Raw genomic sequence first — 72,089 nt, forward strand, 5'->3', positions numbered from 1 at the left:
TGTGTCATCTCAGAGGTGATCCCCGTGGCCCAATGGGGGAGAACGCTCTGGGGGGAGGCACTCACAACAGTGGTCATTGCTGTCTTAGATGGAGCTGGGACAGGCAGTTGGGTAGCTCCCTCCACGATGCACTGCACATCCTCCTGTCCATGGCCCAGTGGTGCAGCCTGAACACTCTCCTGGATCCCCCCCGCCTCCTCCTCTGCCAAACCCTCCATCTCCCTGGATGACTCCAGAGAGCCATCCTCCCCGGATGGTACCTCTGTTCCCACACTGTGGCCCACAGCCACTGATGAGTCCCCCACCACAACAACATCCCGGGATGTACCCACAGCAGCACTGCCGAATGGAACTTGCACTCCCCCAGCCAACTCACCCTCAGATGATGTGGAGTCAAGTCTGGCTGGCCGGGGTGTGTGCTTGGGTTTGGTGGTTTTGTTGTTGCCCTTATTCTCCACAGCCATGCCTCTTCCCTCTTCACGGCCTGTAGAAACTGTTGATAATTGGGACAAAAAAGCATTGATATCAGTAACCGCTGTCAATGGATGTGTGCTATACACAAAATAAACACGACTAATCAAGTAGCATGTACCAAACATGAAGTGACACACACAATGCACACATACACGTGTGTGTGCCCAGGCAAACAGCAATGCAAATACTGCATGAGTGCAGTGTGAAGGCCCAAACACAGTCATGACACATGCACAGGCCAACTAACCACTTTCTACAGTGGGCAACAATATATCAGCAAAAAGAGGCAAGGCCATCATACAAATAAAGTACAAACACAATGATGAGATGTAGCCATGTGCATGTGAACATTACCAGGGCACCTGCCCACACAAACACTTTCACCAATGAGAACATGAAACAGCATGACATGCAAGCAAGTGACATTTGCTGGCAAACCTAACTGTGAACAAACGGCACATGTCAGGTGGCCAAGCATACAAATCTTGTATGTACACACATACACTTGTGTCACAAATGCTGTGGGATGAGAGGTCACATCCCAGTCGCGGAGCGGCCAATGCATCAACTCCACATATGCTGGCATTAATGCATATATGTCACTATTAGCAGATGTGGCTGCATAGATGCACAGTCAGTTGTGCCACAGATGGAGTCATACATCATGCACGCCACTCACATGCCCAAAACATAGCCAGGGTAATTCATGGAATAAATGTGCGCCGAAAAGGGGAGCGCAAGCGTGAAAATCGCAGCGCACGCGTGCTAAAGCCGCGCACGCAGCCGTTCATCGATTCATGGAATGCGCTGTGCTTGTAAAACCTGGGATGTTCGCCAAATCCGTGGGTGGCGCACACGGGCGCACGCATCACTAAATGGCATGCGCGACGTGCACAGGGAAAGCGCACATCGTGTAGGGCACACAAGAAAAGTGGGCAGAACACGGGGCGTAACACGCAGAATGGGGAACAACGTGTGAAAATGTGGGCATTACGGGGGAAGTACAGGAGGTAATTGCTTGCAACGCCCACACACGCGCTAACAACACATATTCATGGAATCGAACAGGGGAAAGCCGTGCGCCAAAAAAGATGCGCTAATCCGGAAACACGTACGCCAGCAGGAAGCAGGCATAATCGGCCCGCGCAGCATAAAAGTGCACGCAAATAACAAACAAGCTCATACGCTACGATGAATATACCGTTCCTCGCAGCAGTGGTCGTGGGACACCACAGGAGGAGGAGGATAGCCAGGCCCTGCATTTTTTTACCCAGGACCAGCCTTCTTGGGATGCCTGATGACCAGGTGTATGGGAGGTACAGGTTTCCACCACACATAATCCTAGAACTGGTCAGGGAGTGGGAGGATGACCTCACATCACCTACCCTGTGCTCCCAAGCACTGAGCCCCTTGGAAAAGGTGCTCAATGTACGGCACTTCTTGGCTACTGGGTCATTTCAGCAGACAAGTGCCATAGTCGGGGGTGTCTCACAGGCCACGCATTCACGCTGCCTACACCAGGTGTTGGCCATCATGACTGCACACCCCTCAGTCCGCAGGCACATACACATGCCCAGATCACCTGCAGAAAGGCAGGCTTTTGTCCAGGACTTTTACGGGGTGGCACACTTCCCCAAAGTGCTAGGTGCCATTGATTGCACCCATGTGGCTCGACGTCCTCCCAGAGCCACTGAACACATCTATCGAAACTGCAAGCACTGCCATTCCATCAACGTGCAGGTTGTATGTGATGCCAAGGGAATCATCACCTCAGTATATGCCAACTATCCAGGGTCCAGCCATGATAGTTTCATATTCAGAATGTCACCCCTAAACTGGGACCTGGAAGCTGAGCGGCATGGCGACACATGGCGAATTGGTGAGTATAAATGCCTCTGTGCATGCATGCATGCATGTCAGAGACTGAGAAAGGTGAAAACCCCACTAATGACAACCATTATCACCTCCCCAGGGGACATGTCAAACTAGAAATTATATCGTGCCTCCTATTGCTATGAATATATGTATATTGGCCTATGCCAAGCTGCTAACAAGCTGCTTATAAACTACATATGAATAAACTCGCATTGCAAGGTCCTGACCTTAGAAACCATGTAAACTGTCATTTTGGGTCAAGCCGCCATTTTAGGTTTCCTTGCTCTATAAAGTCACCATGTGAGCTAAAATGGTAGCCTATGTTATTCAGAACAGAACTCGATTGTCATGACCTCTGTACAGCTAATGTATAACTTGCCTGCAGGCCACTTGTTAGGGTCATGAGCTGAGACCTTGTCCTTCTGCTGACCTGTGTGCAATGGATTACCTGTATCACCAAAACTGATCTATAATTGAATGAGAACACCTGCTTAACTACATTGTATAAACTAAGTCCTGCATTGTAATGTTAGGCCTAGAGCATACATTATTACCATTTCTTCTTGTTAATGTATAAACCTAAAATGAACTAGATTTGACCTGGCAAGGGACCCTAGAGCAGTAACTTATTTATGGAATGGTTAACCTGAAGAAAGGCTGGACAACAGGCTGGAGAAATGTATAAAAGCCTGACTGTTTCAATGAATATTTGCACTCACTGAGCACACCGAACCATGCCGGAGTTCGCTGTGTTGTACTGAGGGTCGATAGCTATCTGAATTTTGTTCTGTTCTTTTGTAACTGGATTCAGTATAAAATAAAGTGCTTTGTATGTTCCTTTGTAACCTGTGTTTGGTTTTGGTTACCCTGCCTCATATTATTTCCTTGTTTTCACAGACAGTGCCTACCCTCTGAGCACCTACATGATGACGCCAATTCGGAACCCCACCACACCACCCGAGGTAAAATACAACACAGCCCATATTGCAACCCGGGGCATAGTGGAGGCACATTCAGAGTGCTCAAGTCACGCTTTCGCTCCCTTGACCGCTCTGGTGGGCAGCTGCTATATGCGTCCCCAGTAGTGTGCAGGATCATAGTGGCAGCATGTGTCCTGCACAATGTTGCAACCCGGCGGGGTGTGCTGGTGGACATGGTGGTGCCCCCACATCCCCAACCACTTGCATGACCGCTGCGCATGGGAGGTGAAAGGGCATGTGGTGAGGCAGCCCGAACCCTGCTTGTGGCAAATTTATTCACCTAAAATCCCACCACTGCGGAGTGCACACAGGCCTGGCACATACCAGCTGACAATCAAAGATGATGACAAAAGGGACAGTCAACTGTCACAACCATACCAACTTGAGATTGTTCACCTGGAAGTGCTACATTGTGTGCATCCCTAGCTACTGAAAGACACCCAACGCTGTGTCAGAAAAAGGCACACATACATGCAGCATGAAGGACTACCCCCTTGCAAAATACCACATCAAAATAGTGGCATGTCACCCAACCCCTCCCCATTTCAGCTACCCAACACACTATGGCATGGCATGCAATGTGAAAGCAACCAAATGAATGCACAACACATGACACAAGTGACACAAAGTGCACTGTCCCAAATGGAAACAGGCCACAGACAATTTGCTCTCAGTGATGAATAAAAAACAACAAACATGAACAAATACTTACCAGCAAGACAAAACATCAGTACAGGATCAAACCGTGGCAACATATGACAGTTAAAAATTAAAGTAGTGCTAGTGTCACAACCTGACTACGGCAGCACATCGACCCCTTCCAAATGCAGAGTGTTGCCGGTAGGCAAATGTGTCAGTGTACTGCATACAACATGAACTGCATCTGCAAAGGAGACAGGCTTGTTAACACATGAAAAAGGTACTTGTATATAAGGAAAAATGATAGAACCATATATAAATCCACCATGCAGTGGACAATTGAACAGCAATCCCCACTAGGGATGTATACAGTTTTGACTACAGACTGCCCACAGAATTTATGGGAGCCCAATGTCACTGTGTTAGTTACTGTCACTTGGTCACACCCTTTGCAAGCCCATAGAAAGGGGAAGCAAGAGGGGTGTGTGTGTCAGGAACCCAAGTTTCTAACCCAAAGATAGGACAAGCCTGCATGTGCCCAGCTGGAATACACAGTGGATGCCTACGGGAGGCACACAAGGCAACAAACTGTAAAATAAAAATAAAAATAACAAAAAATAAAAAAATGGCCATGTGTGGACCGGGGGGGGGGGGCACCCAGGAGGGACGTGGTAAAGGGTGCAACCCAACACCCACATGCGTGGATGTTGAGAACAAAAAAAACCTCCATTGGCTCATGACCTGCACGGCTACGCTACAGTGGGAGAACTGCCGTCACTCTCATCACCCTCTGGTGCTACATCAGAAGGTGGGCATGATATGGGAGGCAGACCACGCAAGCCCTGGCATGCTCCTCCATGGCTGCAAGCATGCAGGTGTGAAAGGTTTGGTTCTGCAGGATGATGGTACGGAGATCCCCATGCAGCACCTCACTGGTAGCACGCATTTCTGCCTGCATGGCCTCGCATGATGCCCGGATCTCCTGACGGGTTGCCTGGAGCTCAGCTGAGAGTGTGCGTGTCAGCTGCTCCAGCTTCTGTTCTGACCTTGTACTCCGGAACACCTCAAGTTCACACAGAGTATCTCTGAGGGATCTGTGTTCTAACCTCAGGGCTTCCCTGTGGGCCTGTGACTCTGCAGATATGGCTGTGCGCAGAGTCTCCAGTCCAGCCCATCGGTCCCTGTCGGATGCTAACATGTCCTCCCTGTGTAAGTGGCAAATGGACTCTGTTGCCTGCTGCTGGAGCTCCACCTTCCTCGCAGGGGGGAGAATGGAAGTGGCCACCCTATCCATGGCCTGAGCCATCATTTCACACGATGCCCCCTGTTGTGCTGCTATAGTATAGATGGAGTACTGCCACACAGTATTGCCTGGTGGCGCACGGCCACCGGGTTGGCGGGCACCATACCTATTTGGGGCAAGTTGATGTGCACCTTGCTGTGCTGGAACTGCCTGAGGCTGCAGGACTGCATTCCTCCTTTGATTTGCTGGCCCAGGAACAGGAACAAATATTGGGGAGTGTGACCCTGTATCCGTAACCGCCACAGGTGGACTTTCCAACAATGAATGCCGCATAGAGGGTCTACCCCCAGTGCAGGTGGGTTGGACAGAACAGCATCCCTGCCAGAAACACTCACCTGCGACGGGACATATGTCTCAATGTCCGATTCAGCACTTGATTCATAGAGGTCTCCAGAGGTGTACCCAGAGACACCCATGGACAGTATGGTCTGCATGAGTAATGTGTTTTCACCCACCACCACCCTACGTCCTCCACTGGTGCCTGGTTGAGGCTGTGAGTACTCCTGGCTCTGCGCCATCACCTCCTCCTCAACAGCATCAAGTGCCTCATCACCTGCAAAAACATGAAAGAAAAGTAGTGAAAACAGGCATGAGCACCAAAGCACACACACATAGGCATGACGAGGCAGACGCTGTCATGATGCCCGCTCCCGGGGAGCCGGTTCAAGCCCTGCGTCCCCGAAAGCGGACATCCAGTCCCCAAGGAAGGACCCAGCAACCCCATATAGGGGCCCTTTGGACAGTGTCCTGGTGCCTATGGCGCCAGGCTCATAAAAGACATCAGTCCTGGCGCCATAGGCGCCAGGCTCATTATGGGAGTGCTTGGGTGCACTTACCTGATGCAGACCATGCTGCAGGATCCCGGCCTCCTTGAGGCCTGAAAGGAACTACTTTACCTGTGGGACTAATTTACCATCCGGGCGTGATCGGGGAAGGATACATACCTGATTGGAGGAAGGATACATGCCTGGAACTTCTTCCAAGGCTATTTAAACCCCACCCGAACAGCCACACGTGCTTCGCGTTGTTCTGCATCTAGCAGCTGGACGCTCACCGTGTCTGCTCCTGCATCCTGACTTCTGCCACGCCTGCCAGCACCCTGGATCACCTGCAAAGGAAGAGAAGAAGAGAACAGAAGAAGGAAAGGTCCTTACCTGCTAAAACCGCATCCCGGAGAAATTTGGCCGACAATCCTGAAAAGGAAGACTTTTATTTAAAGCTCATCGCGTCGATCGCTGCAGCGCCGCATTCCACTCACCTTTACAGGGCGCCTCCATGTTCAGCAGCGATCATCCGGATTCGCAGTCACGCCCCAGCGCCTAGGGAGAAAAAGACCAGAACAAAAGGTGAGAGAGAGAAGGGAATAAGGAAAGCTAAATCTCCATGTTAAGACTTACCTGTTGATTCATTCCCTCTCCATTTCGGGTCCGCGCCGCATCCTGGCATTTCCGGACCCCGGACCCTAAGGGGAAAAAAGAGAAATCAGCGTTAATGAGCGAATGAAAAGACATTACCAAAAAACGCTCATTAAAGACTTACCTGATTTCTAGAAGGATTTCACCTCTCATCTCGGGTCGGTGCCTGTTCCCCGGCATTCCGTACCCCGGCCCCTATGGGGAAAAAGACACTAGCATTAGTACATTAATGCATGGACACAAGGGGAACCTCTTATCAAAAACTTACCTGGAAGCCAAGCAAGGTTGGTTCTCACCAATCCGAAAATCCAGTGAAGTAACTGGATACCAACGCGCCCCTGCATAAGAAGCAGGATGGAGAGCTCGTCCTTCCAGACCCTAAGGTGAGACGCTACGAGGAATCACAGAAGGGTTTCGAGGAGGGTGAGAGGGGAAAGTGGGAGGCCGATTGCATTACCCCGCAGACAGTTAATCCCCTATTTTCGCCTACAGAAGGATACTTCTGCGAGCCCGACAAGCCAGATTTGGGGGCCCGGTCCAGTCCGTCTTCCGAACCCTGCGCATCACCTTAGAAGAGGTCACAGCAGCGCGAACCAGGCCAGCGCCTCCGTGGGAGTCAGGTGAGCGTTACAGAACGCGAAGCCTTCCTACAAATTCCCACCCAGGCGCTATGGAAAGTTCTGAGACCGATCAGTTGGCCCAATTACTGGGGGAATTACGGGCTGAAGTACATGCCGCTCGTCAAGAGACTAATGCCCTCAGGAGGGAATTAATAATATCAAAGCAAAGAACTGATGACCTGGCCAGACAGCTTTTGCAAGGTCAAGCTGGGCAAACTCCTCAACCCGGTTCCGGAGGGAACCCCGCTCCTGTGGTTTCCAGTAACCCTGTGCAGATTAATCTACCTGGAAACATGCCGCTGGCCCCACCCGAACGCTTTGCTGGGGACCCCAAGCGATTCGCCTATTCATGAATCAGTGTTGTTTGCACTTCCTATGCAGACCTGGGGCCTTCCCTAATGATCAGACCAAGGTAGCCTTTGTATTGTCATATCTCAGCGGCTGCGCTGCCGATTGGTCAGTTCCACTGGTTACTCAAGATGACCCGATTCTCCGTGATTTTCAAAGGTTTCCAGCAAGCATGGAAAGGTTATTTGCTCGACACTCTCAGGGGCAGGCTCTGGATGATGAACTTCTATCCCTGCGACAGGGCAATCAGGACCTCCTATCCTATATTGCAACCTTTAATAGACTAATTGTGGAAACGGGATGGCCAGAGGATAAAAGAGTCACGTTGTTTTATCGAGGCCTACGCGGAGAACTTAAAGATGTCTTGGCCCAAGTTGTAAATCCGCCCCAAGAATGCACAGAGTATATAGACTTAGTGGTCCAATTGGATCACAGACTTCAAAACAGAAAAGCAGATCGGTCCAGGTTTGAGACCCGGGTGTTGGTCAAGACCCATGCTAATCCCAAGGGAGTTGAGGTCTCTGAGCCTATGCAAATTGGTGGGGTTAAAGGACCCTTAACTCAAAAGGAATGTGAAAGGAGGCGTCATATAAAATTATGTCTTTATTGTGGGAATTCTGGACACTTTCTACGAGATTGCCCGGCAAAACCGCCCCGAAAGGCGGTAGGAGCCGCTGATAAAAACCATGAAGACTCTGTTTCGGGAAACGACTCTGCCCGACAAGTGTAGGGGTCCGCTTGCCGAGCTTGAAAACTAACTCTCAGGCCTCGCATTTCATTGTGCCAATGGTTCTCGTAGATCCAGAACAACCTAAGCGGTTGCATGCAATAAAGGCATACATTGATAGTGGGGCTATTGGAAACTATGTGGATCGTGAATTGGTCTCTAGGATTAACCTCCCTCTCCGTCCTAAAACCAGCAAAGATGTCATCACCACAGTCGATGGAACTGAAATTGCCTCTCGACCGGTAAACCATTCCACTACTGAGGTGACTCTTATTGGTCCCGACAGCCATCGGGACGGTGTTGTTTTTGATGTAATCAAGGCTCCACAGTTTCAGGTTATTCTTGGAATCCCTTGGTTAGAGACACATAATCCTCAAATTTATTGGCGAGCTAAGAGAATAACCTCCCTGGATTGTACACAAACCTGCTACCCAGAAAACCTGAAGATTAATCTAGCATCTGTAACCTCTGCCTCCATGCAACTACCTCCGGAATACCAAGACTTTCAGGACGTCTTCCAAAAGGAACAGGCCAACACGTTACCTCCTCACAGATCGTACAATTGCCAAATCGATCTGGTGCCCGGTGCACAACCCCCTTGTAGCAGGATTTATGCCCTTACTGAACCTGAGAATCTGCATTTGAGACAATATTTGGATCAATACCTAGCTAATGGTTTTATTCGCCCGTCAAAGTCCCCGGCATCCTCGGCTTTGTTCTTCGTGCCCAAAAAAGAAGGCGACCTTAGAACTTGTATCGATTACCGCGCATTGAACCAGATAACGGTTAAAAACCGTTATCCTCTGCCTCTGATCCCTGAACTCCTTGACCAGGTGAAGGACGCTTGCATATACACCAAGTTAGATCTCCGGGGGGCTTATCATCTGGTACGAGTTAAAGAAGGCGACGAATGGAAAACTGCCTTCCGTACTAAATACGGATTATTCGAGTACCAGGTGATGCCTTTCGGATTGTGTAACGCGCCGGCTGCCTTCCAATACTTCATGAATGATGTCCTTCAGGAACTCATCGATGTTTGTGTTGTCGTATTTATCGATGGCATTCTGGTCTACTCCTCTTCGGAATCTGATCACAGAAAACACGTCAGGGCAGTACTTGAAAAACTGCGCCAACACAAACTATTTGCTAAATTGGAGAAATGTGTTTTCCATACCACAGAAGTCGAGTTTCTAGGTTTCATCCTGACACCCAAAGGAGTCCGAATGGACTCAAGAAAAGTGGATGCCATCCTCAATTGGCCATCACCTAGCTCTGTAAAAGGGGTTCAAAGCATGCTCGGCTTTGCCAATTTCTATCACAGGTTTATCCCGGAATTTTCACGCGTGGTACAACCCATTACTGCACTCTTGAGGAAAAATAAACGTTTTGAATGGTCTGAAGAAGCTGAGCAGGCCTTTCAGGATTTAAAAGCTAAGTTTACCTCTGCACCTATATTGAAACACCCGCATCCAGATCTCCCTTATGTCGTCGAGACTGATGCATCCAGCCTAGCCATGGGAGCTGTCCTGTCCCAAAGAGATCCCGAAACCAACTAATTGCATCCCGTAGCATTTTGGTCCAGAAAATTCTCGGCACCCGAGGTTAATTATGCAATCACGGACAAATAACTGTTAGCCATTAAGTCCGCTTTTAAAGCCTGGCGGCATTATCTGCTTGGCGCTCGACATACCATCACAGTGATCACTGATCACCGGAATTTACAGTATTTGAAAACCGCCAAGGCTCAGTCATCACGGCAGCTCCGATGGGCTTTGTTTTTCGCTGAATTTAATTTTGTGATTACCTATCGACCTGGCTGCAAGAATGGCAAAGCAGACGCCTTATCCTGAATTGGAATGGGAGAATCTGATACAAACTCAGAACCAGTACCAATAATTCCCGAACAGAGGATTCTAGGCATGACTTTGTTACAGACGCTTGAAGACATTCAAGCCAGAGTGAAACAACTCCTGGACCCTACAACCTTACAGGATTGGATACAAAAGGGATCAGACTTTACCATAGATAGTGGTTTACTTTATTTCCAAGGACCCTTATTTCTGCCACATAAGGAATTACACAAACTAGTTATTTCCGGTTATCATGATGCATTAATAGAGGGATACCCCGGTATTGCCAAGACAGAGGAAAAGGTGAAATGTCAATTTTGGTGGCCCTCTTGGCGAAAAGATGTTAAATATTTTGTGATGTCCTGTGGTGTTTGCGCCCAAAATAAAAGTCAAAAGAAAAGACCAGCCGGTCTCCTTCAACCTCTAGACATACCGCCAGCACCCTGGCACACCCTATCAATGGATTTTATTACGGACCTGCCTCCTTGTTCGGGGTACAATACTATTCTGGTAATTGTGGATTTGTTTTCCAAAATGGCCCACTTTATTCCTTTGAAAGGTTTACCTTCAGCTTCTGTCCTAGCCAAAGAATTCCTCGAAAATATTGTTCGGCTACATGGATTCCCATCTATACTAATCTCTGACCGGGGAAGCCAATTCATTTCCCACTTCTGGCGCAAATGTTGTCAAATGGCGCAGATCGACGTAAGATTATCGACCAGTCACCACCCTCAGACCGATGGTCAGACCGAGAGGACAAATCAGACCCTTGAGCAGTACTTACGGTGTATGTTACAGCAATCTGAAAGCAACTGGAAAGACATTCTTTGGATAGCCGAATACGCATATAATAATTAGGTACACTCTGGAACTGGCCACAGTGCTTTCTATACTTTGTTTGGGCATCACCCTCGAACCTCAAACCTTGACTCACCTCAGAACCTCGGAATGCCTGCAGTATAACATCTGCATTTTACAATTACCCAAGCCTTTAAAGAGGCAACTACACATTTACAACAAGCCAAAAGAAAATACAAGGAGAATGCTGATCTACATCGGAGTGAAGCACCTCCGTATCAGATTGGGGATCAAGTGTGGTTAGCTACCAGACATTTACCACTCAAAGTGCCTCGAACTTTTAACCCAAAATATCTGGGACCTTATTCTATTACGGCAATAATTAACCCAGTGGCTGTTAAACTTGATTTACCAGCTAGTATGCAAATTCACACTGTTTTTCATGTGTCACTTCTGAAACCAATGGTACCCGGAACCCGACTACTCAAACCTCCAGAACCTATTCTAATAGATGGGGAGCCCGAATTCGAAGTGAAGAACATTTTAGACTCATAAAATGTTTAGGTCAAAACTGTTCTACCTAATTGATTGGAAGGGGTACGGACCTCAGGAAAGGTTGTGGGAACCCAGCGACCATGTGCATGCACCTCGATTAGTCAGGAAATTCCACCGACTCTTCCCAGACAAACCACCTTGGGAGGGGCCTTGGGGGGGAGTGCTGTCATGATGCCCGCTCCTGGGGAGCCGGTTCAAGCCCTGCGTCCCCGAAAGCGGACATCCAGTCCCCAAGGAAGGACCCAGCAACCCATATAGGGGCCATTTGGACAGGCGCCAGGCTCATAAAAGACATCAGTCCTGGCGCCATAGGCGCCAGGCTCATTATGGGAGTGCTTGGGTGCACTTACCTGATGCAGACCATGCTGCAGGATCCCGGCCTCCTTGAGGCCTGAAAGGAACTACTTTACCTGTGGGACTAATTTACCATCCGGGCGTGGTCGGGGAAGGATACATACCTGATTGGAGGAAGGATACATACCTGGAACTTCTTCCAAGGCTATTTAAACCCCACCCGAACAGCCACACGTGCTTTGCGTTGTTCTGCATCTAGCAGCTGGACGCTCACCGTGTCTGCTCCTGCATCCTGACTTCTGCCACGCCTGCCAGCACCCTGGATCACCTCCAAAGGAAGAGAAGAAGAGAACAGAAGAAGGAAAGGTCCTTACCTGCTAAAACCGCATCCCAGAGACATCTCGCCGACAATCCTGAAAAGGAAGACTTTTATTTAAAGCTCATCGCGTCGATCGCTGCAGCGCCGCATTCCACTCACCTTTACAGGGCGCCTCCATGTTCATCAGTGATCATCCGGATTCGCAGTCACGCCCCAGCGCCTAGGGAGAAAAAGACCAGAGCAAAAGGTGAGAGAGAGAAGGGAATAAGGAAAGCTAAATCTCCATGTTAAGACTTACCTGTTGATTCATTCCCTCTCCATTTCGGGTCCGCGCCGCATCCTGGCATTTCCGGACCCCGGCCCCTAAGGGGAAAAAAGAGACATCAGCGTTAATGAGCGAATGAAAAGACATTACCAAAAAACGCTCATTAAAGACTTATCTGATTTCTACAAGGATTTCACCTCTCATCTCGGGTCGGTGCCTGTTCCCCGGCATTCCGTACCCCGGCCCCTATAGGGAAAAAGACACTAGCATTAGTACATTAATGCATGGACACAAGGGGAACCTCTTATCAAAAACTTACCTGGAAGCCAAGCAAGTTTGGTTCTCACCAATCCGAAAATCCAGTGAAGTAACTGGATACCAACGCGCCCCTGCATCAGAAGCAGGATGGAGAGCTCGTCCTTCCAGACCCTAAGGTGAGACGCTACGAGGAATCACAGAAGGGTTTCGAGGAGGGTGAGAGGGGAAAGTGGGAGGCCGATTGCATTACCCCGCAGACAGTTAATCCCCTATTTTTGCCTACAGAAGGATACTTCTGCGAGCCAGATAAGCCAGATTTGGGGGCCCGGTCCAGTCCATCTTCCGAACCCTGCGCATCACCTTAGAAGAGGTCACAGCAGCGCGAACCAGGCCAGCGCCTCCATGGGAGTCAGGTGAGCGTTACAGACATCCAGTACATAAATGACACATGTCACACATGACAATAACTCTGGCATGCATGCACTGTCAATGAGTTGGAAGGGGAGGCAAAAAGCAGACACTGAGGACTCCAAGATCGAAAACCAACACATGTGCTGCATGCTGGATAGCACTGGCATTACACATTAGCCTGTGAGTGGCATGGACAATCCACATACATGACACATGCTAGCACACAGATGGCACGTAGCATAGCCATGGCAGATTTGACAAGGACACCCAGATGGAAGCAAATCAGTACTGTCACCCATCCATGTGAGATGGACATCATGAAATAAAACATTCAAAATAGTATGACAAAACACGCATGTGCCACACGCTGCAACAAAGCCAGTGTTGACTGATGCAGTGATGGCAGGCACATGGATACATCAATGGTTGGTCACTTCGACATGACAGAAGACAATTGTCATGTTCAACATTCAAACAGGGCCCCAAAATTATTGTGTGCAGGCCATGTGTAGGTGCGCATTACTCAATCAGCCTGATTGGTCAAATCATTCCCATAATAAGGTAAGAAATGTGGGCCATTGTGGAGTGTAATCTATGACTGAAGTATGTCACATTTGGGGCAGTACGGCACAAAAGTGTGTGGTAAAAATGCTAATGATTACATCAATCAGGCAGAATGAACAGGAAAACAGTATGAACAATGTTGTGGCAAGATGACAGTTGAAGGGCAAGTGCAGTAATCAGGTGCAAATTATTAACTGCGGTCAGAAGGGATACTGTGAAACCGAAACCCAAGGCCGGGGAATGGTTTGGAGGGACCACATGGGTGACCCACAGCAGTCATGACTACACAGCCTCATCTGGCACTCAGTCAGAACATATCACCCAAGCAACATACACATGGATTGCACACACATGCACGGGCACTCACCGGACATTGCTTCAAGATCTGGTAGGTCTCCCACGCCTTGGATCTGATCCTCTGTGATGAAGGCTTCAGCGATAGCCTCATGTTCAGTGAGTTGTTCCTCCTCTGGTGGAGACCCACCGCCAGTCACTAGAGTAGAGGCATGATTGGAAGCCAGCTTGTTTGTTGCTGTGCGTTTCCGGTCATTTCACCACTTAGAGCAATCATTAGCTGTGCACCTCACAAATCCAAGGGAACTAATGTGGTCCGCGATGGTCTGCCAGTGGGCCCTACGTTGAGCAGTCGTAGCCTTGCACCCTGCAGTCACCACCATTTCACGGCCATGGGCCGACACGTAGCCCACAAGTGCGTCTAGTTCTGCATCATTGAAACTAGGCTTCCTTGACATGCCGGAGTGGGTAGCCGTGTCTGGGGTCCCAGCCTGTACCGCAAGAGCACCCTTCTTCCTCTTGGAAGGTGGTGCAGACCCTGAGTGGCTTACGCCGCTCTGGTTGGTAGGGGCTGAGGCGCAGTTGGAGTGGGCACTGGAAGTAGCCAAAGTCACGATGACCAAAGGTCTCACTGCAGGCATTGGCTGCTGGGTGATGTTGGCAGGACCAACCTCGGTGTGATGGACTTGGACGAACACTGTCCCGGCTGGGAGACTCGGAGCTGGGGTGGATTGAGCTGCAGCTGCCCCTGCAGCCTCCTCACCCAGGCTACTTGGGGCAGCAGATGACATTGCTGCCCCAGATCCACGTGGCCTGGTGACAGCAACTTTCACTGCCACACGTGGCTTTGACTTGGTGACACGGAAGTCAGCCTGGGAGTCATCCTGTGCCGGTTCGGTTGACAATATGGGCCGGGTTAACAAGGCCCAAGCTGGGATGGTGTCAGCTGCATCTCCCCGACCCCTTCGGGTGGGGGGCATAGGTGTCCCTGATTGGTCCTCCACACACTGGCCTCTTGGGCCTCCCTGCACATTGTGGCCACGTCCCCTACCACACCCAACTCTTTGAGGTCGGCCACCTTTGCTTCCCTTTCTGCTTGGTCGCCTCCCAACCATGGCACTGATGTTGTTGTGCGAATGGGAGGTGCAGTAAACAATTGTCCTGGGCAATTGGGGTGAAAGGGGTAGGGTACCAGATGGAGGTAATTGCCCAAAGGGCACTGAAAAAACAGTGAACAGGGTGAAGCCCTAACAGGCTAAGTTTGTAACACAGTAGAGGAGGGCATCACACAACTGTATGTTATTAAAAAAGGCAGTATGGGAATCCCATTTCGAACATACCAAAGGCGCTACACGATATAGGGGCCGGGGAGATGCAGGGTCAATATTGAAAGACAGCAGGATAGAGGGAAAATCACTATATGTCCCTGAAAAACCCTAAAAATGGGGAAAAAACTTTCCTTAGAAGGCGCTGATGTGCCGCTTACAAAAACGAGGACAGTAAAAGAAGTCGAAGAGAAATCATTTTTGAAAAACAGTAACAACATCAAGGTTGTTAGACTCCTGCATGTCCTAGGTCACTATAAAACCCCTTAAGGGGATTAAGGCAAAAATATATAAGAGTAAAGTTTACACCTTGGACTGAAATCACATATAAATAAGTAACTAGTCTGAACTGTCTATTATGGGTACATATTACTTTTACTATCCATTAGACAGCACAAAACTTCCCAGGATGACTCTACATTTACTTGTATTTAATCACCGTGTTTCTGCCACAGGGTTTTATACTTTACCCCGGTACTAGATGGAACCGTACCTTAGTGCTCTCGCAAGGCTTTCTGTGACCCCTGGGGGAAGATGACAGGTCACGCAATGCCCAGGCACCCCTAAAACAAAATTTAACATTCATGCGACCCCTAGTAGACCACGTGCGTGGAATAAAGAACCCGCACTACGCTGTCGCACCCAGAAACACAAAAATAAGCGTACGCGTGGTACACGCAGGCTACAATGACCTCTGAATGGGTACGCGACACACGGGGGCAACCACAGTTGAAAAATACAAGCCCGACTCACCGTCTGCATGGAAAAAGAAAGTGAAAAAGATGCACATGTGCGCGTTGGAAACTCCCCGCCAAAAGAAGAATTGAATGCTATCTTAGTATACAGGGAGTACGAACTGGAACCGTTGTGAAGTAATCGTGTGTGAACCGACAAGAAGTACAATAATCAATCGCTCGCTCTCCACGAAAAGCATGTACAAGAAAATGGCATTTTACGCGTACCTTTTAACCCAGCCCACATGTGCAACATCACTTACGTGTGTACGCGATAAGCGCCTTTCCTCCAATTACACGCAGTGACACCTGAACGTGCAGTTTTTGCATGTGTACAATCAGCATGCACCCGTGTTGAGGGAAACGCCCTTGCACGTCACGTCACAGATGTGCTTACGCGCTAAGGGCTTTTCCTCAAATTACATGCTGACGTCCAGTTTTTTCACGTGCCAAATCACTCCGTATCAAGCTGGTCATGCAACAACACACGGAAGACCACGCTCCTGCCCAGAAGCCATTTTCCTACCCCCCAGAGCCCCGAGCACGCTCCCACCTGCCATCGGCTGCTGACTGCCTGCCTGCTGGCCACGTGCCCTGCTGTTTGGTGCCTGCACGTCAGCCATCTGCAGGGGTCTAGTTGCTGTGACCACCCCTGCTGGAACAGAAAACTCCCGACTGGGATTCCATCGCTCCACAGCCCAGCCCCAGGACCCAGTTGCCCACCTACACCTGCCTCGGGGGTTGCCATGTCGGACACAACACCATCTGGCACCAGTGGCAACCCCCCAGCAGAGAGGCAGAGGGCTACCAGCTTCAGTGCCAATGAAGTTGGTATCCTGGTGGAGCTAGTACTGGGGCAGTATGATGCCCTCTTTGGAAGTTCGCGCACCGACAATGAAGGACGGAAGAGGATCTGGATGGACATTGTGGCTGCCATCAACGTGGAGGGGGTGGCAGTCCGCGACATTCAACACGTCCGGAAGCGCTGGGAGGACTTCAGGTCCAGGACCCTCAACAAGGCCTGGCGCCTCTTGAAGGCAGCGGATGCTGAGGGGTGCCGGGTCCGCCTAGCCAACAACCAGATGAGGGTCCTGGAACATATACACCCAGAGCTCCACCTCCAGGTCCTTGAAAGGCAGACCCGTCCGGAGTCGAGCGGTAAGTATACATGCGTACTGATTGGATGCTGTGCATGTTGAGGTGTGCCAGGAGTTTGCAGGTTGCACATATGTCTTTGTAGGCCCATGTATGGATGTGTACGTACAGGGACATGAGCCTGCTGCATGTGAGTCCTGTCATGTGTGAGACACATCAATGGTGTATATGTTGGAATGCATGCTGGCCGAATGCATGTGTGGGTGCACACATGTTTGAATTTGTGTGTATGTACTGTGGCATGGTTGTGGTTCACACATGGATGCTGGTTCTATCTGCATGTATCTGCACTATGTACATGTGCATGTGTGTGTAACTGTGATACACCATGGATGCATGTGACACTGACATGTAGGAGGCTGATTGGCAGATGTGACATGGATGGCGATGATATCACTGCGACAGGTGGTGGAGATGTACAGATGCATGTATGTCTGGTGGGTGTGTGCATGTGTTCTGCACTCCCCGTGTTGCATGTGACGCCAGGCTAACCTTCGGCTGCTCATGCTGTTGTTTGTGTATGGATGGGGCTGCCTGGTGCAACATTCCTGTTGATTTGCTCATGTGTGTGAGTTGAAATGATATGTGTGTTGGGGAGTGTGATGCCATGTGTGAAGTTTGACACTGCCACTCATGTGCAACTGTCATGTGTGTATCAGACCATTGTACAGTGCCCTGATGCCTGTGTTCTATCTCTCCTTGTCTGCAGCGTCAACTGATGAAGAATGCGGAGACGGTGCTGTGGAGCAAAGCGGCAGGGATCGCACCGCCAGCCGGAGACTCAAGGCCCTGTTCTCCTCCCATGTAGTTTTCTCGTCGTTGAGTGAGGAGTCTGGTGCTGCGTCCGTGGCCACAGCTGCCGAGGGTAGGTCCAAGAGGTGGAGGTCGGAGGTGGACTCCTCGGCAGCAGAAGACTGAGCTGAGACCCCACAGGTTCCGATGGAGGAAGATAGCACAGAGTCATCCAGGTTGGTGGGAGGTTTGGTTGAGGAGGGGGCCGTGGAAGGAACACACATGGTGTCTGGAGGGGGGATTCCATTGGTGCTAGTGGTGCAGTCCAGGGGCAGGGACAGGAGGCAGCACAGGCGGCCGCGGAGGTGCCTGTGTGTAATCCTGTCCCCAATCCTGTGACTGCATCATCCCGCACCAGCAGGGATGCCTTCATCCAGACCCGTTTTCAGGGAGGGGATGAGCGCACAACAACTGGCCTTCCTCTCCCTGCGGATGTAGCAATCGGGGACCATGTTGAGCCTGTCCTGGCTGGGATGGCGTTGTGTCAACGGGGCATGCGAGATGACCTGCAGGGTTTTCATGAAGACTCTGCATGTTATCTCGGCTGCCTCTTTGACCGCGTCGACCTACTAGGACGGGTCACCAGTGCTGGATTCCTCTGTGTGCTAGACCTTGTGCCGACCCCCTAATCAACTGAACCCGCTATGCGCCAGTCATCCTCCCGGCCCAAGTATCACCTGGGTACCCTGTGGAGCTGCCTCTGACCCTGCGGCCAGGCTGGTGGAGGACACATCCCTGCCGCAGTAAGGAGTCAGAGGTCCACCAGGGGTGGGCAACCCAAAAACTGGAGCCCAGCAGGAGGAGGACGTGCCGGCATCAAGAGGCAGGGCACAGGCACGGCAGCAGCAGGCTCAAAGTGGGAGTGATAATGGGTCGGGGCCATCAACATGAGAGGGGCAGGCATCGGCCGCAGGGCAGGAGGACCGTGGATTGGGAGTGTCTTCCGTGTGGCAGCGGATGGGCCAGCAAATAGATGTGGAGCGGCGGCGGGAGGAAGAGGCATGGCTCACTATGGTCAGGGCAGAGAACTCCATGCACAGGGTGCTGAGGCAGGCTGAGTGCCTTGAGGCAATTTACAGGGTGTTGGAGGTGGACATGGCTTTATCCCCGCGAAACCTCAGGGCCTTGGAGCAGGCCTGTCTCCAGGACGTAGAATGGGAGTTCGATGATGCCCTGGCCCGGGAAATCAACAAGTGAGCCGTAGGATTTGCCTGCCGCCATTGTATATAGTTAATTAGTGTTAGGTTTCCTTTCTGTTTTTCTTTCATTTAGGGCGCTTGGACAATGCCCCACCTTTTTGTATATAGTTGTTCATTAGGTAGGGTTTTTGTAGGTTTCCTTTCAATAGTTGGGCTCATGGACCCTGGATTTGTACTTTGTATATAGTTGAACACTGGATTTCACTTCATTATTTTTTTATTTTACCATGGATCAATGGATTTGTCTTATTTTTTACCTTTGGATTTGGTTTTAGGGACGGACACTTTGGACCCATGTTCATTCGGATTAATTTGTATTGTGCTATCACACATTTTTTTTTCTATTATTTTGGACATGCAGCATTTTGTTTATTATTTCTATTATTGTGTGATTTCATTTCATTCCCTTGCTTTTGTGTTTAACACATTTTTATTTCATACTTCAATGTGTGGTATTCTCTCATTGGTTTCATGCATGTCACGATGTGGGTTTTCTCATTTACTTGCACCCATTGTGTGTGTGTGACGGACATGTATTGATGTGCATACTTGCCATTTGGTATTTATCATGTGATGGGGATTATAATGTGGGGTGGATGTAATACTTGGTTGTGTGTTTGGACTCGGGTGGTGTGGGGTGGCCATAAGGGCCATGATTGTGGATCGTGATGACGTGTTGAGGGGGACATGAGTCGGGGCCTGCTGGCAGGTGCCTGTCACTGCTGGGTGGGTGGGGGTGCAGGGGGACATGATTTGGGGCCTGGTGGCAGGTGCCTGTCACTGCTGGGTGGGTGAGTGGGTGGGGGGACATGAGTCGGGGTCTGCTGGCAGGTGTCCTTCACTGCTGGGTGGGTGGGGGTGCAGGGGGACATGAACCGGGCCTGCTGGCAGGTGCCTGTCACTGCTGGGTGGGTGGGAGTGCAGGGGGAGATGAGTCGGGGCCTGCTGGCAGGTACCCATCAATGGTGGGTGGGTGGGTGGGGGACATGTGTGAAGTCTCCCAGGTGCATGGTGCCATGCGGCCTGCCTGCGAGGCATGCCCAGGGGTGATGGGCTGCCTGCGGGGACATGGGGAGGGGGGTCAGGACACACCAGGGAGGGTCCACACTGCCAAATCGTGTGTGTAACTCCCTGCGCACCCCTCAGAATACATGTACCACTCTCGCGCTAGCAAAAATGTGTGTAAAACTTCCCGCGCACCCCTGAAATACACATACCCCACACGCACAAGGCCTATCGCATGTGAAACATTCCGCGCACCCCCAGAATACACATACCCCGCTCGCACAAGCCCTATCGAGTGTAAAACTTCCCGCGCACCCCCGAAATACACATACCCCGCTCGCACAAGGCCTATCGCGTGTGAAACTTCCCGCGCACCCCCAGAATACACGTACCCTGCTCGCACAAGGCCTATAGCATGTGAAGCTTCCCTGCACCCCCAGAATACACGTACCCCGCTCGCACAAGCGCTATTGCGTGTGAAACTTCCTGCGCACCCCGAAATACACGTACCTCTCTCGCACAAGGCCTATCGCGTGTAATAGTTCCCGCGCACCCCTGCAATACACGTACCTCGCTCGCACAAGGCCTATCGCGTGTAATACTTCCCGCAAACCCCCAAAATACATGTACCCTGCTCACACAAGGCCTATCGCATGTAATACTTCCTGCGCACCCCCAAAATACATGTACCCCACTCGCACAAGGCCTATCATGTGTGAAACTTCCCGCACACCCCCAAAATACATGTACCCCGCTCGCACAAGGCCTATCACGTGTGAAACTTCCCGCAAACCCCCAAGATACACGTACCCCGCTCTCACAAGGCCTATCGCGTGTAAAACTTCCCGCGCACCCCCAAAATACATGTACCCCGCTCGCACAAGGCCTATCGCGTGTGAAACTTCCCGCGCACCCTCAGAATACACGTACCCCGCTCGCACAAGCCCTATCGCGTGTGAAACTTCCCGCGACCCCAAAATACACTTACCCCGCTCACACAAGGCCTATCACGTGTGAAACTTCCCGCAAACCCCCAAAATACATGTACCCCGCTCGCACAAGGCCTATCGCGTGTAATACTTCCCGTGCACCCCCAAAATACACGTAACCCGCTCGCACAAGGCCTATCGCGTGTGAAACTTCCCGCACACCCCCAGAATACATGTATCCCGCTCGCACAAGGCCTATCGCGTGTGAAACTTCCTGCGCACCCCCAGAATACACGTACCTTGCTCGCACAAGGCCTATCGCGTGTAATACTTCCCGTGCATCCCAAAATACACGTACCCCGCTCGTACAAGGCCTATCGCATGTGAAACTTCCCGCAAACCCCCAAAATACATGTACCCTGCTCGCACAAAGCCGATCGCTTGTGAAACTTCCTGCGACCCCCAAAATACACGTACCCCGCTCACACAAGGCCTATCACGTGTGAAACTTCCCGCAAACCCCCAAAATACATGTACCCCGCTCGCACAAGGCCTATCGCGTGTAATACTTCCCGTGCACCCCCAAAATACTCGTAACCCGCTCGCACAAGGCCTATCGCGTGTGAAACTTCCCGCACACCCCCAGAATACATGTATCCCGCTCGCACAAGCCCTATCGCGTGTGAAACATCCCCCGCACCCCCGAAATACACGTACCTTGCTCGCACAAGGCCTATCGCGTGTAATACTTCCCGTGCACCCCAAAATACACGTACCCCGCTCGTACAAGGCCTATCGCATGTGAAACTTCCCGCAAACCCCCAAAATACATGTACCCTGCTCGCACAAAGCCGATCGCGTGTAATACTTCCCGCGCATCCCCAAAATACACCTACCCTGCTCGCACAAGGCCTATCGCATGTGAAACTTCCCGCACACCCCCAGAATACACATACCCCGCTCGCACAAGCCCTATCGCGTGTGAAACTTCCTATACACCCCCAGAATACACGTACCCCACTCGCACAAGCCCTATCATGTGTGATACTTCCCGCGCACCCCCGAAATACACTGTACCGTCCCTGTGCACTGGTGCAGGGTTAGCGTGGCCCTTTGCGCTGCATTGGGGATTTCAATGCCTTTTCCTTGCGCAAGGGGCGTTCTTGGGGGCGTAACTGCCGCTGCGGGATGTTCTCTGCGCCAGCGCTCAAAATGGATTTGAGATTCCATGAATACGCAGTACAACAGAATGCTGTTTAGCGCACATGGCTGGCACACGCTGGTGCACGGTCCCTCTCTGCGCTGCCCACGTGCGCTGTCTCTGCGCTGAGATCTATGAATTACCCCGAGCATGTCCACACCTGCCATGTCCAAGGACTTGCTCCATGCTCACACACTGCACTTACCCAAGTAGAACAAGCCATTGAGGTTCAATCCTCCAATACTCGTGCAAATGCTAGTATACGTCTGATGCCAAAAATGCCCAGCATTGGCACAAGGCATCAATCGGCTGCATCTCACAACACACATAAACCACAAGCAGGATGTAGCATTTGCAAACATGCATGCCACACATACACCTACAGCATTGACACACATGGGTATTCATCACTGGCGTACAGGTGACTTCTCTGGGTCAAGATAGACCCTCTCAAGTACCCATAGCTCAATCTGGGTGAACCAGTGCCAGCCAGCAGGTACACCTTCATGGTGGGTTCCATGTCGGGGGCTGCCACCACCTTGGTATGGCTACGGTCTTGAGGTCATCCCAGTGTTTCTGGACTGTGATCCTGGTGTGCACTGCCACCCCCGTCATGTTGATGGCAGCTGTGATCTCATCCCAGATTCTCAACCTTGCGCCGGTGCCCAGCTGCATAGCTGGGTTGAAGACGGCATCATAGGCAGCCAGGACCGGATCAGCCAGGATGGCAACTTCGGTGGAGGTGAAGTTGGCAGCCCTCTGCCTCAATGTCATTGTGTTGCACCCATCAGATGATATAGATGGCATAGACATGGCACCCTCAAGGCAGGTATTGGCTTCCTGAGTCCTGGGTAGGTGCTGTGGAGCTTTGGTGGTGTTGGCAGAGATGGAAGTCCCAGCAAGTACAGAAGAGGTGGTTGCAGGCCCAACACAGGAATCCAGGCAAAAGTGGTACAGCTGGCACACCAAGACAGTTCTGGTTTCAGGCGGGCTCTCACTCTTGATCAGGCAGCAGCAGTATAGGAGTGAGGGAGGCAAAGCAGGGCTGGAGGAGGCAAATACATCGGCCAGAGGAACAGTGGTGTGCGTCTTGCATCTGCAGCTGTTGATAGCAGAGTAAAGGCCCTTAACGCGTAAGTTATGTCCTGCGTGCAGTGAAGCAGGTCACCTACGTGGCACACCTATGTGGCTCAAAGCAATGAGGGGGTAATATAATGCGTGCAAGGTGTATCACTGGTTGTGCACCAAAAGGTTATGATCCTGACGAGTTTCACAGATGTATATTGAGTCCCTTCAGGTGCAGTGTACTGCATTTTTCTTTCGGGGGGTTTTGCCTCTGCGCATACTTGCATGTTTTTGGGAACTTGTTAGAGCCTTAGGTGTCACGTACGCAATTGTTCAATCACTTGCTGTGGGGACCTTAAATGACCTTCATCGCCAAGCCCAAATACTGAGTCTCAGTATATGTTATATGCGCTCGACATTTGCACATACACAGCCTCTCCACCAGCATGGTTGAAGCAGGAGCAACAGGGCAGTGACATGCCACTGTAATGCAGAATACACACACCTCTCAAACAAACCTCACTCCCTGTGCATTTATGCCACTTTGGGGTGACAATGGGTCCACTGATGGCATGGACATGACTGGGAGAGTTTGGGGCGGGGAGCACTTTTCAGCAAATGCCATGCATCCATTGTTTACAGCTCATTGTGTGTGAATGCACAATGTGTGATGCCTGCGTGTCCTGCCATTTGTTGTTTTATTGCACTTTGACTCAAATGTGCATTTGTGTCTCGTTGCACATGGCTCAATATGTCTTTCTCTGCGCATGTGCAGGTGAAGATACACCAAATACAGAGTCAGGCCACCAGTGGAGGACATGGTGTTGTATGCCATTGGTGCTCCAAACCATCCTCAGTCGTGATACAGACTCTTCAGACTCATCTGGCTCTGATGCTGAACTGGATGTTCATGCCTCAAACAGGGCAAAGGTGAGTGGCTCAATGGGTGGATCAGATGGGGTCATGAGCCTGCAATGGTGTGGCTGGCTTCACAAGGCCAGTAAGTGATGGGCCCCCTGTCTGCACTGGTTAAGGCTGCAAGACCACCCTCCCATGAATTGGCATCAGGTCCTGAAGCTGATGTCCACGGGAGGTTTGCAGACCTGCAGCCAACGACAGGGGCAACACAGCATTGGGCATGGTCCCTTGCATTAGGCTGTTGTGGTCCCCGCAAACATGCTGGTCATTTGCAGGCTGGGGAGCCAGAGTGGGAGCAGCAGATGTTGCGTACCCCCATGCGACATGGCAACGTGTTGGACAGAATATCAGAGGGCATGGATACGATGATCAAGACCAAGACCATGACCACATCATCAGCACAGGTAGATTAACATCTGCAGGTCATGCAGCCAACATCAAGGGCCAACAGCTGACCTGAGGTTTCTGCAGGGGTTCCTGCAAACAGATGTTCAGGAACAAAGAGAGGGCCTGAGGCATGAGATGCAAGCCATGAGGACTGCAATCCATGCAAACCTGCAGCCACAAGGACACTGATCCACTGGGAGATGGATGCCTTCAGGTAGACACTCTCTGAGCAGCTCAACACATCACGGGTGAGCGTGCATACAGACTCTGCAGCCATCCGTGAGGACATGCATGGAGACCTTACTAACCTTACTGTACTGGTGCATTCTACCATGTCACAGCTGACCATGGACAGTGAAGACCAGGCCTTGGCACTGCATGGTAGGGCTGCAACTCTGCACATGCCTGCAGTTCAGCCACAGGATTGGGGCACCAGCACAGACCAGTCTTCTGGTTCATTGTGCTGTGAGGCCCATGAGCGCATGGAGGTTTTTCTTTCTTTTTTTTCCCACTCATGTGAATATTGAAATGCACACTCCTCCTCCTTCCTCTTGTGTGGACTCCCTCCCTCCCCAGGATGGACTTTTTGTTTTCTTTTGTACATGACGGTGTGGTCTTTTTTTGTTTGTTCTTTTGGGGCCTCTTGAGTCAGCATTGACAATTTTTTGTTGTTTTTCAATCCTCCTGGCCCAGATAGTGGCACGGTTTTTGTTTTGCCCTTTACATGGTGTAATCTTTTTTTTTTCTCCATTGAAATGAGCAGTTGCCCTCTCAAAGGCATGATGAATGCAGTTGTGGACATGCAGCCATGCACAGTGGTGTCAACTGCCATGGCTGCCTTGAGGCTGATAGGATGAGATGCTCAGGTAACAATGGGTATATGTAATCTTGACACATATGTGCTGTATCCATGATTGAGAATGATGGCTGTTGAAATGAAATGTCCCATGTTGTTGCAGTGATCCTGATTCATCCCGTGACTGCCCTCCATGGGAGGTCCACCCTGCACCCTTTCACCTCCCTACTCCCCATGCCCACTACCAGGCACTGGCCCTCCTTTCACATATTTGGAGGTACACTTCTTCTGGGTGAAGGTTATGAGGGAATCACATCATGTCAGCTCTCTCAGCAGGTGAGCATGTGCACTGTCTATCGTGTTGGGTCTGTATTATTGGTCGCCATGGTCTTTGCATGCATGACACATTTTTACTAGTTTGGGGAGGAATCCTGGAGTCATGGTAAATGTCTGTCCAGATGTGTGTCTGTCCACATGCATGTGTGTGTATGGGCTGTGTGTGGGTGCATTGTTTTGGTGGATGCACTTTCACAATTGACACAATTAATGGGAGTGATTCGGCGTCACTTGTCACACTTTAGACATTGGCACTATTTCATTCATGTTGGAGGTGTGTACTAATTAACGGCATGCATTCTCTGGGCATATGCACTCTGTGTATTTTGTTTATCAAACACTTACTGAAACCCTTATACACCCCCAGGCCCCATGTATTCTACCGGGCTCTGCAGATGCACTCCCTGTGCACACTACTCTTTGACCTGTTGTAGAGGAGGAGCCGAGTGCCTTTACCGGGAAGGACCCGCCCCATATTGCCTACATCTTGGCAACCGGAAAATGCGACATTCACAAGAACAATAATGGTCCCTATAACGCGAAGGGTCCTCAAATCAAGGAATCCATTAAGGAAGCCCTATATGATGTTCCCACGGAGTAATGTGAGTCTTTTAAAGAAGGTTCCAGAAGAAGTGTGAAGATGAGTGAAAGAGAGGACTAGCAATGTCACCTGAAGCACAAATGAAGCACCAAGAAGAGATACCAATGAAGAGAGTATAAGACCTTATAGAATCTGATGGCAAAGTAAAGAATTGAGCAATATTTCATGTGCGGAAAGCACTGAAGAAAATGCAAAGTCATTTTTATACTTGTACAGATGCTGAAGCACAAGTAGACTAAGTAATCATAAACCTAGCTATCGGTGGCGAATGGACCGTAGGCAGTGCCACCATTTTATATACGTGGTAGAACATTTTAAGCAAACCAGGACCCCATGAACAGAAGGGCTGAAAGCGTGGTGCAGTAGAATAAAACAGCTGATGACGAGGGAAGATTCGAGAAAAATTGTCTGGCCCGGTGTCAAGGGATGGGGCAGCCAAGAAACTGGTTATCTATTTGAGAAGATACAATGAACGTGAGAAGCGAGGCAAGATCCTGTTGAGGTGTAATGGAAAAACACTAGAAGTGCCAGGTTTTATTCATTTAATAGTGTTACATATGTTACATATGTAGAAGGAGCTCAAAACACAGTCTCCTGTCACATGGTCAAGATGAAAATAGACTTTGGGCAAACTACACAGAGACTTAAAGATAAGACCATGCTCACACTCCTTTCTATTCTCAGGTGCAGTGATACTTTGCAAGGCCAAGTTTAAAGACTATTTGAATGGCAGACACCAGGAGTGATGATGGATGTTGGGCTAATTGTGTGGGGAGGCATGATCAAGTCAGTGTGTGCTGCTAGTGAGTGGAATATTCCAAAAGGTTACAAGTGTACCAACCAATTGTAGACGGCCATGTTGTAAAGAGCCCTATAGTTTGAAAGCCAATGAAACACTGTGTATTTCATGACATCAAAGATGACTTGCACTAGGGGTGGGTATAGCAGAAACCCAACCACAACCTATCGGTATATAGAAAGTATACTTAGATGATCCCCTTAAGCCAATGCCAACCTTTAGTAGGTTTTCTTATTTTGCAACGTAGAATGATGTCTCATTTGATGAGTTTTTGCTATAAAAGAATGTTTTTTTATTGATTGCGTTGAGACTTGTGCTGTGGGATGTCCATTGACGCCCGTTCTACTCCCTGTTTTAGACAATTGCAATTAAAAACACTTATGTTTTGCCAACTTCCTGATTTGGTCTTATTGTTGGTGTAAGAGTCAAATCTGCATCCCCATCCATCTCATAGAGCGCTACCTCGCTTGAAAGGGCCTACGGGTTCCCGTAAGCAGAGGGAGGATGGTTCAATAAGATCCATCGATTAGTAGTCTTAAGATTTTCAGATAATCAAATACCCTCTGCCATTTCGCCAGAAGATCGCAGTTTCCTGTGGAGAGCAGCCGATATAGAACTCTTGCAAGAAAATTGAGATGGTGGAATGGGTCCCTCTTTGACAAACTCCCTCCTGGTTTCCACTGGAGCTGAGAGGACTGAAGGCTATGGTGGTCGATTGGAGGAGGAGAGACTATACCGAAGGCCTAGAATTGAAGAACGAATGGTGAGTAGATTAAGGGGACTGGCAAAATAAGGGGATGGGATTGTGGTAACAGAGAAGAGTTACAGGGGGTTGTCTAGTATAAACGAGGAACATTTAATCAAGGAGTGTTTTATATAGCCCGGTTTCCTACCTCAAGGCAGGTCTAGAAGAAGTCATTCCTAAACCCAAGTGGGTAAATAGGCAGTGCACAAACAGGTTTATGATAGGAAATGACTCAAACTCCAATTGGGGTATTTTAGGGGCTTGGAGAAAAGAAGTACCATGGTGAATATGTGTAAAGTCGACTAGTCTGTCTGTGTATTTTGTAATTGAAAAAAGGTGTAGAAGAGCGACGAGAATAAACTGTGATGTGAAACAAGAGATACAAAGTTATCTTCTCTAAGTCATTGTCGGAGCCGACTGAATAGATAGATTGAGATAATTGAGAAGTAGAGGCTTTGAGCGGTGACGGTTGGAGCACGCTCATATTTGTTGTTTTTCTGAAATGTATATGTGTAACTAACAGTAAGTATTGACATCAATTGAGACTTGTCACAATGGGGGATATTACTTCACAAATGCATCTGTACAAGACGCTGCCAAAACAGCACCTAAGCTCAGACAGTATAGTGCGGAGTGGGTAAAGGGCACAGCAGATAAAATGTTCATGCCATGGCCACAAAGGGGATAGCTGGCAAAGGCGGTTTTGCAACACATGACTACATACTTGTATTCTGCGTATACAGGGAAGAAATTGGAGAAGAGGTTAGCTATTTTAAAGCTCTGGAAAATGTACCAGGAGGAACCGGAAATTTTGCCTCCTGAGGATTGGATGCTTAATCAGTGTAGGGAGGAAGGTGTTGATCCTTCTGCTCCCCTTACCTCGCCCGAAGTAAATAGCAATAGTACAAAAGATGTAGGATTGTATCTGTTAAAAGAACTAAAAGTGCCGACAGGATATAGTAATCCGATATATGAACCGCCTGCTTACAGCAGTGACGATAGTCCAGAAGAGACTAAAGGAAAGGAGGAGATCGTAAAGGTTTTACAGGACAAGGAGGAGAAAAGTGATAAAAAGTGAAAAGCCTCCCTGCCTCTCTAAAACATGAGGAAAAACATCTCCGGTTCCGGAAGCACCTCAAGGCCTTCCTCTTTGCTTCTGCCTTCGCCCCCCCCTCTCCCCTGCTGATCTGCTCTCTCTTGGCACTGTGCACCTGGCCACCCTCTGTCCCCTGGGCCCAGGTACCTGCTCACCCTACCACCCTCCTGCACTGCCACCTGGCCACTCCTTCAAATGGGACTGTATCTGTACCCATACAGCCCCCCACCTCCCCCCCATTTTCTTTCTTTTCTGCACTTATTCAGACCTAGCCAGTCTGCTGCCGTAAACACTGCACTTGTCACTTGCTGGCTGCACTGCCACTGTGTATTGCCTCTATTATCTATTTATTTGTATTTATTATTATTTATCTGTTCTCCTTGCTCCGCACTCTCCTCTCTCCCCCTTCCATGCACTTTCTCCCCTTTCCCTTTCGCATGCACTTGCACATTCTCAATGTCACTGGGCCTAGTAAGATCGTTGATTTGTTCTCCCCTGTTCCCCCTCCATCCCTTGCCTTGTCACGATCTGAAACACTTGTGTATGAGTGCGATACAAATAAAATATCATATCATATAACAAACAAATATATCCGCAGACATTGAAGATGAAGTATGTGGATGGATGATGCATGGAGAAAGGATAAGGCGGGTAGAACGAATGAAAGGAGCAGACCGGATGATGAAGGGATGACGGGCATAGATCGGACGAAGTACACTGATCAGAAGGAACACATAGAACTGATCGAAGTGAGCAAGTTCATGCAATGGATGGAATGCACGGAACAGATAGAGGGCACGGATGGACACTGTACACAAATTATGGAGTGCATTCAACGATATGAAGTGCATGGAACGATATGAAGTGCATAAAATGGTTGGAGTGCATGGAACGGCTTGGAGTGCATGGAACGGCTTGGAGTGCATGGAACAGCTTGGAGTGCATGGAACGGTCGTAATGCATGGAACAGTCGGAGAACATGGAACGGATGGAGTACATGGAACTATTGGAGTGGGCTCAATCTCAAGCACCTAAGGTAAACCACCATATCACATCTCCACACTTACTCTCTTCTTTACACCACAGCTCAACTAGAACACAGCGATACTATGACACCATTCGGTATAGCTGTTCTCATACCATCATTTGCCTCATACTCCCCATCACCCTAACTAAACACTGCTGGTTACACACCCTCCAGCCTAGGCGTTCTCCTCAGGCCTAATGCAGCCAGAATCGGTCTGGATAACAACCTACCAGAACAAACACATACTCTTGATCTCTCAACCAACACACCTACCGCTAAGAAGCAGCTATCACACGAATGCCACACCAGCTGCACACATATCCGGTGCTCACACGCACCTTTATGACTCTCTCTATTCTCTCTACTGACTTGAACTTCAGTTCCCAAGGGCGTTCAACCTAGCAGCGCCTTGAAACCATACCAATGGTACATAAGGCGCTATATAAATGCAAAGTAACATAACATAACATAACATGGGTGGACAGATATTGTTCAAGCTCGATGGGAAAAGTATTGAAGAAGTTAGGCAAAGGGAAGATCAAGGCGAACAGGATAGAAAAGACAGGAAACGAGAGAAAAAATTGAAAGAAGATGAGCATAAAAGAAAGAATAGACAAAAATGAGAACAGCTGTATCAGGAAGAAGCACAAAGAAAGGAAGAAAGGGCAGAGGAGCAAAGGAAGTATGACAACAGGCAGAGAGCTATCGAAGAATGAGATAGTCGAGAAAAGAAGAGAGAAGAAGAAGCACAGAAATGAAGGGATAACAGAATACGAAGACGAAGGAAAGAAGAGCGTAGAGCGAATGAAAGAAGGGAAGAGAAAAGACAAGATGAGGAAAGGGTTACATTGGAAGCAAAGAGAATTAGACAAAGAAATAGAGTGAAAAAGAAGGCAAAGGGAACGCAATATTGATCGTATTCAGAAAGAGTTAATGGAACCGAGTCCAATAATGACATGGGACAGGGAACAGCATCAGGACCATCTAGGATAACCTTAGAGGAGAATTTCGACATAAGGAGCATCAGGGATAGGATCGAAAAGGCCTATCAAGACCTAAGAGAAAGAAGCAAATTGGGAAGCCGAGGGAAAGGAGAACAATCCCAGGCCATCTAATCACGAATTGAAGAAAGAGACCCATTCAGTCTCGAGCATAGAGCCTTGTCCTTAGACAGGCTGACTTTAAACAAGCGTGACGGGGATGAAAGCCATACTAGCTGGGGACTAGATATGGCAGATGTAGAGAGAGAAACCTTCCATGTGGAGGAGGGAGAAAGTGCATGCAGTCCCAAGGGATGTCTGCAGACAGACAAGGAAGTGAGATGGTCTGATCTAGAGCAGCCTGATGTCAGATCCTATAGCATATCCAGAGTGACCTAATGGTCGATTTTATAGTGAGAAGGAAAAGTCATCAACATATGTCGGCCGACTGAGGTCATTGTCAGGTAGAAGGCAATCAGGAACCATTGATCCCACTATGGATAGGCAGATGATGGGAGCCGATTGCGGATTTGGGTTCACCCAGTTCCCCTTATTAGAGAAAGGAGGGGGCAGACCACAGTATTTCCCCTGGCCACAAATGGATAAGGATAATTTAAGATGCAAAAGCCCCAGTTTAACGTTGGGTGCAGGGAAATTGATGTATGAGCTACAAAAGACGACAGGAGGAAATACTTTGGCAATAGGAGACATTAAGGGTCTCTTAGCAGCCATTTTTGGGGAAAGGGCTGATGATATTTAGACGAGAGCAGGCTATTCAAGTGTCACGGCACAGAAGACAGTGCACGATGGAGCGCCATTTAATAATTGTAGAGCAGATTTCTGGAGGTCACTCAGGGTTCAATATCCTGATACATCAGACATGGGTGCAATTATGGCACGTAAGATGTAAGATGACGAGGATCTGCTTGCTTACATTCAAACTATTCAGGAACGGTGGACTCTTGAAATGCAGGAGCCGTGGGGAAAATCAGTGGCAGTATTTTACCACATTTTATGTAAGGGATTGCCAGAACAGGTGCAGAGACAACTCAAGAAATTACTGTGAATGGAAGAAAAGCCATGGGCAGAGATACAGTTGAATATAGTGCATCACTGCCGGCTGTCACAAGAGACAAACAAGAAGAAGGAAGATGCTAGAAAACTTGAGGAAGCCAACTTAGTTCAGAAGAAATTGTCAAAATACGCCATAGAAGGGGCGGTATGGACAAGTGGAGAGGGACTGGAAATGCAGCAAACAGTGGGTGCATCGCAGGCGAATAATCAAACGCCAGATGGGCCAAGGAGTGAATGGGTTCATGCCACAAGGCAGAGTAATGGGCTATAGAGGAAGGGGTGGTTTTCAGAAAAACCAAGGCAGCTTTCAAAATATGCAGAATGATAATCAGAATTTTCAAGGGGGAATTCACCAAGTGGGGCTAGGCAGAAGAGCTCTAACATGGTTCGTAATAACCTTAAAGACGCCTCGGTCCTCCCGCTACTGAAAAAACCCACCCTAGACCTTTTGAACCCATCGAACTACAGGCCCATCATAACAGTTCCTTTTTTGCTCAAAATACTGGACCGAGCAGTTTACCTGCAAATTCAGCATTTCCTGGAAATCAACAACTTATTGGGACTCAGACTGTCAGGATTTAGACCAAAACATGGGACAGAGACAGCACTCCTAGATTTGAAGAATCAAATTCAAATATTAAAAGACAAGGGAAAATTGGCCTTACATATCCTACTTGACCTATCTGCGGCATTGACCTTGTGAACCACAAAATATTGTGCAAACACTTGTCATCTGCCGCACACTTCACTGACCAAGCAAATGCATGGATTGAATCATTCCTGAGTAACAAATCCATGAGGGTCTTTGCCCCCTCAGCAACAGCCCCCCCAACACCAGTGACATGTGGGGTCCATCAAGGATCCTGCTTCTCCCTCACTCTCTACAACATTTTCACCAAGCCCCTTTTCGATGTTCTTCTCTATCTGGGTGTCACAAATATGAATTATGCAGATGACACCCAAAAACACATCACTATCACTGGTGACTACATTGCAGACAGTAAATCCCTCAACGATATCTATAGTACCATACAAATATGGATGGCCAAACATGGGCTTTGTCTCAATGATGAAAAGACTGTGTTGCTTCTCCTTGACTGAACCGCTAAACTGAACAAACTTGGTTCATTATTCACATCATTCAACATAGATGGTAACATCATCAAGGTAATTAATGACGTGAAAAATGTTGGCATCTATATCGACTCCACACTCACACTAGTAAGACAAACCCACTCTTTAGCCTCTTCTACAGCTTGTACATGTTAGCTCATCACTGCGTGCCGGCCCTACCTATCAACACCCAACTGCATATCAGTAGCGAGAGCCCTAGTGCTATCAAAACTCGACTACTGTAACGCACTATATCTGGCTACATCACAGCAGAATATCAACAAAATTCAAATCATGCAAAACAATGTCATCAGAGAAGCTTGCAACATACCTCTGAAATAACATATTACAGCATCTAGACAACACCTAAAATGGCTTAACATCAAGCAAAGAATAGACCTGAAATCACTGTCACCTACCCACAAATGTCTTCACAACCAAGCACCGACCTACCTAGTGGATACCCTCAATCGCCACACCTCAACATGACCATCTCGCACTGCACACACGCTCTGCATCACCATTCCTCGCTTTAATCAACAACGTGCAGGTGGGGTTACCTTCCCAGTCCTTTCTGCTAAGAAATGGAATGTTCTCTCCACTTCACTAAGAGAGGATCTGTCCTTCTACCGTTTCTGTATGATGATAAAAAACAGTCAATAGAACAGGATCACTCCCATGTCGTTCCATAAACTGAACAGGTATTTACAATTGACCACACCGCATAAGGGTACTACCACTGTTGTAAATCTTTCTATCCCTGTATTTATTCAATGTATATTTGCCCAGTTGTAATGTCTACCTACTGCTCCACTTTCTGTGTGCTTTCAAGTATCACCATTACTATTCCACTTTCTGAGTACTTTTATGTATTGCCATGATTTGTTGCACCATGTAAGACTAGTGCCCAGTTGCCTCAGGGCTTCGCTTGCGCACTACAAATAAATAAAATACAAATACAAATACAATGTTGGACATGCAGAATGACAGGGCACATTGCGCGCACATGTGAAACTCGAGGGTATGTGCAAAATGGGCAATTCTCAAGAGGGGGACAGCCTATCCTCCAGCATATAGCTCACAAGCTTGGGATGGGTTTGCCCAAGATCAGACAGTGTATCAAGCACAAGCACCACAAATGCAACAGGCATTGAAACCACAGCAAGCACCATTGAATCTGTTGCAAGACAGTCACAGCACGCACCCATGCAGATACAGCAGAAAGCAAACACAGACTGTTATTGACACCTAAGGTAGGGGGTGTCACTGTGGGGGGAGGAAGTCCTTTTACAGGTACAGAGATAAGTAGGTATCCACAATAGGACAGCTCACAGGGCGACTTGATGTGTTCAGTACTATCGGTGACACTAGACCCCCAAGAGGAACCAAGGGTTGATGTGATGATAGGAGGCAATTCTTATTTTTTTAGTAGACACTGGGGATACTTGTACATGTATACGTGAGGCAAAATATTCAATGTCGGGAAATGCCATAAATGCGCAAGGTTTCTCTGGAGCTACAAGCAGAGTTCCTTTTACTGATGAATTACCAGTCTCCATAAGAAAATGTGACATGTCTGTTCCATTATTGTATTCAAGGCGGACACCAGTTAATATTCTAGGCCGAGATTTAATGACAAGCTTAATATGACAATTTCTTTTACTGTTGAAGGCATAGTGTGTTCTGCTCCAGCGATACATTATATGAATGTGGACACATTTATATTGCCGTTAACAGGGAATATTGCTCTGTGAGGAATGCCATTAGAGCGAGAAGTCTTTCTTAATGGGATATGCATTCTGTCGACATAGCTACCCGGCCTAGTGGGAAAGATTATGAGAATACCCGATGAGTTTTTGTTCAGACCACATATACCTAAGGATGAAGAGGGGGGGACAGACTATTCCCCTAGAGATAAATGTAGCCATAGTACAAGGGGAATTGGCCTTGCTCAAAGGAACCGATGACGAGGGCAGGCCATGGAGAACAGTGATTGCTATTGGAGAAGGGTATAGATTGACTGATGACACTGATGAGGATATGTTTAGAGATAATCCAGCAGATGATGAAGTAATATCCCAGATGAGTATTACATATTAGATCAGAATAGAGAAAAGGGGAATACCACAGCTAATGACGTTAGTATGGCAGCATCTTTTTTATGAAGTGCCAAACTCTTAATGACTACAGGCCCCTATGATGTACACCTATTGAAGGGGGTAGGAGAGGTTAGGATTACGCTGAAGCAAGGAGCAATTTTACCTCGAGCAAGACAATACCCCACGTCTCGAGAGGCAGATAAGGGTATTTTTAAGACGATTTCAGCACTAATGGAGCAGGGTTTTCTTAGTGACCTCAGAGTCACCGTATAATACTGCGGTGCACCCTGTGAAAAAATCGAAAGGAGGGTCATGAAACCTAATTCAGGTCATAAGACCAATTAACTAGATTGTAGAGGCAATGTTTCCTTTAGTTCCGAATCCGGCAGTGATACTATGCAGCAGTGTTCCCTCTAATTATTTTTCTCTATTTGCGTAACCAGTTGGCTGTATTGCACACATTATTTTCCATGTTTACAACTAACTAATGAGGTAAGCCACTTTGTGAGCTACTGTTGCAGAAGAGAGTTTTGAAAGGAATTTATTCTTCCCAGCCACTGCAATTCTTTAAAAATCTTATAACACATTTTCCAAACACATAGGCTAAAATAAAATATGCCATATGTGATTCTACAGAAAACTCATCCACCAGTCCAAGACTTCAATATCTGCCACAGTACCTTGCAAACGTACATCTGAGCAGAGAAAAACATCAGCCTCATTGCGAGTTTGGTAGTAAGTGGTAAAGTTGGCAGTAACCCCATTAGCACCAACTTTACCACTACTCCAAATTACGATTTCGGTCGTGGAGTGGAGGATTTGCCTCCAGGAAAATCCTGGGGGTAAATTCTCCAACTCAACGCCGAAATCGTCGGAATTTCCACTGAAGTAATTCCACCAAAAAAGCCACATTGAGTCCAAAGGACTCAATATGGACTCAGTATGAATGGGGAATTACACTGCCACCACCAGTTGTAATCCAGCAGAAATTCCTCCAGACCAAGTGGCTGTAACAGTAATTTGTTTTGGCCGTGTTATGGCAGATTTCCACCGTGATATCGCCCTAAGTTGTAATGGAGCCCTGTATGTTTTATGCCACTGGAAAATCACTCATTTGTATTACAAAACACAAATATCTCTTTTCTCAACTGGTGTGGCTGTCATGAAACCCAGACTGAATCCATTTGGAAATGGATTAATGGCAATTAAAAGCAATGTGTCAAAAACATGCTGAAAGGAGTTCAAGTGCCATTTTAATGAAGTAATTTATGGGCCACGCGAACATGCTTCCAATAATTTGTGTAAGGATGATAATTGCATTAGAATAACTGCACCCTAGAATATGATGATCCAAAATTCCTGTGCCTCTGCGTACTATCCACATTAAGTTCTCCTGTGGATACTGATAACACCAGTCTTAGAGCTAAGAGAAATATGCACCATGTAGTTTTACTCCCTAAAATGGAAAATGTGCCGAACATGTCATTGCTTCAACCCACAAAGCTCCAATGATATTTTTTTAAATTAGTGACCAGTAGAGCATTGGCATAGGAAGGAAGGACCTCTAATAATATTAATGCCCAATCTCAAAAGGAATTTTATGGGGAATGAATATCTTTTAATAAGCAGAAAGTATCCCTAATGGCAAAGCTAAATACTTGTATACTCCCTGAAAAATCATTTGACTCCAAGTAGGGAGCAACATCTGATTAGAGCACTGCTTGTACCCCTGACAAAGGGAGCAAAATGAAATGGCACATAATAAAGTGTATAGTTTTACCCACCTTTCCGCACCACAGCCTAGATAAAATAAAACAAGAACTTTACTGAGGTTTATTATGGAGACCTGTTGAAGAAAATCACACATACATGCCTTTTAAGTAAATTGCACAAATACTTGAGAGATACAACTAATTGATTGCCTTCTTCTGTAACTATGGATCCCTCTTTTGTAATTCTTTGTGATCAATTAAATAAGATGCAGCGAGATGTCTCGGGAGGATAGCTCAGGGGCAACATGCTCGTCTTGGAAGCAAGACGACACGGAGCAATGCAGGTTCCATCCCCGGGTCCGCTGTCAGAAATCTCTGGGTATTTAGCGTGTTATCAATAACCAATCATATCATGCTAGAGACTGCACACACAGAACACATAGTTGTATTGAAAAGCCATGAGCAGTTGAGAATAGAAAGAAAAAGAAGGTGCTGTTGTCTAGATGGGTACTAGAATTTCCTATCCTTCAGCAAACACACAACACATTTCCTTCATTGTACTGCCAACACGTCTGACTTGGTCTTTGAAATGTGCTGCTTTGTTCGACACCCTCAAGGGGTGATGCTTCCACCCATACCCTTCCCTGGCCCCTGTGCTTGCCTCCAATGCTAGTTGATAGAGCACTGTAAAAAGTGGAGGGATTGTACCAGGAAACAATCACTCGGATATTTGCAGACCCACAATACTTTGTAAGCAAGGCATATTTAAATGCCTCAACATATGATGTACATTTTAAGAATGGCATGCCTCTGCATGTACACAATTATTTTGCAGAGCATACAAGACTGCTTGCAACATACCTCACCCTTATATCAGTGTAGGTTTACACAAGTGCTCAGTGAAACTGTTTACCATATAATGTGTGAAGGTCTATGCCCAAAGGGACTCTGAAAACTCTGTAAACTTGGAAATGATGCAGACTGTGTGAAAAGCATTCTCCTGTCTGAATATCCGGTGCTCTGATACTATGTACGAGTAATCCCAGGTGCAGTCCGTATCCATTATCCCTTGTAGACTGAGTAAATAATATTGCAATGTTGCTGACCACTTATAGGGTAATGTTAGTAATGCTAAAATAGGCGACGCTGAACATCACATTTGTCTTTTCAAAATCTTTAGAGGGCAAATTATTATATGAGTTTTATAATGTGTTAACTTACAAGGGGCCGTTTCAAAGCACTTCCGTGACATATGTACAAAGAAGGGGGAAGTATGGGATTTGGTTAGACATCCAAGTAGCCTGCTTACTTACAGTCAGTCTCCGATATTTGAGATGGTTGTTAGATTATATAGTGTGGTTGATGATTTTGGTAAGGCACAATGAGTAACAGAAATTCTGGCGCGTGAATGTTATTCATGTTACAACAAACATAAAACATGTGGATGTAGTTACTTGTCTGCTAACCTTTCACAGATCCAAGAGAGGAAGAGTCAAGGTTGTCCGGTAGGTAGTATCTTAATATACTCTGGGGTAGAAGTTAGAGTCATAAGGTAAAAGTATAGTAGAATCAGGTTTAGGAGTCATGGGTGGGGAGGGAACATTTTTTATTAATATGTGCAGGCATAGCTTGGTTAGATTCTTCTGTTCATGGAGGTAGTATTTCTTAATAGTTTTTAACCTCTTGTGTTGTATTTTGCTGTTAGAGATTTTAGGTGCATAGTAGCCTAATTCACATTAGCAGAATATCAAGACTAGTTGCTTATTTTATTTTAAGAGAAAGAACATTTCAGTTAATTGCTGTGGCTTGTGCCTTATTAAATCTTTTTGAAAAGGTGAGATTTGTCTGTGTGCGCTGCTAAAAATCATCTGAGCAGCACCCGGAAAGGAAGCTGCACAAGCGCACATGCACACAGCTTAGAGGGAACATTGCAGTATGTAGTATCCCCACAGAGGCACAATATTCCATGGTGATTGACTTGAAAAAAGTGTTTTCCCAATCCTGTTGCAAAAGGACACACAAGACCTTACGTCATTTATGTTTCACCAAACTAAGCTGAAGAGCACTCTTTTGGCCCAAGGGTACTGTGAGTCTCCATCGACCTTTAATAGGGTCATGCAGAAGGATTTAGCACATATTGATTTGAAAAGTGTTGTGCTGAAGTTCATAGATGACATTTTGATTTGTAGCAAAACAAAAGATGAGTGCAGGCAAGATTTGATTCAGTTAGTGATTATTCTAGCAGACAAGAGATATAAAGTAGATAAGGAGAAGTTGCAATATTGTCAAGAAGAGGTGTTGTACATAGGTCAGTTAATCTCACATGAAGGAAAGAGAGTCACACCTGAAAGAGCACACAATAAAATGCATGCAGCAGGTTTTGGGATAATGCAACTATGTCAGAGCGTGGGTATTTGATTATAGGTCATACACAAGACCCTTTTTGCAGGCTCTGAAGAAAGCACAAGTGAATACGTAAATAATAGAATGGACTGGGGGAATGGAGTAAGGATTTGAAGAATTGAAGAAAGCAATTTTTTATTTTTTATTTGTTTTTGGTTCAATTACAATTTGTACAGCTCCAGTTTTAGGAATTCCCAGCTATGATGTGGACTCCTTTTTTTTTACAAATGGGACAGTCATGAAAGCGGTGCTTACACAGAGGACTACATTGGGATACAAACCCCGGTGTATTACAGTGGGATTTTAGATCCAGCAATGAGAGGACACTTTCCTTGCGAACAGCCGCTGGCAGCAGCCGCGTTCGCAATAGAGAAATCTACTAATATTATGATGGGGTGTTATATGACATTGTTTGTTGAGCATGCTTTGTTTGCCATTTTGGAGAAACCTAAGGGTACTTTGACATCTCAGCATATGCGATAGTTATATCGAATCCAGGAATCAAAATTGTCAGGTGTAAAATAGTTAACCCTGCCACATTTGTAGCTGAGCTTCTGGCAGAGGGTGAGCATGTGCATGATTGTGCTAATTATGAAGAGTTCTATTACAATATACTAGGCGTTTAGGAGAATGTGCTAGCAGGGGGGAGATTCACTTTATTGATGGGTCTTCTAAAATGTATCAAAGTGATGGGAAAAGGCATTCCTGTTCTGCTGTGATAAGACACAGAGCCAGTGTTGAATTTGAGGTTGTAGCAAGTGCAAGACTACCGTCGGCACAAGCAGTAGAATTAATGGCGCTTACTGTCATGCTCAAGAAACATGCATGGTAAGAAGCGACGGTGTACAGTGACTCCACCTATTTGAGGTCAACCGTGCACGTTGGAAAAGGAGTGGCTACCTCAGAGCAGATGGCACTACAGTGCAACACAAAGCATTATTGAACAGGCTTATCAAGGCACCACAACTCCCAGCAGCCATTGCAATAGCTAAATGTGCAGCACATACTAAACAAACTGACTTTATCTCTGAAGGGAACAAAGCCTCAGACGAAGAAGCCAAAAGGGTTGCATATTCACCAGATATTTCAAGTTTTGACACTCCAGATGTAAATAAGAAATAAGTCCCAATTATGATTGTAAATGAATGGTTTAATCATTGTCAAGAACACAGTTGATGTTCCTTTTCAGCATTTACATATTGACTATGTTGATATGCTGCAAGTATGGAGTGGATACAGGTATATGATAGTAGTGGTGTCTCCCTTTTCTAGGTGGATCGAAGCAGGTCCTTGTTCACACCCTGATGCCACTTGCACAGCAAAGTTTTTTCGTCCGAGAAGTCTTTCCCAGATGAGGAGTATGTGAGGAGCTGATATCTGACATTGGCCCCATTTTGTTAATGAAGTATTTGAAAAGATTAGCTTATTGTTTAGTATAAAACACAAGTTTTCTTCCCCAAGTGAACAGGATATGTGAGAGACTCAACGTCCTTCTCAAAGACAGAATTGCTAAACTCAAATTGTCACTGAAGAAGGGATGGCTCTTTTGCCTGCCCCTTGCATTATATGCATTAAAGAATCAGCCTAGGTCGGACCGCCAGCTCACACCCCACAAGCTAGTGAGAGGGAAGCAGATGAGAACCCTCTGTCTCCTCCATTGAGGAGCAGAAGTTATGATCAGAAGACTACAGAATTGTTAGGAAATTAGTTATATATGTATTTGACATGTATGACCGTTAGTATTTCTGTCATTTCAGATCAACTCAAGCGCAAGGGGGGTCAGGACACAGATGTAGACCATTCTGCAACCAGACATCAATAACTATTTCCTGTACCTAGATTGTTTGTGGGAGATTCAGTCCTAGTGCGTAACTTCACAAAAAAGTGGCACAAGCCCTGTTTTAGTGGTCCTTATATTGTTGTTGAATACGTTACTCCATCAGCAGCAAAAGACCAAGAAAGACATCCATGTATATACTTGGGCAATGTAAACTTTACGTTGTTGATACCGACACACTCCCAACTGTTGATTCAGAAGCAAGACAAGAAGAAGTTCTGCACATGCAGACTCAATCGATGACAGGAAGAAGGACGCTTAAATTGCTGATTCAATACATTTGGACTGTGGCTCACCCCGGGCACTCTTTATAGATATTATAGCAGGAGTGTTAAGCAAAGTCCTCCAGTCACAGGAATCTTTGAATTGGACTTTGGAAAGTGTTAATGTGCTAAATATGCCAAATCTAGAATTTGAGTTTGACGAATGGAAAAGGGAGCAGTTTCTGGATTCATTCCTCACTGAGATTTTCTTTGTTTAATCCCATGGTCCTATTTGATGTCAATGTCCATAGACTCCTTCTCTCTATTTTTATTTTTATTTTGTGAGTTTATCCTGCTCTTGTTGGGCACAGTACTAATGTCCTTGTTTTTCTGCACAGTCCTAAAAATGGCCCTGCAATCAGGAGGCTGCTTATGACAATAGTTGAACAGATCCTACAGTTACCTAACCATCTAACAGAGTTGCCTGATTAAAAAAGGTTTTTTTTCTTCCTTAAAGCAATACACAGGCACAATGAGGAATGTTGGAAGTAGTATAGTTTCGGAAAGTGAGCAAACTCAACGGCATGTGGAGAATCGCAAATGGTGGGTATTAATGTATTGATGCATAATATTTGCATGCTCAGCATTTATTATTGTTTTTCTGATTTTGCTAATCCATACTGTCTACTTCGTTGGCCCAAGTAAGGTAGAGGTCCCTTTGATTCTTCCCACTCCAGTGACTTATGCAGAATTACCTGTTGCAAGGAGACCAAGGCCATTCGTGATTATCCATACACCAATCTCACATGTAAAGTGACCCATTTCTCTGACAAGTGTTTCTATGATTCCCCCTGTAGGAAGGACCCTTATTGATGTATTTTATGAGCAATACCCTCCTTGCAAGAGGGAGACACAGGAGAAGCACAAGGGAGGATGATTATGAGTTAAATAATGATCTAGACACTACAGCACATTTGGGAATAACATGTGGTATCAACACATGAAAGAGGTTGGGAAAAAGGACATCTAGCAGAGTTGCTATGTTTGTGCTCTCCTACCTTATGCTATGGGAAATTCTAAAATATTCATAGCTATAGAAGTAGATGTCCTGAAAGCTCATTTCCTGACACACATTGCACTTATTGAAACACTTGTGTATAGGCGCGTTACAAATGCCATATCATAACTCTGCCATACGAGAGGTCAGTTCCAGGGTCGAACAGCATCCTTGTTATGGGTAACCAAGTGGACAGCTTTAGAAGAAGATGATTAAGTGCAAAATTTGAAGACAAGAGCGAGAGCACACACCAGAGATCACGTGATAAGATATGAACAGCCTGGAATGAAGGGAGCAGGAATCAAATGGGAAAAAAACAGTAAACTCAATTGTCAAGGAAAAAATGATGAAGAACTACAAAGCTGCAAATAAAGGGAATAGTGATTTCTCCAGGTGGATATGAGCAAGGCCTGGTAATATGTAGGGCATTAACACTTACATGATACTATGAGTCAGTTATAAACACTGCAGAGACAGAATGAAAAAATCAGTGGCCGAAGATTGCAACATTTCTGACATGGGATGATGATAAAGGAGGCCTGCTGCAGATAGTGCCTCTAGCCAGCGCAGAACTATGTTTCAGAAACAATGGTACAAGAAAGGTTGAAATGAATCAGCAGTGCAGTCGACTTCTTGATTTACCAGGAATAAGGGATGGAACAGTAGTGATAATGGACCACTACTGGGCCTGTGGATCCAAAGCTTATATGAAGTTGCCCAAGGACTGTGGAGGGCTATGTTATATAGTGATCACCAATGCTCCAGCATTGGTGATTCCTAAGAGTGACCTGAATATTGGACAGTTTCCAAAAGCAGATGCTCCCCTTAGGAAGAGGAGATCAGTAGTATTCCTCAATCGAGCAAAAAGAGAAAACTTCTTTTCAGCTAAATCACTAGAAGCCTTTAATTCTATTCCGCATGAACACAGGGTGTTCAGTCAGACTTTGACAGTATTCGCGACAATCTTCATGCCAAGGATCTAGACGGTGGCAAGTGCCAAATGGTTACAGATTACCAAATGGGAGCTCCTGCAGACGATCAACACTACCATAAAGGGATTCAATACTATCAAAGTAGATTTGAGAGCCATAAGACTGATGACTCTTCAGAATAGATATGTCCTGGACATAATTACAGCTATGGGTGGAGGTGTTTGTGCCAAGATCGGAGAATCATGTTGAACATTCATACCTTCTCACGATGAAGAGAATGGAACCTTGACAGAGGCCATAATGATGCTGACAAGCTTGCACATCAAAATGGAAGATGAAGTAGAAGATATTGCAGATGACAGACAGCTGGTTTTTGTCAATCTTCTCATGGATTCTGAGTGATCAGAATAATAATCACACAGTGCAAAAGACAGCAAAGAAAGCAGTAGGAATGAAGATGATAGATGTTGAGTCAAGGTTTGGACCCAAAGAGCTGACAGATGAAGAAATAAAAAAGTACATAGAACGAAGTATTCTAGCACCTGAGGCAACACAGTTCCTGTATCCAAGAAACCACAAGAAGTATGTGGGAAGATGGATCTACTGCTGCCCAAATGGACAATGAAGTCTGATGGCCTAGAGTGTTGATGAACATGTAAAATCAGCAGGATCTCTGAAAAGAGTAATGAAGATATGGACTCTGAAGAAGCACTTTTTCATATGAGGATGTCTAGATGTGAAAATGGATGGGAGGGTGGTTGATGAATCAACCAGAGGGGGGGGGTGTAGAGGAGGAGCCAAGTGCCTCTGCCGGAAGTCCCACCCCCATATTATCTATATGTTGGAAACCAGAAAATGCGACATGCACAACGGCAATACTGGTCCCTATACCACGAATAGTCCTCGAAACAAGGTATCCATTAAGAAAGCCCTTTATAATGTACCTGCAGAGAAACTTTAAAGAAGGTTCCAGAAGAAGTGTGAAGATGAGTGAAAGAGAGGACTGGTGACGTCACATGAAGTAGAAATGACGCAGCAAGAAGAGATTCCAATGAAGATAGTATATAGACCTGATAGAATCAGATGGCAAAGTAAGAATTGAGCAACATTTCATGTGCAGGATGAAGATTGCGGAAAGCACTGAAGCAAATCCAAAGTCATTTTATAATTTTACAGATGCCAAAATACAAGTAGACTAAGTAATCTTAAGACTGGGTATATGTAGTGAATAGACTGCAGGTATGTGTATAGAATATGGATTTTCCACTATGCATTTTAAGCAAACTAGGACCCCATGAACAGAAGGGCTGAAAGCGTGGCGCAGTAGAAGAAAACAGCTGATGACGAGGGAAGAAACTGGTTATCTATTTGAGAAGACACATTTAACGTGAGAAGCGAGGCAAGCTCCTGTTGAGGTGTAATGGAAAAACACTAGAAGTGCCAGGTTTTATTAATTTAATAGTGTTAAATACGAAGAAGGAGCTCAAAACACGTTCTCCTGTCACATGGTCAAAATTTAATTAGACTTTGGGCAAGCCACAAAGAGACTTAAAGATAAGACCATGCTCAAACTCCCTTCTATTCTCAGGTGCAGTGATACTTTGCAAGGCCGAGTTCAAAGACTAATTGAATGGCAGACAGAAGGAGTGATGATGTATGTTGGGCTAATTGTGGGGAGGCATGGTTAAGTCTAACCCTCCAGCACCTGGGGTACCAGCTTGCGTGCTGCTAGCAATGGAATATTCCAGAAGGGTTCAAGCATGTCAACCAATTGTAGAGGTCCATCTACCAAAGAGACCTATAGTTTGAAAGCCAATGAAACGTTGTGTATTTCATGATAGCGAAGATGACTTGTACTAGGGGTGGGCATAGCTGTCCACGTGACCTTAGAGACCCAATCACAACCCGTCCGTATATAGAAAGTATACTTAGATGATCCCCTTAAACCAATCCTGATCCTTAGTAGATTTTCTTTTTTTTGCCACGTAGTATGACGTCACATATCATGAGTTTTTGCTATAAAAGAATGTTTTTTATGGAATGTGTTGAGACTTATGGTGTGGGACGTCTGTTGACGGCCGTTGTACTCCCTGTTTAAGACAATTGCAATTAAAAACAGTTATGTTTTGCCAACATCCTGAGTCACTCTTATTATTTCTTTAAGAGTAAAATCTGCAACCCCATCCATCCCATAGAGCGCTACCTCGCTTAAAAGGGCCTACGGGTTCACTGTGCCACATCCCAATCCAATCACTTGTCCACGTACATGACCTTCCATGCCACTGTTCCACATGGAGCACACATGTTAATTGTCAGGTATACTCGTCCTCCACTGGACCACTTCATGACGTTGCCTCTGGTGACACAAATCTGGCCATTTGAGTGCATTCCACAAGAGAAGTGTGTCAGACTTGATGCATTTAGGGTTGTACAGATCTGCGCATGTGTTCCCCTGACGAGTGCTTCTGTGTTACCCAATGCAGTCACGTTTTGAACAGTGTTTTTTTCTGTTGGTTATCTACATCGGGGTCTGTTACATGTTTCTTGGATTGCATTAATTGTTCAGCTCATCCGGCAACATCAGTGAGTGCACATTTTGTGTTCACATTGTGTGCCCATGCATTTTTTTTCTTTTTTCTTTTTATTTGATTTAGTTGACAAATCAACTTTACAAATATATAAAATTCATCATTTCATAATATAAAAATTATTTACACATATCTTACATATGTTAAGCGAAAAGGAAAAGAAGAAGTAAAATAAGACAGAGATAAACTTTCAACAATATAACAATAGAATACATTTCAACGTTCAAGAATACAATGTTGACAAAATTTCATCGCAACCATGCTGTAAGCAGTAATGACGTTAGAAGCTTTTTGACAAATGATTGCATGTGACTATGAGGCTTGGGTAGTTCTTTTTCATTTTGTGTTAGAAAACACTTTTCGCTCATATGGGAAGGCAACGTCAAGAATATGAATGGTTGCAATTCTAACTGATATTTTACCAGTTCTAAAGATTTCAGCCCATATTTAACTGTCAGATCTTTGAGTATGCTTAACTGTCATGCATTTGATGAGTTTCGAACAATGAGGTACAAAGGCCTTACATTCCGTAATGATATGACGGAGAGTTTCTATGTGTGATACCACTTTGCAGAAACGGCAGTGAATTAATTATTTTTGAAGAAGATCTCTTCTAACCAGAATCTCATTTACCAGCTACAAATTAAGTCTCATTCTTTGAATTTTCATTCTCAAGGCAGGTGATGGACATTTAACAAGATAATCAGCCGTTGTGTGAAATTGTTTCTGACCAAAAAGATTCCTATCAAAGTCCTTAAGTTTAAAGCATTTTTCTTGAGTACACAGCCAATCCGACTGATAAAGCTAAGTTTTAGCTCTGCTTGGGTTCATAATAAGAAGATTGATCGAGATGTCAGCATCAGCGAATGAATTTAAAGTACGCGTTCTCCAGTTTAAGGGGAATGATTGATTGGAAATCAACAAATGATTCGCTAAAATGGCCAGACTATTTTGGATAGAGAAACCTAATATACATTTCCTGAGCAATGTGCACATTTTCCAAGTGAATTGTATTTGTATTGATAGGAGGCCAAGTTCATATCTGAGTAACATATTAGGTGTGCTCTTTGGTAAATTAAATACCCTTTTCCAGAACTTTGCCTCGATCTGGCTCCAAAAAGCTTGAGTTTTAGGCAAAAAAGATTCCATCCCATAGGTGATAACTGGGAGAACTTTTTGTTGGTAATAGGACAGGATGGGCATGCATGTGAACTTACCAAATTTTGCTAGAACAATTTTAGCCTGAGAAATCATCATCGTAAGTTTGATTCAAGCGAATTTTCAGATGTGAAATTATTAAACCGCACCCCTAGATATTTGTATTCAGAGACCACTTGGAGATTTTGCTTCGCTATTGACCAATTTAACTTGTTTGAAATAGAATGTTTCGGTTTTCCTAGTATAATGATTTGTGTTTTGTTCTGATTTACTGTCGGATTGTTGAGAGATACATAATGATCAAAAACATCAAGAAGAGTTTGCCACCCCGATGGAGTTTGGGAAATCTGTACCAAATCATCCGCATAAAGAAGCCAGGATATTATTTGGTATTCTAGTTTCGGCGAGTCTGATTTAACTGAGGCAAAATCATCTGCTAAGTCCAATAGAAAGAGGTTGAATAATGTTGAAGCAAGTATGCATCCTTGCTTTAAACCCCTTGCAGTTTTAATGGTATGTGACAAAAAACCTTCCATATTCAGTTTAATTTGAACAGATGCATTTGTGTGTAGAAGACTTACAATTTTTACTAGCTATTCAGGACAGCCATATTTCACCAATTTCCGCAACAGAATCTGTCTATCAACTGAGTCGAACGCCATGCGGAAATCAACAAAAGCCACATAGAGTGGTTGTTTCCTCATGGCGTAGGAAGACTTGATAGCATTAATGAGCGTTAGATTAATTGATTAATTGCAGTGCCTAGTCCCGAGACAAACCCAGTTTGAAATGGGTCTCTACGGTGGGCTGCAATTGACCAGGTATTCAGATCGCGTAGGACAAGCCTGCAGAAGATTTTTCCTGGCACATCTAAAAGTGCGATGGGCCGATAGCTCATAGGGTTCTGACGATTACCGTGTTTGTAAATGGGAACGATGATTGACTGGGTCCACGATCTCGGTAATTCTTGATTGCATAAGATTAAGCGAAATAAGATTTATAGAATGGAAGTCCAGAGATCGACATTCTTTTTTAGTGCAGCATTAGAAAGTCTGTCAGGACCCGGGGCTTGAGATGTACTAGCCTTATTGATGAAGTAACGAATGTCATCTTCATCAAACTTCAGGTCAAACGGAGTTGGAAAAGTGCACATCTTTTCATCTGAGGTTGGAGCAGCATAGATAGTCGAAAAATGGGTTGTCCAATCGTTTTCCGTGACACCATTTATTTGGGAATCCAATTGTGAAGGCTCAGTAGCTGAATTAACTAATTGCCAAATTTGGGCAGTATTTTTCGTTTGAATGTGCTTGATCATGGATTCACCATCATTTTGTTGTTTAATTAATTTATGATTATAGATCAATTCCTATAAGCAGTTTTAAGCGTTCTTTGGGATAGAGCTCTTAAGGCTAACGGTAGGCTTTGAGCTTGACTTTTCTGCTTTATAAAGACTGATTTCCTAAGGGAGATAGCATTATCACATGCCTGGCTTGTATTTGATTTAGATGTTTGTGTTGTGGAATAGAGCTGCATTAAATCATAGGGCGCCATATTCTTTAGGAAAGCAGATTCTAAACCTGCCTGGTCATAAGCTTTTAAATGGTCACGGTAGCGCACAAGTGATTGGTCTGACCATTTGAGCTGATTTAAGGAATTGTTTATTTCAGCCAAACCCAAGAACATTTGTCTCCGCGGACAAGGAGAGGTGGACAAGGTTAGCTTGAATGTCAACGGACGATAGTCGCTATACTCAGATGGTTTTACTAGGAAATCAGTTGTGTGGTTAAAGAGAGTTCTTGTCACAAAAACATAATCAATGATCGCACTTCGGTTCTGTCCAAACCACGTTGCAAGGGGAGGACAGTCATCCATACTCGTGCCATTCAACATCACCAAATCCCAAGACTTAACAAAATTGTTCCACAATTCCATTTGTTCTTGTTTTTTAGAAGATTGTCCATTTAGAAGATGTAAATTTAAGTCACCAGCCTCAATAGTATGTATTTGCCATTTGTCAGGATGATGTTCTCCAAAGCGTTTGCTAGATTTTTAAGAAACACTGAAGTGGAGATGGCCACCAGATTCCAGTAAAGGTTAATGCAAGCAATTTTAAAAGAGCTAACACTAACATATGAACATTGAATGAAAGAGTTAATGGCAGGCAGTGGGAACAAATGCATATTGGCTCGAATGTTAGTGGCAATAAGTAACCCTGACATGGGCCTTCCTTTAACAGCACGAATTGCAGGTTCAAGCTGGATGTCATAGTTGTTCCAGGTGGGAGGGGTTGACAACCAAGTTGGGTTTATGGCCGAGAGGCATGAGTTGATCGAATCAAGTTCAATTACTGTATGTTTAGTAAAAATTATTACGTCAGAAGCAGTCGGGCGGGGAGCGCCAGATAAAGCATTGCGTAGTATCATGCTGTCTGTCAAAGATACAGCTATATTAGCATCTTTATTCTTTCCTTCAGTCTGTGATTTTTCGGCAAGAGCAGGTGGAACATGATTATCAGCTTCCGTGGTAGTGTTCAGAGCAGCAATATCATTAGTGTCAGGAGGATGAAATTCACATGCTATTGGGGTGACAGCGAGGCAGCATTTTCTGCAGGGCCGAAACCATATTTCCGGATGGCAACATTGTTCGCCATAACCCCTTTTTTCTTGCTGCTCACTTTAGTTCTGGAGCGAGGGGTTTGAAGGACTGGGATCGAGCACATGTTGACCGCCACGCCAGCTGTCAATGGTTCTTCATAAAGGGGCTGTGACTCGGACATAATACGCTGTCTGATGTTGGGGGGCATGGCCGTAGTGAGTCGGTACGGATCTTTTGAACTAAAAGCCATATCTTCAACTAATGGCCCACTTGGTTTAAACTTCAGAGCCTTGTGGGGCTTGGAGTTCCTTTCTCTTTGTAACAACATGAACAGCCGTGGAACAAGTCCAAAAGGATAGCAGCTGCAGCAGAAGTCACCGGCAAAGTGAGACTTACACAGGGCTTCCAGCAGCTCTTAGGATCCGAGAGACACTGCACTAAGATATCCACAGACTCCCTATTTTGGTCAGGCCCTCAGTGCAAGGCTTCCAGCAGCTCTACAAATATAAATATGTGTTGTGATCAGTGGGATCAAAGAGACAATGCACCACAGCTCCGCAGTCTCCCGCTTTGATCAGACACATGCTCCCGGTGATTCAATTATTATTATTTTAGTACCTTTAATACCTTGTCGGCAGACATAGAACGTGGTACCTTGTCAGCGGGTGCCTTGACTCCTTCAGAGGGTCATGGGTCATGGGTTGCGGGTTGCGGGTCTCGGATCCCTGGACTCGAGACTTCGGACTCACACTGCTCACTCAGCTCACCCGGCAGTGAACGTCCCCCACTCTATGCCGCAGCCGCAACCTCCAGGCGCCTCCAAGCACGAGACCGCCAGGTGCCTCCAAGCACGGGACCGAGACCGAGACTGCGACCGAAGGCGAGAGCGCATTGCCTACATGCCCGACTCGCTTCGCTTCGAGGAAAGCACCTTCCCCTACGTGCTCCCTACGTATGTTCATGCCATTCTAGCCGTCAAGCTGCACTGAACTGACAGAGAATTCAGCCGCTTCCGACAACTCACAGCGCCTAGGTCTAATGGCTGCAGACATGCATATGCAACATCGTCCACTCCCCACAGCTTGTCTTCATCTGTTCTCCCCGTGTGAGTTAAGAGTGCACCCTGGAATCCATGCATAAGTATTGTGACAGTCTCATTCAGGGTGTGTGGTGAGTTGGGGTGTGAGTGAACAGCTGCATGTTGTCCTGCAATACTTTTGCAGTGGTGTGCACCAGGGTTGAATGTTGGCTGGTGTAGGGTATGGGTATGAGGTTGCAGCACTTCTTTGTGGGCATGTAGCATATTTTAGTCTTTTTCAGATTTGAATGCCATGGTGGGTGTTGCTGGTGGTTTGTCTTATTTATAGCTGATGATGGACCTTTCACATGTGGTCCGTCTTTTCCAGTCTGCACACATATTTGTTATTTATGGCCCACTAGATGTGATACTTTTCCATCTCTGTTCCTTCCAGGCTGTCTGGCCAGGCTGCTTCTTGAAAAGGTGTTCATGTCTCTGTCTTCCTTGCTGGGAAAACTTCTCTCTGCCCTCACCCACTTTGATGTCAGACATATTCATCCTCATCGCCACTCCTGCCAGTGTTCTCCTTGCAGTGCTTTTCACCTGTCCCTCGCCATCTCTCTCTCTTGTGCTCCACTCCACTGCTAAGCAATCGTTACTCTGTGTCCTGTCTCCCTCATTCACTCTCTCATCCTTTTGACACTGGGTGGTCCATGCCTATTTGCTTCTTCCCTAGATGAGTTCTCATGTATGTCCAGTATCTTTATGTTTTTGCGATGCATGTCTTTGCGATTTTTAAATGTCATTTCAGGTGGGATGCAGTTGATACGAGCCTGGTCGGTACCCTGTGCAGGTAAGTCAAAGGTACACAGGGTGTCACTTGTGTAGTGGTTTGTGGCAGGTAGTTTGTCACTGTGTGGGGTCACTTTTCTTTTGCCTGTATTGAGGTGAACGGGTCCAGCTTTCTGTGTGCATATAACACATGGTGATGGTAGGCTGTTTTTTCTATGCATGCTGTTTTGTCAAGACACTCAGGGTGGCACTGGTTGCATGTTCATAGTACTGAGGGGGGATTTCACTGTAGGGAATTTGTTGGTGTGTTGTCAAGATGGTGGCAGACCAGGATGATGGTGTGCTGTGACACATAGTGATGGTTGTGGTGGTGAGTGTTTCCTTGCACTTTCCGTATTTGTCTTACCTGCCACATGGCATTCCAGTCAATCATTTTTCAGTGGTCATGCCTGCCCATGCAGGCAATCCAATCTTCATCCTTCTTCCCCTTCTGGGGGTGCTGTCTGAAGACACATCCACACAAATGACAGCATTGCTGTCCATTTGTGAGATGACATGTTCTGCACAGACACCAGGCACACACCATTGTCCGTGGGTTGTTGGTTGCAACGATGAACATGTACCATGACCAGTACACAATCACATTTCCAGAGGCCTGTTGACAGCTGCTGAGTACATCTCATTGCTCCCTTCAGTACAAGTCACATTTGACCCAATTCAATCCAGTCCCGGTGAGGTCTGCCTTCCCTTCCACTCCCCTGTTGGCTGCTCCCTTTTGTGCGTCTGTGTCGTTGGCCTCTGTTTCTCATTGCTTTCTCATGTCTGCCTGTATTTTTATGCCAGTTTCCTTGGTGTTCTACCTTCCACTATGACAGCTGCCTCAGTGAAGTGCTGCCTTGTGCAAGATCATATCTTCTTGGACTTTGCAACATCAGCTCCCCTGCCAGTGTTTACTGCACTGTCCAAGTGCCACGTTAATGAGGGGATTCTATATCAAGGCATTGGGAGAACTTCCAAGGTGATCCTGGGTTTCCATACTCTCAATTATCTCTTTTGGGGGTCCTCTCAGTGTCATACTGACTGTAGCCAGATGCAAGTATTCAAAATGTCCCATCAGCATGTAAATGGGTAAGTGTTACATGGCCCTTCACTGCTTGCCACTCTGGAGTAAGGCCGTGTAGGTGTTGTGGGTGGGTAAGTGATCACTTTTCATGTTGCATTGGCGTGAGGTGAACGGATCTGGCTGCATGGGTGTCGGGATGCATGGTGATGGGTGGCTGGTGAGTTATTGTATGCATTTGTTGCATGTCACTCAGGGGGGAACATGTTGCTGTATGTTTGCGTGCTTGGATGTTTTGCCTGCACTCACATTGTTTTGTCTTTCTCTCTGGAGGCATTCTGCATGTGAATATGTTTGCTGCGATTGAAGGTGAAGTTGCTGCTGTGTGTGTGAACAGGACACAGCATCATGCTTTCATGGTTTCCATACCAACAGAGGAACACATAAAAGAATTGCACAGTCCAGCTGGTGCAGGCACACAAGGTATAAGATGAGATGTGCATCCGTATTATAGTGCACTTGCATTTTTCATGTTCAACATGAAAGCTTTGATGGGAGTGTTTTTTGTGAGCATACTTTTGGTCAGGAAATAGGTTCTCCATTGAACCTGTTTATTGTTGTGGGACACGCGTTGTGGGTCCAGGTCTGTTCTCGTATGATTTCACTGGCGTAACAGGGGCCCCCGCAGCCACTGCGGTGCGGGGGGCCCCGCCAGCACATGTCCTGGGAGGGGGCCCCACTTAAAAAAAAAAAGAAAATATTTTTATGCATTCATAAAGAACATTTCTGTAACAGAAATCACTTCTTTATGAAGTCAGAGTGACTACTAAAAGAAACTTTCTTTTTGATGTTTGAGGGCCCCTTTACCCCATGACATGGAAGACCCTAGGCTGGAGGCCTTCATGTCATGGGGCGGGGGGGGGCCCTATGACTTCAAAAAGAAATAGTTTGTTTTTGAAGTCATAAAGAAATAATTTTGGTTATGGTTCAGTGCTTAACTGAAATCATTTCTTAATGAAGTTATAGTGACTTAAAAAAGAAACAATGGGCCCATTCTGACCATGCCGGTCCGGAAACAACGGTGCTGGTAAGCTTACAGGCATGGTTGTTTCCGGACCGGCATATTACAGGTCTGCCTGCTGGGGCTGCCGTGCCCGACAGGTCTGACCCTGCCAGGCACAGCAGCCACGGTAGGCAGACCCATAACGGAAGCACCGGCACCGTTAACAACGGTGCCGGTGCTTCAGTGTCCCCATTCCCGTGGAGTCTGGGGATTAATGAAATGACCGGCGCCTGATTTCCCGGCCGCCTGACTTGAAATAGCACGGTGGCACTGGGAAGTTAGGCGCTAGTAATTTTTTACGGGTCTGGCGGCAACCCGCCGGTAGCACCGGCACGGTTACTGCTGGACCCATAATGAGCCCCAATTTCTTTTTGAAGTTATAGGGCTCCCCTCAACTCCATGACATGTGCGTGTGTGTGTGTCTATGGTGAAAGGGTGCACACTAAAATGTATAGGTGGCTGCCTGTGTGTGTATGGTGAACGAGTGCACACTTAAATGTATGGGTGACTGTCTGGGTGTGCCTGCATGGGGAAAGGGTGCACACTTAAATGTATAGGTGGCTGCCTGTGTGAGTGTATGGTGAAAGGGTGCACACTTAAATGTACTGGTGGCTGCCTGAGTGTGCCTGTATGGTGAAAGGGTGCACACTTAAATGTATGGATGGCTGAGTGTGTATATGGTGAATGGTGTGTGTGCTTGTGTACAGGGGCCCAACAAAACCTTTATTTTGGGGGGGGGCTAACCCTTCAAATTTTGGGAGAGGCGGTAACTTCACAGGCTGTGGGGAGGGGGAAACTTATTTGTGTGGGGGCATCCAACTTATTTATGCATTTTAATGAGACTATTCTAGTGCAGATTCAATTTTACAAGCAATTAACTCTCTCCTTTAAGTCTCCTGTTCCCTCTCTACCATTCCAATCACTCCCCTGGCAGGCAAGTACTAACCCCTCATCATGATTTCAATTGCCTAAACAATGTGGCATTTGAATGCAGGTACTAACAGTGAAATGTTTACGTTGATAATTGCTGGGTTCTTGTTAACAGCAAAAATCAGGTGCCGTTTAACATCTGTTGTCCTGTTCGGTCTGGCAACTGCTCCAAAGGTTAGCCAGGTCGAGTCAATATAGCTCAAAAATTTCAGGCGGGGTAGTGCTGAAGCCCAGTCCACTCAATGGTGTTGCGCCACTACTTGTGTTTAATGCCTTGATTACTCCTAGCCCTGTTCTTCCTCGTCCCAGTACTTATGTATGAGGCAGTACTTGTGTGTGAGGCACTCTGCCTCATACACAAGTACTGGGAAAAGGTAGAGGTACATGGAGGTAATACCTGATTTAGCTACCTGCAATCTTCATCACTCCTAGTCCCACTGTTCCTCATCCCAGTGCTTACCTATAAGACAAGGATCCTCATATGTAAGCTCTGGGACAAGGAAGAGGGATGTGGAGGTAATTCTGGGCCAATGAGCTGAATGTGGAGGTTGGGGTAGAGGGTGGGAGGGAGAGGGGATGTGTGGGGGTGCGGGATTGTGTTAAATAATCATAATGGTTGTTCATGTCCAGGCTACGCAGGCATGATATGAGGCATGATATGTGGTATTAGTGGCTAGAGAGGCATTTTGTTGCAACCAGTCTAGTCATTCCTCAGTTTGGTATGACTTTCTTTCAACAGGACATTTCTAATAATGCACTCCTGCTGGCTAGATTGGCATTTATAATAATAAATTGATTGTGAATTAGTTCAAATTTGAACTTTACACAAACAATACAAAATACCAATATATCCAATAACTTAATACATACAATTTCCACATAAATTAAAATAAAATAAAATTTAACATATACATCTAAAAGCAATACATAAATAGAATATACAAAACATCATATACAACCCAAAGCACAAAACACAAAACCCGTAGCACTCAGCGCTAAACACAGGGACCAGTACCTGGGAGGCCCAATAACTTGAGACCTGGAGAGTATGACACAAACAGCACATTCGTGGATAATAATTTTGGGATAAGCTCAAGCAGTTACACTTACATCCTTCAAATTAGTGTCAATTTCAGGTAATGATGGAATTGCCTCCTGCTCCAACTCCACTCTAAGTTCAGCTACAGCAGGCTGATTTAATAATAAACTTTTAACTCTAACCCATACCCTGTATAATGCCAACTGTGTTCCAATAGAGTCTGAGTTCAAACAGTAATCCCAGAAGGACTCTCCCTTGATGGTATCATAGTTACTTACCAATTTACCCAACAGGCACATATACAGTGGGCCCAAACAAGGGCACAGGTTTAAAACGTACCTGGTGGTTTCTAAATGTTCTCCCATCTCACAGATACGACAATACCTATCGTTTGGTAGAATGCCCAGCCGTGGTCCAACAACAACTAGCACCTGAAGCTGATTTGTCCGCAGCTTTACCATGAATTGACATACCTCTGGATCAGGGCAGAGTATCAAGTATTGTTGAGTCTTTCTGTATCTATGGATTAAATGTGTAACAGCCTCGTACCCCTTCAAGGCGGACAAGTGGGTGTAATTCTGGGTCCAGTCCCATCTGTTCATTTTTTGTATTAACGATTTTTTTAAGTGCATGAATGGCATTGTTCTCTTCTTGTCATAAAACCAGTCTATATCGGCAAAAAGGGACTCATTTAACTGTTTGTAACTATAGCCCTGGGAAGACTTTTCGTCATCAAAGTTGTTACCAGCCAAGCTAAGCAATTTGCATGAAAGGGTGGAAATAGCTTTCAGGTAAAACACACCTCGTGCCTGCAAGGCCATGCCTTTAAGTGATGTTAGACCCAATTCCAGCCTTAAATATTGAACAGAGCAAGCTGGGCCCATCCCCAGTACTGCACGCCAGTACTTGCCCTCTAATATATTGAGCCAGTTCAAATCTTGTATTGCTAATGCCTCCAGGCCATACAAAATGGCCGGGACAAAGCACTGTTGGTAAAGTTTAATAATCCCACAATGCTACACCCTGCTGTTCCTTTAGTGAATTTACAGCCATGCAATATGAGGAGTTTTGCCCGTCTCTTTTTTTGAGAAATGATCAGATTAGGTTGGTAAATCGAATTCTAACCCCAAATATGGGTAAGATTGATCGATACTTATTCTACCCAAACTTGGAGACATTTCTGATAAAGCAGTCCTGCTAACTTTAATTACCTGGCTAGATTGGCATTTGGGTGCTGCCAGTCTAGCCATTTCTGACTGCGGCATTGTATATTTTTCTGGGCATCTGTGATAAAATGATATGATATGATACAAGTCATTTATAACGCGCCTGTACACAGGTGTACACAAAGGAGGAAAGATAGAGGGAGGACAAGACAAACGATCTCACTAGGCCTTGTGTCATTGCGAGAACGAGAAGTGCAAGGGGAAAGGGAGGGGGGGAAGTGCAAGTGAGAGGGGAGGGGAAAACAGGGCAGCAATGCCCTGAGTAAGTGCAGCCAGGGCAGAGCAGCTATTGGCTGTGCAAGGAGAACAAGGGACTGCAGGGTTACAGTTACAGCCCCTAAGTGCATGGTAGGCCCAGAGGCATTGCAAGCGTGACTGATCAAGAAAGAGCTTGATCTCAGAGAGACTCTAAGGGTAGCCAAGCAGCCAGTGGGTACAGCAGACAGGTAGGTCAGCAGGGGAGGGAGAGAGAGAGAAAGCAGTGGAGAAGAGGAAAGTTTTGTGCTGCTTCCGAAACTTCAGGTTGTCCGGCTCAAGTTAGAGAGAGACAGGGAGGCCATTCCAGAGGGAGGCACCAGCAGAGGAGAGAGGTCTACCCCGACTCTCTGCCTGGAGAAACGTCTAAGCCTTAGAAAGTTGGAGGTAGCTGAGTGAAGGGCTCGAGAAGGAAGGTATGTTGGAAGAGAGCATTGCATTTAGTGTGGGCCCGGCCCCAGAAAGCCTTGTGGACAATGCAAAGGTTCTTGAACTTGATGATTGCAGCCACCGGGAGCCAGTGGAGAGATTTCAGGGCTGGAGAAATACGATCCCAGGGTTTGAGGCAAAGGGTAAGTCTTGCAGTCCTGTTCTGGATTAGTTGCAGATGACGGAGACTAGAGGAAAGCAGATTGAGAAAGTGGCTGTTGCAGTAGTCCAGCCTAGAGAGAACCAGGGCTCTGAAGATAGTGAGCTTCTGGTGGAAAGTGAGAAAGGGAAGAGTCCCTTTGAGGAGGACCAGCTGGTAGTGAGACTTATTGGCGATGTCCAAGATGTGAGGAGAGAAAGAGAGTGTGGCGTTGAAGATGACACCAAGGTTTTTTGCCTCGCAGGAAGGCGAAGGAAGAGGGCCCAAGGCGGTCTGCTATAGTGAGAGAGGAAACGCAGGGGCAAGGGTCCCAATTAGAAGGATCTCTGTCTTACTGGCATTAAGGCAGAGATCGTTGGAGGCGCACCAATCCTGAATCATGGATAGACAGTCAGGAATGAGCAAGAGAGGAGAGGAGGCTGAGGGGAGCCTGAAGGAAAGCTGAGTTATCCGCATAACACTGAAAGTTAGAGGAGAAGGTAGAGATCAGGGAGGCCAAAGTAGCCAAGTAGAGGTTGAGAAACCAGGGTGAGAGGATAGAGCCCTGGTGAATGCCACAGGTAGAGAGAGGTGGAGGAGAGAACGGGACCAAGATTGACCTGGGAGCTGAGGGGAGGTCCAAGTGGAAGGAGGTCAGTCACTCTAGGGTCTGATCCGTAATGCCCAGGTTCTAACAGAGTCCATTGATCAGGATGGCGATGTTGACCCTGTCGAAAGCAGAGGAAGGATGAAGGATGAGAACAGAAGGAATGCTGGAATCAAGGTTAGAGAGCAGATCGTCACGGGTGTTAAGGAGAGCCGTTTCCATGCCTCTGGCAGCTCTGAAGCCAGACTGATGGTCATGGAGACAACCAACAGATTCAGTGTGGAGAGTAAGCTGGGAGATGGCAAGCTTTTCCAAGAGTTTGCTCAGGAAAGGGGTGATGGAGATTGAATGATAGTTTGCTGGGCAGGTAGGGTCAGCAGAAGGCTTCTTGAGGAGTGGGTGTACAAGGGAGTGCTTAAAGGGAGAGGGGAACGTTGCAGTGGCGAAAGAGTGATTACAGAAATCGGCCAAGGCTGGAGCGAGGGTGTCAATATGGTCTTTGATGGTTCTGGAGGAGCAGCGGAGCACCTGTTTGGACGGCACTTTCATAGAACGGACTTGTCTAGAAACCTTGTCAGGTGTTGTCAGAGAGAAACAGGAAAAAGGAGGAGGAAAGGTAGAGATAGCCAAAGGGGGCCAAGAGAGGAAGAGGAGATAGAGGGCAGGATGTCCTGAGATTTAGCAGAGAAGTGAGAGGCCAGAGCTGTACAGAGGGCATGGGAGGGAACAGGAGAGGTATAGACCACAACAGGATTCACCAGTTCCTTGCAGATTTTAAAGAGTTTGGCCGTGTTGTTAGAGGCCGCGGAGACACACGCTTTAATGTGTGCTCTCTTCTTGATGAGTGTTATTGCTTCGACTGGAATTTTGGTGCAACCAGTCTGGGTATGTCTAAATGTGGCCTGGCATGCTTTACTAAAATGTTATTACGTGTTTACACTGGTCTACATTGTGCAACCAGTTCGAAATGTTTTCATTGTGGCATGGCATTTTTAATAGCAAAGCATTCATTTTCCTGTGCACTGTTGGTGACTTGCATGTATTGGATTGTGTTACCCTACAAAATAATTGCAAACACTTTGGCTTTATAGCCAATTTATCTCAGAAAGTGTGCTGTATAATGCATTAAAACACATATTTATATCTTTCTCCTAGTGCAGTGTGAGGCATACCCCTTCAGCAGCACGTTCATGCATATTGCGCAAGCATGACAATCTAGGCCGCCCCAGAGTGTGGCGCGATCCGTGATTTGTGAGTTGGAGGGCCCCCTCAGCATGGCTCGCAGGGGGGCCCCCACATTTTGTGTTACGCCACTGATGTCTTTGATTTTCGTGCCATCCATTTGTTACTATGCCTTCCTATTTGTGGATTCTGATGTGTGTTTTGGTGTCTACATGCATAACAGTTGTCCATGTGATGGGTCTCAGGGACTTTGTTGCTTGTGCTGTGTTATTTTAGGTGTACGACATGGACACTGTTGGTTAAATTTGCTATGACTGTTTTGGTGATGTGTGCCCAGCCATACAGATTAGGGGCATGATTCAAAGAGTGTTTCACTATGTGATTGTGGCATTATTTGACGGTTCTGTGAATCAAGCCCGTGGCGTGTTTCACCCACCTTTTCTCACTTACGAATTGGCTTGGACTCAGTGGTAATTTTGATATGGGGTGCATGGTCTGGCTATTCACAGTATATATGTAACATGTGGATTTCTGCACCCATGCATTCACGCTCACATCATCATGGATAGGTTGGACCTGCACTGCTCATAGTCCCACAGGTGTAGAATAGAATTTTGAGTAGCTGATTGGAATTAGTGAACATGTTGCTTTTGATGTCCATGAATGACTAGGTGATAAGACTTCAGTTATGCCAAGTTGATGCAATTTTCAGTTCCAACATGTTTTACTTGTTTATGTATTTGTCACATTTGCACATTTGTTCTGACTCCAGAGTCATTTTATTCCCAAATGTGTAAACTGGAAGTGTTATAGTCCCACTTACAAATCTTATCTGGGGCTCAGTGTGTGTGCCTGTTGTTTTATGTCTAGTGGACACACACAATTATGCCCTCCAAGAGGCACATTCACAAGGTATTGTTGTGGGCATGGAGGATAGACCACATTTTATAATTGATTGGCACCTGGGATGTGGCTTCAGTGTGTGTGCTTGACAGGGGCTGGTTTAAATGTGAAGTAGGATTGCACCAGGAGGGTGTGTGTAGCCTCTCCACATGCCCTTTGTCCAACTATCAGCAAGGGTTGTACCTATGGGTGCGGGTGGTATCCCACCTGCATTTCCACTAGTACATCACGCCATGAGGCAACATTGTGCAGTACACATGGAGCCACTATGATTCAACATAATACCGGTGGTACATATAGCAATACCACACCATGGTGTTCAAGGGAGAGGAACCATGTGTACTGCACTCCAAATGTGTTCTCCACTATGGCCTGAGTGGCTACATGTGATTTATTATATCTCACCTCAGCTGGGGTTGTGGGATTCCGGATTTGTGTCATCACAAATGTTGACAGCTGGTATGCAAAGTACCCTGTAATTTTGCACATGGTGATCATTGTCATTTATTGGCAGGGTCTATTGTTCAGTGTGTCACATGCATGCATGTGCGTGACCATTCATACTCACTGATGAGACATGCATTGCCATGTTTTCCAGATGCCAGGGCCCAATGCAGTGGTGACTGGTGGAAGATGGAGCTATCATGTGTGCAGCCTGGGAAATTCACATACACTTCCATGATGATTCCTTTGGTGTTACACACTACCTGCACATTGATGGAATGCCAGTGCTTATGATTCTGGTAGATGTGCTCCATCATTCGGGGTGGCCATAGCGCAATATGTGTGAAGTCAATTGTACCTAACAAATGGGGGAAGTGTGCAACTACATACAATTCCTTGATCACTGTCTGCCTTTCAGCCTCTGTTCGGGGCAAATATATGTGCCTGCACACAAATGCATGTGCTGTTATGCATGACATACCTGGTGTAGACAGCTAGATTGGGTAGCCTGCGATATCCCACCAACTATTGCTGTGGCTCGCTGGAAGGACCCAGTTGCAATAGGCGGGTAAGGTTCTGGGAGCAGATGGTGAATGATGCTAAGCCATCTTGCCTCCTACTGATGAGGTCTAGGATTATTTAAGGGGGGACTTGTACCTGGTATATACCTGGTCATCCGGCATCCCAAACAGCGTTGTGCGTGGTGTGTATATCTGGTCCCTGGGTATCCTCCTCCTCCTGCAATGTTTGTGCACGATAGATCCTACTATTTCTGGGTTCATTGTGGTTGTAGACGTTGTGTTGGTGTGCATTGCGTGCTTTATACGCATTGTTTCCAGTTGCAGTTTACGCCTGCTATCATATGACGGCTTCACCTCGCTCCTGATGAGATTTTTGAGAACTTGTGAGATCATTGCAAAAAAGAGTTTAATAGCACCCTGAATAATAACCATGAATATTACAAGTGTGGTAGTTTGTGGTACGTACTTTTGGGTACAGTTCAATAACACGCATAGAAGGATGTAATAGTGGTGTATTACTTAATAGTGGAATAATACCACTACTTGTCATATTTAATGCACATAATAGTCAATATTGTCACTTTTCAGCATTTTCTGTGAAAGGCCATGAGAATGTGGCCATCTGAGATGCCATCCTTTTCAACGCTTTCCATGTCTCTTTTTAAAAACTTTAAGTATTTTGAAGGAAAGTACTTCCCCTGAAAATCACATCCCAAATCCCAAACTCTGCTGCTAGGTGATTTTAACTTAGGATACAAAGACCCCAAAGACCAGCAAGCAGCTCTAATCGCAGACACTCTTGCTGAACTAGGTTTCACTCAAATAGCAATTTGCCCCACTCATAACAAAGGGAGAACCCTTGATTGGGTGACTGACTACAACTGCAGTGCCTCCATCCCCTCGATCATCCCACAGTCCTGGACGGACCACCACCTCCTAGCCTTCTCACTTGAAGCCATAACATCTAGTACCAACAATAATCTATCAGTCCCCGCTATACCCACCAGGAATAAAAAAAACATTACAGCTGACAAACTTGTTCCACTATTACTACCCACACTAAATTCCATCCCAGAATCTTCTGACCCCTCTTCTCTAGTTGACATATATAACAAAACAATGACTGAAGCCCTAGACTCTATTGCCCCATTAAAACTGAGAAAGAGTAAACCTAATATGCACCTGAACACTTGGTTCCCTCCTCATCTTAAATTACGATGTCTGGAAAAAAGGAAATGCAAAGCTATTTGGAGACACCATCCTTCTAATGACAACAAGACCAACCTCAAAGTCATTTTAGCCCACTGCAATTAAGAAATACTCCATGTGAAACAAGACTCCTACAATGCAAGAATCTTGCCAGCTAATTCAAGTATAAAAGAGCTGTTTATAATACTTAGACAAGGTGTGAAGGACAAAGACGGGTGCACTGGTATACAAAAAGCCTTAACCAATAAAGTACCTTCCCTCCAGGATAAGATTGCCAATAAAAAAGCAAACCTTCATAACCCCACCCTACATCTCAGCACGGCCATGCCTTTGAACTAACCCGCTTGTAACGCTCACCTGGCTCCCACGGAGGTGCTGGTCTGGTCTGGGTTGCTGTGGCCTCTTCAAGCGTGATGCGCAGAATTCGGACCACCGATTGAACAGGACCCCCAAATCTTGCTTGTCGGCCCGTAGGATTATCCTTCTGCAGATGAGAAAGGGGATTAACTGTCTGCCGAATAGTGTGCTTGCTCCCCCCTTCCCCCCTTCGTTCCTCTCTGATTCCTCCAAAACCCCCGGTTTAAGCTCACCTTATGGTTTGGAAGGATGAACTCTCCATCCTGCTTCTGGTGCAGGGTCGCGCGTTCGTCCAGTTACTTCACTGGTTTTCAGAATGGCGCTGGCACATCCACTTGACTTTTCTGAGCAATACGCCGTAAGTATGAAGATGCAAAAGTTCAAGTGTGAGCCTCCTTTTATGTTGTCTTTTCTGTCCTTTATTTCAGGTGCAGAACAAAGGCGATGCGTTGAGGGGTTAAATTGCCGCCGGTAAAATCAGGTGAGTTAGTGATGAGGGCGACCCCTCTAAATGTCTTTATAATTCCCCAGTAATGTCTTTTGTCCTTTCCCCATAGGGGCCTGGGTGCGGTACCTGCCAAAGATGCGGCACCAACCCGAGATGTGGAATGGGTTCATCAAGAAAAGCCGGTAAGTAATATGGCTGAAAATTCGGCTTTCCTCGTGTGTTCCCTTGCTCACCTTTTGTCTCTTCTTCTCTCCCCTAGGTGCTGCAGAGATGTGGCGACCGGTGCTGAGAGCGCGATGGAGCCGGGCAGCGTCTCGGGAACAGGTGAGTGAAGAGCGGCGCTGCAGCGGGCAACGCGGTGCTTTTAAATGGAAGTCTTCCATCAGGAATGCTGGCGTGAAGATTCCGGATGCAGGTAAGAAGGTTGAATACGTTCTTGGTTTTCACCTTTCTCTTCTCTTATTCCCTTACAGGTGTTCCAGGTTCGAGGCGGGCGTGGCTGGAGTCCAGGTGTAGGAGCAGACACGGTGAGCGTTCAGCTGCTGGGATGCAGAACAACACGAAGCACGTGTGGCTGTCCGGGCGTGGCTTAAATAGCTTTGGAAGAAGTTCCAGGTGAGTATTCTTCCACAGCCCCACCCAAGTAACAAAATAGTTCCATCAGAAAAATAGTTCCTCCTAAGCCTCATTTGGCTTGGTTCTTCATGCAGCATGGTCTGCATCAGGTGAGTGTGCAGCATGGTCTGCTTCAGGTAAGTGCACCAAACACTTCCCCTTATGAGCCTGGCGCTTATGGCGCCAGGACTGATGTCCAACATGAGCCTGGCGCCAACGGCGCCAGGACAGAGTCCAAAGAGCCCCTATAAAGGGCCGCTGGGCTTTTACCCGGGGGCGTGATGCCTGCTCCCGGGGATGCTGGGCCTGGCCAGGTGCTCAGGCGGTAGGCATCATGACACCGCTTCAGCTTCGCCAACGTTTCCATACTTGAAGTTGAAAAAGTCATCCTCGCCTTCAAACCCTCAAACTGCCAAGGTCATCCATGCCCCACCCAAATTATTAAAGACACTGCAAGAGAACTATCCCTATTCATCTCAAAACATATTAATGCATCCTTCTCCACCGGCATTATCCCCATTGTCTTAAGGAGCCCTGGGTACTCCCTCTCCTCAAAAAACAAGTGCTAGACCCCTCCTTACAAACTACAGACCCATCACCACTGTTCCCTTCCTGCTCAAAATCCTAGACAGGATTACATACCTCCAAATCCAGCAGTACTTAAAACAAAAGCATCTTCTAGGAGCTTGCCAGTCATGTTTCAGACCCCAACACGGGACTGAAACAGCACTGATAGACCTCAAGGCCCAAATTGATGCACTCAGGGACCATGGAAAACCGCCCTGCTACTATTACTTGACCTCTCAGCGGCATTCGATCTGATAGACCACAAAGTCCTCTGCAGCCATCTAGACTAAGCGGCACACTTTTCGAATTAAGCTATAGGCTGGATACAATCCTTCCTAAATAATAGGACCGTGCGTATCTTCTCACCCACAGCATCTGCCGACCCTATTCCCATCACCTGTGGAGTGCCTCAAGGCTCTTGTGTTTCCCCGACTTTGTACAACATTTTCACCAAGCCCCTTTTGATGATCTTGACAGTCTTGGTATCACCTACACTAACTATGTAGATGATACTCAGATCCTCTTACCATTGACGGGAGACTACGACAAGGATTTGGGCTTGGTGAATAGAGTGTAACTCATCATCCAGGCATGGATGGCCACCCATGGCCTATGCCTGAATGATGACAAAACTTAACTCATCATTCTCGGCACCACCCCTAACCTAAGCAAACTCAGCCACAACTACTCCAGCTTCACCATCGACGTCAATACCATTAATGTCTCCAAAGCAGTCAAAACACTAGGCTTTCACCTAGACACCACTCTCTCCTTCACCAAACAAGTCAGCTCCATGGCCACCACCACGGCTTATACCTGCAAGCTTATCAGAGCTGCTAAGCTTTTCCTCTCCACACATAGTTGCATCACCCTGGCCAGAGCTCTAATTCTGTCAAAATTAGATACTGCAAGGCCCTCAATTTAGGAGCCAACAAATACATCATTAATCAAATTCAGATCCTGCCAAATAATGCCCTTAGAGCGGCACTAGGCTTAGCCAAATAAGAGCACATCTCAGAGTTAAGAAGATCTAACAAGTGGCTCACCACTAACGATAAAATCTTGCTAAAAACAGCCTCAATCACCCACAAGTGTCTAAATAACGCTGACGCTCTCTACCTCACAGAAAGATTCAAGAGACAATCATCAAAGCATCCTACAAGACTAGCCAGCACCAATTCCCTGATTGTTCCTAGATTTAGACTCTCCAAAACGGACATAGCTTCCCAGTAAAGGCAGCACAGTTGTGGAACTCCCTATCTCCCACTCTTAGAGCCGACCAAACATACTCCCACTTCCGACATAACATCATCAGTTGGTTCAAAGACGATGACGACTAAACCTTGAGTACCTCCCACCTCACCATCCTCCATTGTATATATTATATATATCGCAACTTATGCCACTTTTTACATGTATACATTTTTTCCTAAATGTTAATGTCTGTTACCTTTCTTCTGTATATACTGTACAGCACTGTAACCTAAGCTGAGAATGTCCTTGCTACTCCTTGCACCCTGATGCCCCCGGGTCTGGTGCGCATTATAAATAATAAAACAAACAAACAAATGTGATCAACCATGTACATGTGAACCGGGGTAATGGAATTTGGTGAGTTACAAGCAATTAGTCAATAAGCAATGTAGGCAAAGAAAAGGGGTTGCGTGCCAGGAAAGTGAATTGAGTAAAGAGTAAGTTAGAACAAGCCTTCTTCAGAAGGGAAGCAATATAAAACACCACACAAATATACTTCAAAAATACACACTCTTAGTTATCTAAATCAGCAAATACTCATTTCGGATGACACACAGGCACTACCTACACCCTCAAGTGACTTCAATAGCTAGGGTGCTGTTGGCATTAATATATTACTGTTGCATTTAGAATATTCTTGGGAGTAGCGTTAAAGAGAAGAGAGATCAGAATAAAACAAATATTCACACAGTTATTCTCAAGCAGGTAAGTACTTTCAATACAACCCCCCAATGCAAAGTCAGTTAACCCTTTCCTCAGTGGTGGGCACAAGAGGGAGGACTTCTGTGGACTACACTGCAATGGGATGGTCACTGCTTGCAACCGACAAACTTCAAACAAGTGGCTGTTCAGTGTTTCAAATCCTTGTGTCTACCGCAAATAGCAACACTGTGGTTCCTGGCTGTCGAGATGGGCTTTCCTTGCTTCTGGGGTCCCGCACTCTGTTGAGGGGGCTCAGGCTCGGTCAGTTCTGCTTCCTGGGAGTCCTCAAGATCTTTCTGGAGCTCTTGGCCATATTAAAAGCAACGCACACAAACTGGTGTTCCTCTCCCTGGCTATCCGGTTCCGGCAGCAACTGCAGTGGATACTCGACCAGCGTTGAGAGGATGTGCAGGTGGCTTACTTTGGAGTTGATTGGTCCCACCAACTCAAAGGGAGAAGTCATGCTTACTGGAGTTTCTCTTTCGATGCGAATGTGAGAATGTGGAGTTTCAGCACAGCACAGCAGCAGGGCTTCACCGGGCTAATCAACGGTCAAGGAGTTGCAGCAGGCGTCCTCTTCAAGTTCTTCTTTGGATTCCTTCGTCCAGTGGTCTACTCTGTCTTCCAATTCAAAAAGCCTCGCCTTTTATGCAGCTTGCTCCCATTCATTGCAGCCTAGCTGTCAGTCACCCAGCAGGGTGGCTGTCCTTGCCGGACAGCCAGCTAGCCAATCACCACACAGTGTATTTGGGTCTCCTAGGAGACTAAGCACAGGGAGTTTTGGGCACCTCCCTCACTTCCTGCCCCTGGCAGGCACCCTGGAGCCAGAGGCGGGTTTCACTCGTGAAGCCCACCAAAGTCAAAATGTACAAAAGGACCAAACCTGGTTTGGCGTGCAGAGTAAATCTCAAGAATGACCGTTCCAAAAAGAAATGGCGAAAAAAGAAGACCAGGGCCATTTTGACAAAAATGGCATCCATGGGTGCTTTAACGTGGCTGCGAACGCAGCCAGCGGTAAAGTCCCATAATGGTAGTAAAACGTAAACCACTGCCACCAGCCACTCAATGAGGAAAGGGTAACATAAAAATGCTGGGTCTTGAAAGTTGCAATTGTAAGTAAAGTCAATTTCACTTTACTGCTCTAGGAAACGATAGTTTGTCCCAGAGAAGGTATTCAAACCTTTGGGAAATCTGAATGACTTCCCTGTGTCACTGCACTGAAGGTGCTGTTTGACCAATGTAAAAGATGATGCCTCAGGAGTTTTTCAGACTCCACAACCAAAAGAAAGGCAGAGTACAAAATCACATTAAAACACATGAGAGAGTGGGGAAAAGGGTCTCACTCTCTCCAGGTTTTAAAAAATCAAGTAATCAAAATCCAGCAAAGTTGCTGGGGGTCTCTAAGGTAGAGGGAATTAGCACATTTCTGAGAATTCTCTCTAACAGTTTACTCACATCATTTTATTGTTTTAAAAAAATACAAAAGCTAGGCATCCATACCCTTACCAGATGGCAATCCTTTGCTTGCCCCACTGCCAAAAAGTATGAAACTCACCCTTTTAAGAGTCAGGCTCATTCTCAAGGCAAAAGTATTGGCTGGGGTAATCTGCATTGGTGTGCTGTGATGAAGGTTTGGGTTGGATGCCCATATCCGATCCCGCTAGGGTTATGGCCGAACGCAATCATTTGGGATTCTTTACCTGATTGGTCATAATGTACCTAAGATGTATGTGGTCTGTTTGGTCCATGAAGTGAGACCCAAATATATAGGGGTTCAGTCTACCCACGACTGGGCTTTTTAGGTGCCAGTACTCCAGGACTAGCCCAGGTGATGTGGGATGGCCCAATTATCTGTAGGTCAGACATAAAGCACAACAGCACCAGAAACTTCACATGGTTCTTTTTCTGACCCATGTTGCTTGTACGCAGTGGCAGTAGAAACTTTGTGTGGTTCTTTTCTGACCCATGTTGGTTTTGCACAGGGACACAAGGAACTTCACATGGTTCTTTACTGGCACGTGTCGGTTTTGCAGAATGAAACAAGAAACTTCTCACGATCCGTTTAGATTCGTGGTAGTTTCATGACGGTAAAAGTAACTTTGCACAGCTCTTTTTGATCTATGTTGGCTTTAGGGTTTGCAGGTCTGTTTTGGCCTTATTAGCACTATCAACTGTTAGGGAATGGCCAATAGTGGCTGTTTTTTAATTTTATTTTACTGTTACCTTAGCGCCGACCAGATTCTTTGTCTTCTGGTGGAGCCCCATCGCTACCTCTTGCTCCGCTAACGCCCCTGCTCCCTCATAATTGTTCTGGAGACAAAACACAAGCCAAAGTGGTGCTTGGTTGGAAATTGTGTGTGTGTAAAAAGACAAAGGGGCTCATTCAGAGTCTTCCGTAAAACATCCGTAATTACCGACGATCCAGTATTATCATTTCCGGCTGGACATGCAGCGGAATCCCTCTACGAGTACATGGATGCAAATACCAGCCCATGCCAGAAGCGGCAATACCAGATAGCCAGAATCAGCGGATGAAGCAAAAAAACCATCGGGCAATACCGAACATATAATGGTGGTAGTACAGGATGCGCCCCAAAAATGGCGGTAACACCGGAAAAGCGACAATACCGCTGCCAGAAACAGAAATGCAGCTGGAACCCGAAGAAGCACAGCAGCCATTACAAAAACTCAATCCACTGCAATCCACTGTTCCAAACAACCATCAAGGCACAGAAACACTGCAGAAGGATGACCCAGAAGCAGAGCACCCCATCCAAGGAAAGCCACCAACGCAAACCAAAGTTCTCAGATGCAGAAATATCAGCACTAGTGGACACAGTGCTGTAGCATGCAGAGGAGTTGTGCTGAGCCAGGCAGTGCTAGACAAGCAGCAAGAGGAAGAGCGCCATATGGCCTTTGGTAGTGGCCAATGTAGTAAATGTGGGTACCATCCCCCTAACAAGAATAGATTGTCGGAAGAGGTGGGATGACATGAAGGCCAAGGTCTGAACAGGCATATTGAAACACAGGAGGGAGCGCACAGCCACTGGTGTGGGCACTGTGCCACCCCTACTCCACATGGAAGGGATAAGAGACATTGGAGGCATTGAGGAAGGAGCGGTGACACAAGGAGATGCCATTACGTACAAGTGCATGCCCCCCATTGTGCATGCCTCAACCAGCAGAAAGCACATCATCAGCCATGTCAAGTGGCCTGACTCATGGCATGTCATGCATTTAACACCCATCGATGCCAATAGCACCCCAACAACCACACATGCCGGCACAGTCCACACACCCACCATGAATCCCTCCTGCATGCCCCATTTTTCTACATGTCCCCCCTGCTTTCCCCTGCATATCCACCCATCCGAGCAACACAACCCACATTAAACACATAACACCAACAACACAATGACACACACACCATGTGATAGAATGCATGAGTGACAACATGTGTAGTAAAGAGCTGACAACCGGTCTCATCTACCCAAACAGGTACCCTCTCCACAGACAGTGATGAGCGTCAACCCTTGCATGCAGCCACCAAGAAAGCCAACACTCATGCGCAGGCCAGACACACTGCAGGCCACAGCAGGTATCATGGCAGTGCTGTGGGCCCAGCCAAGCTACCAGCAGAAAAAGCTGGAGCTGCCCAGCCACCACCACCTCCAGGGGAGCCAGCCAAGTCACCACCACCACTGGTGGAGCCAGCCCAGCCTACACACAGCTGCACACACTGACCACAGCACAGGCGGTCACAGTGATCACGTGCCAAGGGACAGCGGGCATACACACAAAAGCACACATGCCACTGCTGGATATTGTTGTGGGGTACAAGTAAATTGAGGAAATGGATGTGACCATGGAGTCATTTGAGCAGTTTTAAGGTGACACCAGACCAGGATTCAGGATTCAGTCTAGCCACACCACCAAGCCCGCGCAGCCCCCACCACTGCCACAGGTCAACCTGCAGACAATACCGGCATGCCTGGGCCAAATTGACCACCAGCAGGCTGACATCCATACAATGGCAGGAGACCAACTTGTGAAGATGCATGAGATACGCAACTGCATGCAGAGGAGCACATGCCACATGGCACGCGCTCAAGCCATGCAACAACTTCAATGGTAAGAATTGCCCAGTCGGTCCACAGGCACACAGATGCCACTTCTGCCTCAGCAGAAGCCCTAACACAGGCAATGAGGCTAACATTGTAGTTCATTCGTGCCCAGTGTTCCGAGCCCTCCACCACAAACACGCCCAAATGGGGGGGTCACAGGATGGGGTCACAGGATAGTACCCCTAGGTGACGTTCCATGCACCGCTTCACCAACAGGCTCCAAGAACCCGACCCAAAGCCCAAATGTCCCCACAAGTGAGGCATGGATGAGGTTATGGTGATAATGGGCACTGTTGGGTGTGTAATTTGGGAGGGTGTTGTTGAGTTGGATGGCTGGGGAGGGTGTTGTTGGGGTGGGTGATGGGATGGGACGTATGTCACATACACGTTAGGAGTGTCAAATTCGAACACATTGACATTTCACTTACAACATTGATTGTACGTCTTTATTTGAGTGCATGTCTTTAGTCTGTACAGTAAAGGGATTATTACCAGGGATAGTGGTGGCCAACATCAAAAAGAGTTCTCAATTAGCTCTTAGCAAGCAATATGACACAGTCTGACCTTGCATGCACAGTGTCCTCATGTCTAATGCCAGCAGGCACAACTTCGTCAGCATTGGGGGCGGTGCATGTCCACAACTGGGGGCAGGGGTATATTGCGCCAAATGCATATGTTATGCAGCATTCCACATGCTAGCACGATCTTCCCTCCCTTGTCCGGCTTTGTAAATTAGGGCTACCCCTTTATGATGCCGACATCCGAAAAGTGTTTTACACAGGCCACATATGCGCACTATTGCCACCGTGATCCGAATGTGGGCACGGTTGAATGCCACCTCCTGTGGTGTCTGGGGATTCATTTGCGATTTGGGTATCCAGAGTCATGTGCGAGGGGGACAGACATGGTAGGTTGAAATTTTGTACTGTGGATGTGTGCTTCAATACAGCAGTGACACCATGATCTGTGATCCACACAAAGTCACTTGTGTCTACACCGTATGCCTGATCGCATATAAGCATTTACATCATGAGTGTTCTGTTGGTGTCACTCATGTGCGTAACAATTGGTGGTGCTTCCATGTGGCACAGGTAAAATGCAATGCTGTCCACACGCACAAGTAGGCAAAATGGTGGATGGACAACAGAAGCAACTAACACTCCACATTGATGGATCATGTGTGCTCATGGCTCAACTACATGGCTCAATTAGGGCATTTGGCATTTAGACATGCATGTGCATCCAAGAGAGGCACTGAAGTAAGGGCTGGGGCCATGCGGTGTGTGCAAGTGCTGTTGTGGGCCCAGGCGTGTGGTTGCACAGGAGATCCAGTGTTGTAAGACACTGCCCAGCTG

Source organism: Ambystoma mexicanum, chromosome 4p (genome assembly GCF_040938575.1).
Source record: "Ambystoma mexicanum isolate Mex_15411 chromosome 4p, UKY_AmexF1_1, whole genome shotgun sequence".
NCBI classification, from domain to species: Eukaryota; Metazoa; Chordata; class Amphibia; order Caudata; family Ambystomatidae; genus Ambystoma; species Ambystoma mexicanum.